Below are 72,089 nucleotides of genomic sequence, written 5' to 3' on the forward strand. Positions count from 1 at the left end.
ATCACTGAAATGGCAGAGAGGGTGAATGAATGCCTGGGGCTCCTTTTTATTCTGCTGCTCCAACCATTGTCTTAAAATAAACTTCTTTCCTCAACCATATATGTCCAAGTTCTTTTAAGCATTATTTTTTATAGTAATCAGGGCTAGGCTGCATTCCCAACAACAACGTTTTACAAAAACTCCTGAAGAAACAAACAGTATAGGCAAAGCCAAAAGACTGGAGGATAATGCCAGATCGGGTGGATTTGCCAGTGCTTACTGGTAGTACGCTGACATCATTTATACTCTAACATCATGTGGTTACACACCAGATCGGGTGCCTTCCCATTTTCATCTGCCCCCTTGTAACATAACATAACACATGTATTTGTAAAACACACGTTCACCCCTACCAGGGTATCTTGGCACGGTTCCCAACTCAATGGTACTGATTTTATTGACCTCAGAAGGATGAAAGGCTAAGTGGACCCGACATTTTTCAAACATGTCATGGCAACTCATCCTGCTCTGAAAGGAGCCATGTAGCCTGCAGCCCATTAGAAAAATGCAAAAACAAAACAATGGCCAGGCCAGACCTGTAAGATTCCCTGTCTGGCTGCCAGTGCAGCAGAATCCTGTGTTGTGTATATGTCTCTATGTCTTTAGTATTAATGTTTCCCTGTCTAAATTAAAATTGTGGGGTTTCCTGTTCTTAGCATAGCTGTAGGGAGTGTGTAAATTAATTTGTATTCAAGTTGCGATGAAAGGATGTCTTTCCAGACCTATTTCCAATCCTACAGCTGTAAGTGGGCAACCTTACAAGTGACATCAGTTTGTTACCTGCTAATGTTTTGCGATGGACTCAAAGCAACGTGTCAGTATCACTGATGGACAAGGCCACTAGAATTATGTGGCAGGAGAGGCCCAAACTATCTGCAATGGTGACTAAATTATGTGAGGGAAAGAAGGCAAATTATGCGGCTTAATACAGCACATTTCATGACATGACTTCATGATTTTGTCATTTGTACCCCGTTAACACTGTCTTAGCAAACGTTTCACCCCATCAGTACCAATTTAAAACTCAAATACAGCAACAAGCTACTGAAAGGGGACCAGTCAACCATCGAGAGGAGCCTTCTATCGTGCTGCAACACGTCACTGCAATCTAAGTAACCTTTGTTCTGTTTCAGCTAGAAACACATTTCTGTTAAAATTTGCAAATTATGCAGCAGATGTTGGATTATGTGGCAAATCCATAATCATACAAAAACACTAACTGCAGAATTTGAATTTGAATTTTTTGAATTTAAAAACATTTGTACAGCGCACGCATACCCAACGGTTTCATGGCGCTAGTGAAAGATCAGTGGATGGCAGCGGCGACGGATTTAGGGGAAGGCTTGGGTGAACAGAAAAGTTTTAAGATTTTTACGGAACAGGGAGTACGAGAGGGAGGTGCGTAGAGCGATTGGGAGGGAGTTCCAAAACGTTGGGGCCAGGACAGCGAATCTCACTCCGCCCGACCTCTGCTTTTTAAAGCGAGGGATGGTAAGAAGGGCCAAGTGAGCCGAGCGGAGTTCTCTGCCTGGACAGTAAGGTTTGATAAGAGAGCAGATGAATTTAGGAGCAGTGCCCGCTCTGGCTTGGTAGGTAAGACAGCCGAGCTTAAACAGGGCGCGCTCTCTTATCGGGAGCCAGTGCAGGGTCTTGAGTAAAGGGGTGACCCGATGATATCTGGGAAGGCCATGGATCAGACGGGCCGCCTGGTTCTGCACCAGTTGCAGACGGTGGATCATATATGCAGGGGCTCCGTTATAGACTATGTTGCCATAGTCTATCCGAGATAACACCATGGCCATCATGATGATTTTTAGAGCAGGGGGGGAAAAGAAGCGGGAAACCTTCCTAATCACTCTAAGGGAAAAGAAGGATGAGGAGACCACAGAGTTAACTTGTGGGAGAACCGAAAGCTGGGGATTAAGAAAGATACCCAAAGTCTTCACTTTAGGAACCGGGAGTGGAGGGACACCAAGGGAAAGGGGCCAAAAGGAGGGAGACCAGGGACTGCAGCCACCTCCGGTCAAGACCAGTTCAGTCTTGTCCGGATTGAGTTTGAGGTGGCTGCAGTTCATCCAATCTTGAATAAGGGTCATGGTGGTTTGAACATTCAGAGCGGATGAAGATGAATGGGATAGATTGAAGATTAACTGGAGATCATCCGCATAATTAAATACGGTGACCTCCAGTTGCTGTAACAAAAATGAGAGGGAAGATATAAAGGTTAAACAAAAGAGGGGAAAGTGATGAGCCTTGGGGGACCCCGCACTCTACCTTGCGGGTGGCTGCTGCAAAATCAGCCAGATGGACACTCTGTGTTCTCTCAGCCAGGAAGGACTGCAGCCAACGGAAGGCTAGGCCCTCAACCCCCGCCGCCCTGACACGGTTAAGAAGAATGGTGTGGTTCACCGTGTCAAAAGCGGCGGATAGGTCAAGGAGAATCAGAGCTTGCGGACGGTTGATGTCGATTCCGTCACGCAGCTTGTCCATAACTGAAATGACCACCTTTTCGGTAGAGTGCAGGGGGCGGAAACCAGCTTGACAGGGGGAAAGGCAGTGATTTGTCTCAATGTGAGTACTCAGCGTGGAAGTGATGTGGGTTTCGAGTACCTTAGCAAGGTAGGGGAGGAGTGAAATAGGACGGTAATTGGAAGCAGAGAGGGGATCGGCGTCCAGCTTTTTCAGAATAGGGATGACAACCGCAGATTTATGTGAAATAGGAACGTGACCATGAATAAGGGAGTCATTGAGGAGGGTCAGGGGAGGGGTGAGGCAGACTGAATAGATTTCCCTGAGTATGTTAGCGGGGGCAAAATCCTGAGGCGAGCCTGATTTGACCCGTTGAAGCAGGGGAACGAGGGTATCAGTGGTAAGGAGTGGGAAGTTGGACAATTTAGCAGAGGGGGGGGGGGAAGGGTCCATGAAAGTGGGGGAGGGGAGGGGAATGTTATGTTTAATCTTTTTAACTTTATCTATAAAAAACTCATTGAGCGAGTCACAGAGGAGTTGGGACGGGGGAGTGGTGGACGTGACTCTGGTGGAGGAGGCAAGCTCGTGAACAGTGGAGAAAATTTCTTTCGATTGAGACTCTGCAACCAATATCCGGTGGGTGTAATATTCAGCCTTAGCTTCCAGAATGGTCTTTTTATAGGTATGCAGAGTGGCCAAATAGATGGTTTTTAAGGCAGGATCGTAAGTTCTACGCCAGACTCTTTCAGCCCTTCTAGCAGCAAGTTTTTTCTCTTTCAGATCGGGGGTGAACCAGCGATTGGCTGCATGGGCCCGTTTTACTGAAAGGCGCCTGAAGGGGGCGAGTTCATCTCCAGCCCTCGTGAGCCAGTTGTTAATCGCGGCAAGTTGAAGGCCAGCTGTCAGGCCAGTAAGGACCGGGCAAGTCGTGGCCAGGGCCGAGCAGAGGGAGGGCATACTGACCTTGCCCCATTTCCGAGCCCAGGTATTTTTAGGAAGGGGGGGCTTGATCGGGAGTGATAGACCAAGGGAGAAGGTGATAGTGAAATGATCTGACCAAGGGCAGGGTGAAATGATGGGCGAAGTGGATGGAATGTTTAATGTCCAAATTTGGTCTAACGTGTGGCCACGTTGGTGGGTGGGACTGTGGATAAGCTGTACAAAATTCAAGTTTTCCATGAGGCTGGTGAATTCCTTGGACTGGGGGCTTTCGGCCGGGTCGGAGGGCCAGAAATTAAGGTCCCCAAGGACAAGTACAGAGGAGTAATTTACTACCAGAGTGGCCAGCAGAGTCTGAATCTCAGGAAGGAACGAGGGAGTAGGCTGGGGGGGGCGGTATATGAGGACAAAAGTAAAAGGGACTTGCTGGGAGGTTGAACGAGCTACAAGAAGGTCAACGTCAGCAATGGGGGGGGGAGGGGAGGATATGAAAGGTGATGTCCGTGCGGGCTATTAGCGCCACTCCACCTCCCCGTTTGCCGTCAGAGCGATCCGCACGAATGGCGGAATAGGTAGATGGCAAGGCGGCAAGCACATTGGGGAGGGAGTCGGTCTTGAACCAGGTCTCCGTTAAAAACAGGAGGTCTGGTTCGTTGGTATCAAGATAATCAAATAGCTCATATTGATGATTTACAGCGGACCTGGTGTTAAGAAGGGTAGCCGAGGTGGAAGGCTGTTGAATAGGAGGGGCAAGGAGTGACGAGGGGGCAGGAGGCAGATGGAACAAAAAAGGATGCAAAACTAGGGGGGTGGGATGGGGGGGAACAATATAAGCCAAGATGTTGTAGGGTAGTGGTAAAATTTAAACAGCCGGGGGACCATAAGAGGCAAAGCTGAGACGGGGTATAGGTGGTATAACCGACAGCGTCCCGTGCCCCTAGCCCCGGCTGGCCGCGGACGGGCGCAGACGGGCTTAACTCTGGCGCGACTCCGGCGCGCCTTTGTCGCGCCCGCTGCGCCCGTCCGCTGCGCTCCCGGAAGCACATTGCGTTTTGTAGCCTGCCTCCCCGAAAGCGCTGGACCGCTAACTCCGGCCAGGCTTCCCAAACAACACAGCCCAAGATGGCGCCTCGCCCTCCACTCAATCAGCACTGTCAGCTGCGGTGGAACGGGGCGAGGGAGGCCGCAGGAGGGGCAGTAAAGTGCACAGAATGCAGTGAGTACAGTCAGTATTTAAAATTGGTGCAACAGAAATAAAAGTGACAGTTTTAAAATAACGAAGGTGCCGGCATCTAAATCATGCCTGCGCACTCTGAGTAGGCTCACAAGCTTAACGAAGAAATAAGCGAGCTTTTGGATTGAAATCCAGCTCGCGCTGCACATAAGCTCTCCAGCAAACCCTAGGCGCTGCCACCAAGAAGCACATAATTCCACTAACCCTGCTCATAGATATATAAAGTGCAAAGTTGTCCATTGTCCCTGAAGATGTCAGATGGTTGCAAACAGACAGTGAGGCTGGGATGAGCTAACAAAATGTTCAAGGCAGAGGACGGGACAAGGTGTAATATATGACTACGGTCTACACATTTGTAGGACTTGCCGAAGACAGCGCATGCATGGTCTCTAGCGAGACATATTGAGTTATAGACAGAGATCCCTAAACACTCACATGAGACCTGGGAAGAGGAGCTGGACACTGCGGCACAGTGAGTTATAGAAGCTGGACACTGCGGCACAGTGAGTTATAGAAGCTGGACACTGCGGCACAGTGAGTTATAGAAGCTGGACACTGCGGCACAGTGAGTTATAGAAGCTGGACACTGCGGCGCGGTGAGCTATAGAAGCTGGACACTGCGGCACAGTGAGCTATAGAAGCTGGACACTGCGGCACAGTGAGTTATAGACTAGGATCCCTTACACTCAAAAGAGGCACAAGACCTGGGAAGAAGAGCTGGACACTGCGGCACAGTGAGGTATAGACAGAGATCCCTTACACTCAAGAGACACGAGATCTGCAAGGAGGAGCTGGACACTGCTGCATGGTGAGTTATACCGAGATCCTTTACACTCAAAAGAGACAAGACCCGGGAAGAGGAGCTGGACGCTGCAGGGGCGAAACACAGGCCCCCGCAGCCCCCATGTTGGAGGGTTCAAGTAAAAATATACCAGTTTTGTGGGCGGTGGGGCAAAGTGGTAGGTGGCGGGCAGGGCGGCCAGGTGGTCCCCTTCATGTATTTCAAAGGGGTCCCCCTCTAGTTTTGTTACCCCACTGGCTTACCCTGCAGCCTCTTCTTCCCTCCCCTTTAGAACAAAAGAGTTCCTGTATATGTATGTATGTGTATATATATATATATATATGAGATTGTACAGCTTCTAAAAATGATACTGATATTTTCTGTATCTCGATAAAACATGATAGCACAATTTCTACTATCTGGCTCCCTTGCGCAGTAGAGTCTGTCTAGTGGATGAGCCCTCCAGTTTAAGGAGAGGGTCTCCATCTGCAGAGGGAGCGTCATTTTCAAATGTGCGGTGTGAATCGCTCATGAAATGCGCAATCCTTCTGCAGTCTTTGAACTGCTCACGAACGGAACCAGCGGGCAATTTTTCGGTGAGATTGATACTTTCATGTTTTACTAGAATATATGACTGAACCCAAGAACAAAAAGCTGTAGAAGCAGATGTGCCCTTGCAACACACAACTTAGTTAAGGTGTCTGCCCTCAATATGAAGCTCTGTCTTACGCTGTATTTTGTGTATAAGGATTCATTAAACGTTTGCGTTGGTTCCAGTATGGAGACATTACTTGCTGTGACCTTTGACATGGAATGACATTTTTTTTTAGTTACTAGGAATTCACTGAGTTTATCTAAACCGGGAATATTACGCTTTCATTAATTACTTACTCCTCACTATTTCATACTCGTCAGCTTGCAACTGTTTGTACAAGCATTATTTACACCTGATCACGGCTGCTGCAGTTCTGTTTGAGTTACAAGAGAAACTGAAAGTGAATATTTTATTAGAAAATAGTAAACTCAAGTACCAGTTAGTTAGCATAACTAGACCGCACTGACATGAGTGCTTGTCACACTGCAGAGAATTGCACATTTCTTGTACACAAGCTGCACCCTTTTCTTTTCAGAAAAATGTAAATGCAGCTGCACACCAGGTTTTCTGTGGCTGTGTGCAAATGTAACTTCCCTCTAGTTTCCTTGGTAATGGATGTGCTGAGGCTGCAACATTGTATGGCTAGGAGGGAAACCGTGATTGTTACAAATGCAAAGAAGCAGTTTTTGGTTTCCTTGTGTTTGCATTACTAAACCGTACCATTTCTTCTGTGCAACAAATAGAACTTACAGCCAATAGAAATGTGTAAGTACATGTTTTAAATTTAACAGACGAGCGGGTCGCAGCACAAGTAGCATTTTATGCAGCCCACCTATGCTACTAACGTGTGCTTTTTTCTCCAGAACATTAGAAAGATGCACTATCTTCGGAAGAGAAAATAGTCTTCTTTAGCTCAGACTTTCCTGCTCGCTGCTTAAAGGGGGCTAGATACTTGTGGTACTTTCTGTATATACTATTAATTTCATTATTTACCAAATGTACCGTGCTCGCTTAATTTCTTAAAGGCACAGGACATCGTGCATGATGAGGTTTTAAGGGACTTCCTCCGGGCCTTTCAGTGTGTGTCCTAGTATTGTCTGATCTATAAGGGATGAAAGGCGTTGGCTGGATCAGTTAGTGTTATTGAATTGGATACTTTAACCGCATGCGCGCTAGCGAAATTCCGCTCCTGTGCTGAGATATTTAAAACCGCACTTTACATGACGAGCTGGGCTCGTCATGAGCGTGCGAGGAGGCTACCTCATGACGAGCCCAGCTCGTCATGAGCGTCGAAGGGGTTAAAGGAAAATGCTACTTACCAGTATGCATCTGTTCTTGGCATGTAGGGCTGCAGAACCACACACTATGGCATTAGATCACCATTTGGTGGTGGGCCCAGATGATTACACTTTGTTGCTGTCTTGGAAGAGTGTTTATCTGTTGGGTGACTCCTCCCTTAGATCGTAGTGCGCATGGGCATCGACTCCATCCTCAGATTGTTTCCGCCACTGGGCAAATGATGTAGTTTGTATGAATACAGATAAAGATAACCATGTGTTGTGTATCTAAATAAGATAATACTGGAACAGATACAGGTAGCCGGGGAGGCGGGTGGCGTGTGTGGTTCTGCAGCCCTACATGCCAAGAACAGATGCATACTGGTAAGTAGCATTTTCCGTTCGAGGCATATGGGCTGCAGACCACACACTATAGCATAGATTGCACAGCAGTTTCTCCCTTAGCGGCAACCACCCGCATCTGTTGCAGTAGTTTGAAATGATGTCTTGAGTACAGCCTGGCCCACACTTGCTCGTTTTGCCTGCACATCTACACAGTAGTGTTTTATAAATGTGTGCGGAGTAGACCACGTAGCTGCTTTACAGATGTCATCTAATGGTATATTTTTGCTCAGTTTGGATTTAAAAAATCTATATGAAAATTAAGAAAATAGTTATCACATTATAGTGAACTAGTGGATAGTGCACCCCATAACACAGTTTCCTGTGGTTTTTTCATATTTCCTGGGAATGCCATAGATGCTCCTCACTTACGGGTAGAATGAGCTCTAGGAGGAATGGATAGAGTGTGTTTTGCTTTCTGGTAACAAATCTGAATGCACTTAACGATCCATCTTGCAATGCCGGATTTAGAAATAGGATTGGCCTTATGTGGGGGTGAAAAGGACACAAACAATTGTTTACTTTTACGAAATGGTTTTGTCCTATCAATGTAGTAGAGAAGAGCTCTTTTTACATCTAATGTATGTAGAGCTCTTTCTGCAACAGGTTGGGGGAAAAATACTGGCAACTCAATCGATTGGTTGAGGTGGAACGGTGAAATGACCTTTGGCAGAAACTTTGAATTTGTTTTAAGAACCAGTTTATTGTGATGAAGTTGTATAAATGGTTCTTGAATTGTTAATGCCTGAATCTCACTTACTCTCCTCAGTGAGGTAATTGCCACTAGAAAAGCAACTTTCCATGTAAGACACTGTAATACACTTATGTAATGGTTCAAAAGGTGGACCCAAAGTCAGGGGAGAACACAATTTAAATTCCATACTGGGAGGAATTATTCTTTTCATAAACGCTTTGATTGCAGGTACTCTAAACAATGACAAATGTCTGTTTTGGAGATATGCTACTATAGCAGCGAGATGTAACCTGATTGAAGAGTACGCTTAGATCTTTGCAGATGTAACAGATAGCATATGTTGTTTTGAATGGAAACATCTAATGGGTTGACATTATTTGTGCAATACACACCGAACCTTTTCCACTTTGCAGCATACCATTCTCTAGTGGTAGGACGTCTTGCTTCTTTAATGACATTCATGCAATCAGGGGGTAAATTTAGATATCCAAATTCTAATACCTCAGGAGCCAGATCGCTAGATTGAGCTGCATTGGGTCTGGATGCATTATCTCTCCAGGGTTCTGTGTTAGTAGATGTGGGGAGAGTTAATTTGTGATGTGGTACTACTGAGAGGTCTAGCAGCGTGGTGTACCACGGCTGTCTTGCCCACGTTGGTTCTATGAGAATTAATGTGAGATAATGTTGCTGTAGCTTGCGTACCACTAATGGAATTAGTGGGAGAGGTGGAAAGGCATACGCAATTTTGTTTGACCCATTCATCCATACCGGAGTGCCTTTGGATAATGGGTGTGGGTATCTGGTGGCGAAGCTTGGGCATTTGGAGTTGTGATGCGTAGCAAACAGATATATCTCTGGTTGACCCCAAATTTGAAAAAATGGCTGAAGAACTTGAGGATGATGTTCCCATTTGTGTATCTGTTGTCTCCGACAACTTAACAGATCTACCACTTGATTGTGAACTCCTGGTAGATGTTCTGCTAGCAGGAAGAGGTTTTGAGGAATAGCCCACCTCCATATGCTATGCGCCTGCCGGGAGAGCTGTAGGGAGTGTGTCCCTCCTTGCTTTTGAATGTAGTACATTGCTGTCATAGTCCGTCCGGACTAGTACAGCTTTGTTTGACCGGGAATGGTGAAACTATTTTAGAGCTAGAAAAATAGCTATTAACTCCAGATGATTTATGTCGAGTAGTTTTTGTTGCAGTGTCCATGTACCTTGTACTGTGTGTCTTTGTAAATGCGCTCCCCATCCTGTGAGATGTGTCTGTAGTTAGTATCATTTGTAGAACAGGCTCTATAAACAGCCGGCCCTTGGAAAGGTTTTTGGTGTTCCACCACTGCAGAGAGCGATATGTCTGGTCGTCTACCACCACCAGATCTGTTATTTGTTGCTGAGCCTGATTCCATTGACTTGCTAAGCATTCTTGTATGGGGCGCATTTGTAGTCTTGCGTATGGTAATATGAAAATGCAAGATGCGATCATTCCTATTAGTTGCATGAACACTCGAGGCTGTAGTGAGTGTTGTGGCTGGAATCTTTTGATAAGATTGTGCATATTTTGAATTCTTGTTGGGTTGAGGTATACTATTTCCTTGGAAGTATATTGTGGCACCTAGATACTGTTGAGAGAGGGATGGTTGGAGATGTGACTTTTGATTTACTGTTAACCCTAATTTGTGCAGCAGACAGATCGTCTGATGCGTGTGTTGCACACATTGGTTGTATGATTTTAATCTTATTAACCAGTCGTCAAGATATGAGAAGACATGAATTTTGTCCCTTCTTAAGTGTGCAGCTACTACTGCTAGACACTTTGTGAACACTCTTGGTGCTGTAGTTACTCCGAAAGGGAGTACTTTGAATTGGTAGTGTTGGCCTTCAAGTACAAACCGCAAGTACTTTCTGTGAGATTGATGAATGTGAAAGTAGGCGTCCTTGAGGTCTAGGATGGAAAGGAAGTCGCCTTTCTTTAGCAACGGTAGAACCTGTTGTAGTGGGACCATATGAAAGTAGTCTGATTGTATGTACAGGTTTAGGGGTCTTAGATCTAGAATAGGTCTGAGGGACCCGTCCTTTTTGGGTATGAGAAGAGAAAAAAAAAAAGAGTAAACCTGTGTTTTGATGCAATTTTGGGACTGGTTCTATTGCATTCTTTTGCAGTAGATTCCACCTCTTTTCTTAATAGTAGGAGGTGTTCCTGTGACATGGGACGCTGTCTGGGTGGTATTGTTGGAGTGGAAGTGCGCTCCAGGCAATAACCTGACTGAATTATTTGTCTCACCCACATGTCTGTGGTGATGGAGTTCCAGACCGGTAGGAAGTGTTGTAATCTCCCCCCCCCCCCCTCCTGACAGGAGTGGAATGGTCTGGGGGGGATGGGAGGGAAGTAGAGGCCTTACGATTGTTGTTGCCTCTACCGCTGCCCTTATTGTGGTTTCCTCTATACCCTCCTCTATAATATCCCTTACTGGGTGAGGTTTGGTTGGGCGCTTTGTAAGAGGATGTGTTATCAGTTTGGAAACCTTTAGAGGCACCCCTATATGAGGAGCAACGAAAGGAAGTTCTATGAATTTGCATTTGTATGGCCCTCATGGATTTTGCCGTATCAGTATTTTTTTCATCTTTTCTAGTGCACTGTCCACTGCTGGGCCGAAAAGATGCTGTTGGTCAAGTGGTTGGTTTAATACACTGGCTTGTACTTCTGGTTTGAACCCAGAGATGCGTAACCATGCATGTCTGCGCAACAGTACCCCTGTATTTACTGATCTAGATGCTGTGTCTGCAGTGTCTAGCGGCATCTTATGGAGGTATTGGTTATAATCTTGCCTTCCTGTATTAGGTCAGAAGCCCTAGTCTTATTTTGTTCTGGAAAGTGTTGCATGAGTGACTAACTCATCACGAGCTCTGTCATATCTCGCTAACAGAGCTTGAGTGTTAGCAATCTTCCATATATTGGCTGCTTGTGAGATGGTGAGTTTTCCTGAAGCGCCCAAAAGCTTACTCTTTATCGGGGGTTGGAGCATCCCCAGTTGTCTGCGAGTTAGCTCTCTTTCTCGCATTGGACACTACCATTGCGTCTAGTGGCAACAGACCTTTAATATATGCTGGGTCAGTTGGAGCAGCTTTGTACTTCTTTTCTAGCCTAGGGTACATTACCCTGGCTCTGACTGGGTCTTTAAACATTTCTGGTGCAGGTCTTACCACTCCATTAAGTATTGGCAACGTGGTAGTGGTTTTATGTGAAGATAACAGTGTGTCCATTAGAAAGTCTTCTTCTATTGGATCTGTATGCAAGTCTACTCCATGGAAAATGGCTGCTCTATGAATGAGCTGTGTGAACCCAATGGTGTCATCAGGGGGGAGGTGGCCTTGACGGGTATGCCTCGTCTTGTGGTAGATCTGGTGCATTATAGTCTTCCCATGGGTCACCTGATGGCCCAGCCGGGAAACATACTTTACAACGCAACTTTTACCACGCAGTGCCTTTACGACGCAACTTTTACAACGCAAACCATTACAACGCATTGCGCTGGGGGGCGCTCTAGGCTAGGGAATAAGTTTAATTTACTATCCAACACCTTCCCTAGTGTCCACGGGGACTGGAGTTGGAATAGTAAATTAAACTATTCACTATCCAGCACCCCAAAGCGCTATGCGTTGTGAAGGTTTGCGTTGTAAAGGCATGCGTGGTAAAAGCATGCGTCGTAATGTCATACATCCGGGCCAGAAATACCATCTGGATCATTAACATCATCCATTTGAGGTTCACACTCTACCTCTTTTGAGAAGGTATCCCCATAGTCCTCATGTTGTGGTATAAAGCTATGTGTACTGGCTGGAGAATGTACAGGAGAAAACATTCGTAACTGGCGGTGGTTTAGGATAGTCCATTTTCCTCTTTTCAGGCACTGTGTATACATGTCCAGTCTTTGGATGAATTTTAAGAGTTTTTTGCCTTGCATCAGGCTGGGAAAGCTCTTCTATTGGCAAATCCTTTTTCGGAGCCGATTTATCTGTTTTGGGGCCGAAAGTTTTAGACTTTGCAGTGTCTATTGTCTTTGGAACGGTTCTTGGTTTCGGTTCCGAGGGGTTTTCTTGTCTTTTCTTTGGATCTGTGCTTTTTGGATCCGAATCTGTGCTTTTTGGATCCGAAGCTTTTGTTCCCATGTGTCTAGATTCGTCTGCGCCTTTGGAGCGGAAACATGTTTCGATATCGGAACTGTTTTAGGGTCCGCTTTTTTCGGAACCGGAGTCGTTTTCGGTTCGGTGCCTTTGTTAACCTCTTCCGGCCTGCCTGTTTTCGGTACCGATGGATGTTTCGGTGCCGGTGTTGACTTTGGCTTTAGTACCTTCTGCTTTACGGGACTGACAGGCTGACTCAAGTCCAAGTCGACTATAAGCTTTCTAGTACTCTTCGCTGCGGAGCCTGAAGGCGGGGCGTCGGAAGGTTTTGGTCGGTGTGCACCTGGACCCGAAGGTGAAGGTGGAACCGAAGCCATATGGTGGGGTGAACAGGGGTGACGCTCTTACTCACGACCTGTTGACCAGCTGGAAGAAGATAAGTCATCTTCGGATCGATCCTCTTCTCCGGAAGCTGAATCCTCTGCTTCGCAAGAGACTTCTTGCTGTTCTTCGGCATCTACCTCGATCGGCGCCTCGTCGATGAGGTGTGGTGTCGACTACGATGACTGCTCCATAGCTCTTCAAGCTAGACGGTCCCTGATGGTTTTCTTGGACCGGAATGAAGCGCAGGCCTCACAGTCTCGACTCTCGTGCTCTGGAGACAAGCACAGGTTGCAAACCTCAAGAAGGTCAGTGTGGGGACATTTGTGTCCACACTGAGGGCACTTCTTGAAGGGTGTTCTTTCCATGAGCCAAAGGCCCAATGGCGCAGTTGGGCCAGACGAACGCTGGAATCGAGAAGTGTATCCTTTCTTCGACGCGGGTTACCGGAATCCCTGTCGAAGATGTTGTAGATTGATTTATGGGTTTGAAAAGAGTTCGGTAACTGGACCGAACGATGAACACATCCGAGCCCGATGGCGGAAAAAACAGAGGATGGAGTCGATGCCCATGCGCACTACGATCTAAGGGAGGAGTCACCCAACAGACAAACACTCTTCCAAGACAACAAAATGTAATCATCCGGGCCCACCACCAGATGGTGATCTAATGCTATAGTGTGTGGTCTGCAGCCCATATGCCTCGAACATAACTTTATGGCAAAAGACACCAACATCTGGAAATTTATAACAGGAAAGATTACAGGTACATGCAATTCGAACAAGAAAGTTGAATGTGAACAAGGAAATTAAGTTGCCCTCCCAATAGTGTGAAAACATACATCTTTATGCTGTAAAGATGCCACCACATGGATTATACTATAAACTTCCATGACTCATCTCCATTACAGACACAAACTTTGACCGTCCTGAGCTACTCAGAAGCGGTCGCTCCCCTCGCAGCCCCCTGCTCACCCACCTGGTATTGTAGCGCTGTTTGCCACGCATTGCTCACACTGCTGAATAATAAGTCATCGTAGCGCTTTGCTCATCCACCTAGTATCGTAGCGCTTGGACTGCCACGCATTGCTCGAACTGCTAAAACTTTGTTTGTGATCGTAGCGCTTATTGCCAGACTTAGTCGCACTGCTGAATATCAAGTCATCGTAGCGCTTTACTATCAGACCGCGCTTTGTTATTTGTTATTTACTGTGCCATTGTTGTGATAATTGTAACCCGTCTGTGCTGCCCAGTTCATAGCGGTCGTGCCCCAATCTCGTCCTGTTGCGATTTTGGCTTGCTGCCATTTTGTTATTTGTTGGTGTGCCTCCCAGTCCGGCTCTCCACCCCGCTCCCGCCTCCCAGCTGCTCCTCCCACACCCCTCCCCCTCCACTATCCACATATGACAGATGCCTGTACGCGCAGCGATCGCGCCAAAGGTAAGCCCGTCCGCGCCTGGACCGCGCCCAGTGCCAGACCCCCTGGTCCCCGCATAATCCACTCCGCCCGCATAACGTACGACGCAGCCACCCTCTCAGCACTCGACCCCAGCCGTCTCCCAGACTGCTACCAAGCCGCTCCAGGACACACCCATGGACCCTTCACCTGCCACGCCTGCAAATTCGATTGCACCAGGACCCACACCAAATCTACTGACTCCAAACAGAGCTCCGACACTAACCACCTGAAATGCATCCTGCTCAACACCCGCTCGATCCACAGACACGCCATTGAACTTTGGGACCTACTCGACACCACATCACCGGACGTCGCCTTTCTTACCGAAACATGGATGAACGCCTCTTCAACGCCCGACATCACCATAGCCATCCCGGAAGGATACAAGGTCATTCGAAAGGACCGCATCAACCAAACTGGAGGAGGCATCGCCATCGTCCACAAGAACACCATCTGCATCACAACCAACTCCGATGACAACCTCACATCCGCCGAACACCTTCACTTCCAGATAGACACCGACCCCAAGACTACACTCCGAGGCACCCTGATATACAGACCACCAGGACCCCGCACACAACCCAGCGAAGACATCAGTGACTTCATCAGCCCACACGCCCTCCCATCCGAGGACTACATTCTACTGGGAGACCTCAACTTCCCCCTAGAAAAGAACGACAGCAACACCACCACCCTTCTGGACAACCTCGCCAATCTTGGACTCAAACAACTTGTTGATACACCTACCCATTATGCCGGACACACGCTCGACCCAATCTTCACCTCCAGCAAACACATCTCCATCAACCACACCACAACTCTCCATTGGACGGACCACAGCTGCGTTCACTTCAACTACAAAAAGACCACGACCCACAACCTCCCTCAACCAATTCCTTGAAGAAATTGGAACAAAATTACCACCGATCAGCTCTTCACATCGATTCACAAAAACCCTCCTGCCAAACCATCGGACCCAAACCAAGCAGCCATCAACCTCACACAATGGATCACCCACAGCACCGACGAACTAGCTCCCTTGAAAAACCATCAAATTAAGCAAGGTAGCAAAAAAGCCCCCTGGTTTAACGATGACCTTAAGAAATCCAAGAAGTCCTGTCGCACCTTCGAGAAAGTCTGGATAAAAAATCCAACCACTGATTACTTGGCCACCTTCAAGAACGCCACCCGCAAACACAACCAACTGATTCGATCCACCAAGAAATCAGCATACAAGGATCGACTTGACAACAACGCCCATAGCAGCAAAGAACTATTCAACATCGTCAAAGAATTTACCAACCCCACCGCCGGCACCAACGACATCACTCCATCTCAAGTCCTCTGCGACTCCCTAGCCACATTCTTCCACAACAAAATCGCCGACATACATTACAGCTTTGAAAACCAGCCCGGAAACCAGCCCAACCCTCTCACCTCCGAACCAAAACCCCCCTCTAACAACCTGTGCGCCTGGAACCCAATCACCACCGAAGACACCATCCACCTGATGAACTCCATCCACTCAGGATCGCCAACCGACCCAAGTCTCCACCACATTTTCAACAAAGTAGACTCCATTATCGCACCCCATCTCCGAGACGTCATCAACTGCTCCTTCAACTCCGCAACCTTCCCGGAATGCTGGAAACATGCCGAACTCAGCGCCCTCCTGAAGAAACCCACAGCAGACCCCACCGAACTTAACTACCGCCCCATCTCGCTCCTCCCATTCCCTGCCAAAGTCATTGAGAAAGCCGTCAATCAGCTCGCCACCTTCCTCGAATCCAACAAATCCCTCGACCCCTCACAGAACAGCTTCCGAGCCAAACAGCACCGAGACCGCCCTCATCGCAGCAACAGACGACATTCGAACCCTACTGGACAACGGAGAAACAGTTGCCCTCATCCTATTTGACCTCTCCGCAGCATCCGACAGTCTGTCATAGCACCCTTATACAACGCCTTAACAACGTCGGAATACAAGGAAAATCACTGGACCATCTCGTTCCTCGCAGGAAGAACCCAGAGAGTCCGCCTCCCCCCCCTTTTAGATCAGAGGCCACAGAAGTCATCTGCGGCGTACCACAAGGACTATCACTCAGTCCCACCCTCTTCAACGTATACATGAGTCCCCTCGCATCCATCGCTCGCCAACACAACCTCAACATCATCTCCTACGCAGACGACACCCAGCTGATCCTCTCCCTCACCAAAGACCCAAACACCGCCAAAACCAACTTACACGAAGGAATGAAAGTAGCCGAGTGGATGAAGACCAGCCGTTTAAAACTAAACTCGGACAAAACGGAAGTCCTCATCTTAGGGTCATCCCCCTCTGCCTGGGACGACTCATGGTGGCCACCGGCCCTGGGAACCACACCCACACCTACGGACCACGCACGTAACCTGGGCTTCATCCTGGACTCCTCCCTCTCGATGACCAGACAAGTCAACACAGTCTCATCATCATGCTTCAACATCCTACGCATGCTCAAAAAAAATCTTCCGATGGATCCCCACCGAAACAAGAAAAACGGTCACCCACGCACTAGTCACAAGCCTACTGGATTACGGAAACACCCTGTACGCCAGAACTACGGCCAAATTACAGAAAAAACTCCAACGCATCCAAAACGCCTCAGCCAGAATCATACTTGACATCCCCCGCCAAGATCACATCTCCAACCACCTGAAAGACCTCCACTGGCTCCCCATCAACAAGGGAATAACGTCCCGTCTCCTTACCCACGCACACAAAGCCCTCTACGAGCTAGGACCCGAATGCCTCAACACGCAGCTGTCCTTTTACACCCCCACCCGCCAACTTCGATCGTCCAATCAAGCCCTCGCCGCAATTCCGCGCTTCCATAGATCCACCATAGGGGGAAGATCCTTCTCCTACTTAGCGGCCAAAACCTGGAACTCTCTCCCCACCCACCTCCGCACTACCCAAAACCACCTCTCCTTCAGAAAGCAACTAAAAACTATTTGATAAATAAATTACCCCCCTCCCCCAAGCGCCTTGAGACCCTCTGGGTGAGTAGTGCGCTATACAAATTACTGAACTTGAACTTTGTCTACTCCAGCAGGACGTTGTGCTCATTTCCTACTGGGACAGGAGAAGTTTCATCCTTGACATTTGAGAAGTCAAAATTTTATAGCATCACACTTTTTTCAATTAGGGGACTGTATTTCTGCTAATGGTATGGCTTATCGCTATAGGATTTCTGCATAGTTGTGGACCTTTGAATTGCCTGTTTCACAGGCTACTGCCGCCCATGTTCTGTGTCCCATGTCGCCAGTCAATGCAATAACCAAACGTGAAATATTTGCGAAAACAAAATCTTTAGGGCATTTTCAGGACGTAGTTTCCGAGCAGAATAAAAGGCCTTTGCCTTTCTGTAGGGTTTTACATTACCAATCTTTATTTACACTAAAAAATTTGACAAGCACAGAAAATGATGGAATCTTCATGGTTTACTGTTAAAGATTTTATTCCACAACTGCAAACGTGTTTTCCTCCAGAGTTCCCATCCAGCTCAGCCGCTAGTCTGCTTAGCTTGGAGTCTCTTGTCTCTTTCCTCAGCGATGGTAAGACGGATGCCCTTGCCACGGGGGAGGGAGATCCAGGGCTTGTTACCCTAAAGCACAATTTCAAAACAAAGTTATATAAAAGGGCAGGTAATATAATTCCAGCAGTTACCTGAAGGCATATTAAAATTACAAGACCAGATTAGATTACAACGAACCCACAAATGCCACTCCAGCAACTAAACGACGGGTAAACACAAAAACTGATAAGAACCACAGTATTGCTAGGCAGCAGAAAAGAGCTTGCTTATCCCAAACAGAATGGAGTTGGGCAGCGGCAAGCAGACAGACTACGAAGGGTGGGCGGCTGAGGCTAGGGCAAGCACATGAATAAAAGGGTGGACAGGAGGGGCAAGGGGGGTGGAGGCAAGCACACAGAAGAGAGGTTGGAACACCGGAGGCAGAGAAGCACACAAAGGAGACTGCTGGAAAACACGTAGACTCCAAGCGTGCTTGGAAAAAAAGAAGTAGCACCTGAAAAAGCGAGCAATGGAAGATCACAGAAATTAGTGCATGCTTCAAAGAATGCACAACTCAAGAATAAGTTAAGACTACGGAAGCTACATAATAAGCAAGCAAATGATTGACAATGAAGCCAACCAATGAGAAGCAATGTTAGCCTCTAAAACCACTGTACATAACAAAAGGTGTCGCAAGAGAGCAGTGTCTTAGGCAAGAATTAAAAAGGAAACCTTTCCCAATATAGAGAAAGGCCACTCTTTCCTTGAGCTGCCACCAGAATTCAGTTGCCAAAAGACTGTCTGACCAGAATTCAGTGCAATCATACATTTCAAAGGACAGGTAGGAAGGAACCACGGATAGAGGACTAGCACCACAGTAAAATATTTAGATCTATACCACTTTTCAGCAATCAGGTGCTGGGTATAATCAGTACATATTACACGTTTTATTAATGGGGCTGGATATAAAACATCATGAGAATCTCTACAACATTAATTTGCTATGAAACTAGACAGCTGGGTGAACACAATGAAAAAAGCAGTAGAGGTACAGTATTTAACAAGCATTCATGTTTGCATTTTTTTGACACAGATGGTGTAAGAAAAACAAGTTGGGGTTAGGCGTTTTATAAAACAATTAATGACTAGGGTAGCTCATGGTGGAGTTAATGTCACTGCACAGCAGAACTGTATAGTTTAGCTATGAAGAATTTGTTGCGATGTTGGTTTACGTGTTACAATCCCCCATCTGAGCAAAGAGAAAGTTCTCAAAAGACTTGGAAGTGGACTAATTAGATTCAACAGTGCATACTTCACTTCCAAGTCCAAAGGGAAAATGTACTTATCACATGCATTTCATATAACTAACTTCTGGTTGCTGGATTAGGGCACATGCAAAGCAGCTACTATGGATTTTTTTTTTACTTACCTTGCCAATCACAAAAATGTTTGACAGTCTGGTGGCAAAGGTGTTGCCATTAGTATCCTTCACGTGAACAACATCGAATGAGCCAGGATGCCTCTCTCGGTTGGTGATGATGCCAATTCGCCCCAAGTTAGCACCACCAATCACCATACATAGGTTACCTAAAAATGCAAAAAAATACTAAAGATTACTGTATACCAAAATGGTATTATTGCACATTTAAGGGGTCCAATGAACTTTATTAAATTACACATTATATTTTTGGTGCTGAAGACTAAAAAAAGTAACATCCAGAACAATTTCTAGAAGGTCTGCTAAAAGTCAGATATACATCAATTTTTCAATTTAATTAAGTTACCAGATGAAGGAAACCTCAATTTTCATTTGTTCGTAAATAAAATCTAGACCCAAATTGGCATGCCAGTAGCATGGTGTAATTTTGTAACAACTGCTTTAGACTAGCCGTTGTTGTATCAGTGACATCTGGTGAGGTCTTGTGTTTTTATTTAAATCTCTTCATACTGTGAAATGTCCAAAGCTTGCAGTGGATGCCCGTGCAGGCCAGTAGTTTATTACTGTCTTTTAGGCTCATAGCATGTGCTAATTTGAGACATAAGATCTTTTCTTCAGGATAGAGCACAGAAAGCATGTACAAAGGGAGACTTATGTTCGGAGCTACCAGGTCCATGACAACTGTGGTCATTTTGTTTGACTCTTGAGCATGGTCTCCCAGTGATCAGAACAGTCCTCTTCGCCTCCATAAAAACAAAGCATTTAGCATATTTTGTCTTCAGCCAATCCTATCACTTGTTACAGTCATCCTTTAGGTTTTGATAATGGATTGCCTTTGTATGTTAATTAGGGACAATACTGTCTATTGAATCCCTGCCAGTTTATCCTATTACATCCCAACCTCACCATCTCAAAATGTACGTAGCCTACATACCACTGCTAATGTCTTGCCTGGCAGAAAGGCAACAGAGTCGGAGTCCATCCTCGCTCCACTTGTGTGGCACTTAACACCTGAATACCTATTAATCAACTGATACCTTTACCCCTTTTCAACTAATTATAAGAACTTCTAACAGATCTAGCCCCATTGGCCATACCAACTGGATTTAAAATTATTTATGGTCAGTCCCCACCCAGTGTTCTCGATCAGGCTCGGTTACATCTGCTTTGCAGTGTGCTTTGGAGTTTAGGCTATGCCTACCACTAATGCTCAGTCCCCAATGTTTGCTCTTTAAATAAAACAAGATGAACGTTCGGATCCCATCTCATGGAAGATCCCAGATTCTGTTGCAAAACCATCCACTCTTCTGAGGCTACTACCACAACATGCACTCGCAAATCACTAAAAGGACATAAGAAGTTTGATGCAAAATAAAAATACAATGATGGATCTTGTAAAATGGAACTAAAAACATGCCATACGAAAGTACTTCAAGCCCAATACACCAAGATACAGAGATGGTCTGATTTCTAGAAGCATTTTACACAAAAAGCTTCTAAATAAGAACTTTTGTAACAGATTTAACATTATAGCATGCAAGATAATGAAACAATTATTTGAGAAACATGAATACAACCTCTGCACCTTGCATAATGGGGAGGAGCCTCCCAACAAACCTAACTTAATGGTAAGGTTCCAAGGGGTCTGCATGACAACTTAGAAGGCCCACGGCTGTATGGAAAGGCAACAAAGTGCATCGCCTATCATTCTATTCTGTGAGTGGAAAAGGAGCCAAGTCACAAGAGGCATGAGGCATGGGTGGTGGGGCGGAAAATGCATCACTGAATGAAGAGTGAGTAGAGTCCGAGAAAGGACAGGCTGGAAAGGAGAGGTTAATGTGCGAGGTAACCTAAGCACAAGGAGGGCTAGAGGGGACAGGGTTAGAGCACTGACATGAATGTGGAACAAGGTACAAGACAGACGAGAGTCAGACATCAGTATGATGAAAGCAGCAAGTAAAATATGGTCGATGCTATTTCGGTGTAGGACACAGAAATAGGGTAATAGCTGGTCCCACTTACCAAGCCAACAGTCTTGTATGTCTGGAAAACATTTGCAGTCGGTGTACAAAACAAAAAATACAGTATCCTCATTCAGTGAGGTTTTCTGGCCATCCAAGTAGGAGTAACCAGAACAAATGAAGCTAAGGGATAGATTTGCTTCAGGCCCTTGGTTTATTTCCAAAGAGGACTGGAGTCTACCTGTGTCTAAAGGACTACTAGCAGGGGGGTATTCTTTAGCTCTATGCAGGCCAAAATTTAATATATGCAGGTATGCAACACTGATTTGTAGGCCCCAGAAAAGCAGCTCCATGAATATCTGTATCCACCTCTCCAACTAATGTTTTCCTCTGCCCCAAAGGCACACTCCTCAACACACGAGGAGGGAGCACAGTGCAGACAAACCACTGCATTTACAATAAACGGACAGAGCACATCTGCTTATACATTTCAACAGACCATCCTACTCAGAAAAGGCAGGCATGTGAAAAAATAATGCAGGTGACTACCAAGCCTTACCGGTGTCAAACTTGATGAAGTCTGTGACTTTGCCAGTTTCCAGATCAATCTGCACGGTATCATTCACCTTGATGAGAGGGTCAGGGTAGCGGATGGTGCGGGCATCGTGAGTTACCAGATGGGGGATTCCCTTGGTCCCTACAAAGATCTTCCTCACCTTGCACAGTTTGTACTGGGGATGAAAACAACTGAAGGTCATCCACAGTGTATTAAATGAGTACATGTGCTTTTTATTTTATTTTTTTAAATCAGGCAACTTGTCTGCTCTTCTATACGAGTATTTCTATTAGATTCAAAATCCAATAAGCCTTTTACATTTTTCTTTTCAATAATACCAAGTTCTGAAATCTATACAGCTTCTTTCGTACAAACGTTCAAGCAAATAATAAACCAGGCTTGCCACCATGCAAATAAATCCATCCCGCTTAGTAGAGCACCAACAAGTCTCAGACTTCTGCCTAAACAGAACAAGGGGAAAGTCATTAGGCTAAACCTATAGCTTATACTAGCAAGAATACTCCACACAAAGTCCCGGAGTACCACACTAACAGACAACAAATAAACCTGGTCTGTCTATGGACGGAGATGTTGAACCATGACAAGAAAAGCCAACTACGCATCTACGGAGCTTCAATGGAAAAAGCACTCACACCTCTCGTCTAGTCTTTCCAAAACCCACAGGTTTCAGTGTAACGAATAGTTTGATCTGTCGGTGTAGTTTTGCAGCTTGAAGATCTTTCTGGATTCACTATGCTGGGCATTATTCCGCGGTCTAGTGGTGGAGTCCGGAATCGTATTTTTTTTCCCGTAGACCAGGTGGGCATTGACGTCCCACCTTCTGGTGTACTGCCTGTGACGTCGGCATGCTTCCTGCGGAAGCTCCCACCTTTGGGCGCCATCTTCGGATTCTTTTTTTCTTGTTTTTGCGGTTTGTTCGTGAGTCCTTGGCAATGTTTTCAATTCTTCCTAAAAGTAAATGAATTTTCACTGTCTTTTAAGGTGTCTTTATTCCTTGCAGTTCCACCTTCTCCTGCCTCATCTTTCTGGCGGAGGTGGGTGGATTCGCTAGTGAATCCAGAAAGATCTTCAAGCTGCAAAACTACACCGAAAAGGTAAGAAACTATTCATTTTGCAGCGTAAATCTTTCTGCATTCGCTATGCTGTGCATAGACTTTGGAGCGGTTTGTTATGTTTGCGGCAGCTGGGTGGAAGATGAGCGTTGGTGGTTGAATATATGTTGAAGCACTTTTTGTCCTACCTGTGCTTCCGTGTTCATTTGTATATCCATGCAGTAGTGCTTAGTGAACGTGTGCACTGAAGCCCATGTTGCCGCCAGGCATATGTCTTGAATGAGTGTGTTAGCCAGGAAGGATATTGTTGCTCCTTTTTTTCCTGGGAGAGTGGGCTCGTGCCCCCTCTGTTAGTTCTTGACCTGCCAGTTTGTGGCAGAATTGTATCGTTTGTGCGATCCATCGTGCAATGGTGGCCTTAGTTACTAGTCTACCTAGGAAACTGCTTGCGAAGGACACAAAACTGCTTTGTTTTTCTGTGCTCTTTAGTTCTTTCCATTTAATGCATTACTGCCCTTCTAGCGTCCAGAGTATGCAGTGCCCTCTCTGCGCTTGTGGATGGTTTCTGAAAGAAGCTCGGTATTTGTATGTTCTGGTTCATGTGAAACCACCTTTGGCATAAAGTGTTGGGCCGTTCTCATCACCACCCTGTCATTGTGTATTTGGATGTAAGATTCTTGTAGCGTTAGTGCTTGCAGTTCGCTTACTCTGCCTAGCGAGGTGATTGCCACTGGAAAGGCTGCCTTTGTTGTGAGCATTTGTAGTGAGGCTTTATGGATGGGCTCAAAAGGCGCCTTCATAAGTTCTGTTAGGACTAAATTAAGGTTCCATGCCGGTGGCAGCATCCGCTTTGGTTGTGCGATCCTTTTAGCCCCTTCCAGGAATCTTTTTACTACTTGTGATGTAAAGAAGCTCTTTCCTGTCTCTCCTCTTGTGTAGGCTACTATCGCTGCCAGGTGAACCCTCAGCGAGGTAGAACTTAGATTTGATTTCAGCAGTGTATTAAATATTTTAGCACTATTGATTTCTTGGTCATCTTTTTGTGTAGTTTTACCTTGATGCACCATTGTGTGAATCTTTTCCATTTTGCCACATAGCACCTCCGTGTGGTAGGTCTCCTTGCCTCTCGTAGCACCCGCAGTGTGCTCTCCGGCAGTTTCAGGTGTGCGAACTCCATGTCTTCAGGAGCCATGCCGCTAGGCAGAAGCTCTCTGGCTGGAGTACCTCTCCGTTTTGCATGGAGAGTAAGCCTTTCCTTTTCCCGAACGTGTGAAGTGGTCCCTGCGCCATTCCACTATTTGCAAGAACCATAACTGTCTGGCCCACTGTGGTGCCACCAGAATCAGTGTCATGTTGCTGGTTCTGCATTTGCCGAGTGGGGGGGGGGGGGGAAGGAAAAGGGTAGGCAAATTTTTTCGACCAGCTTATCCATAGGGCATTCCCCTGGGATTGTTCCCCTGGTTGCCTGGATGCTAAGTATCGACATTTTACATTCTGGTGTGTTGCAAATTGGTCTATTGTTGGTGTCCCCCACTTCTTGAATAGCCTTTGTGTTTCTTGAGCTCCCACTCGTGGGATGCCGATGTCGGTCTGCTGAACCAGTCTGCCTCCACGTTGTCCTTTCCTGGTAGGTGTATAGCTAGGAGGTCTATTTTGAGTGGGATGGCCCATCTCCATATGTCCTGTGTTCGGTTGGGTAGTGCGACTGATTGTGTTCCTCTCAGTTTGTTGATGTAGAACATTGTTGTGGTGTTGTCAGTTTGTAGCAGCACTCTTTGCCCGTACAGATGTTTCCGGAAGGTCTTTAGTGGGAGGAACACAGTCTTCATCTCCAGATAGTTGATGTGTTTGATTGCATCTGCTGGGGTCCACAGGCCCGCACCTTGAGTTGGTTCATGTGTGCTCCCCATCCTTTCTGGGATGCGTCTGTGGTGATGGTCACTGTTGGGTTTCGTGGTGTCCGAGGCTTCCCCTTTGTTATGTTCTCCTTGTTCCACCACGCCATCTCCTCCTGCACTGCATGCGTTACAACCACTAGATCTTCCCAACTCCCTGTAGCTTGTGACCATTGTTATTGCAGCCATTCCTGGAATGGTCTCATGTGGAGCCGTATATTGGGGACTAGGTGTATGCAGAACGCCATCATCCCCATGATCTTGCTCGCTGTCCTCACTGTCAGAGCTCACCCCCTCTGGTACTGACGTGTCTCCTTCAGCAGGGCAAGTGTTCGCTTGCCGCTGGGGAACACTTTGCTCTGTATGGTGTTGATCTGTGCGCCTAGGGAGATCTTCACCTGTTCTGGTTCCATCAAGGGTTTCCCCCAGTGTATGGAGAATCCCAGTTCTGTTAGCGTCTCTGTGACCCGCTGTGCATGTTCTTGGCATTGTTTGTAAGAACTTGCTTTTATCAGCCAGTCATCGAGGTAGGGGTATACATGAATCCCTTCCCTCCTTAGGTGCGCTGCCACGGCTGCGAAGCACTTGGCGAGACAGTTGGCGCAGATTTTAGTCCGAAGGCCAGGGCAGTGAACTGGTAATGTGCTTTGCTGATGGCAAATCTCAGTAGATGTTTGTGCTGCCTGTTCATGGGAATGTGTAGGTAGGCGTCTTTTAGGTTTATGGTGGACAAAGTCTCCGTCCCTTATCTGAGGGATGACTTCTTGGAGATGTCATTTTGAATTTGTGCGTTTTTATGCATTGGTTCAGGAGCTGTAGGTCCAGGATGGGTCTCGTTTCGTCCACCTTTGGTACGAGGAAGTAGTTAGAGTACACCCCCTTGTTTCTTTCTTTGAATGGTACTGCTTCTATGGTCTCTTTGTGGAGGAGTTCTTGTGCTTCCTCTATGAGTAGCGCTAGTTCTTTTTCTGAGCGTGCTTTCTTTTTTGGTTTCCTGTTTGGTTGTTTCTTTTCCAGTTCTATGGAGTATCCGAACTGTATGATGTTCAGTATCCATTTGTCTGTTATTTTCTACCATTCCTGGTAGAAGTGTTTTAGTCTGCCTCCTACTGGCGTTACATGTTCGTGGACCTTTAGCCCGTGTAACCCTTTTTTCTTGGCTTTGTTGTGCCCCTCCCACAGAGGTGTTGTGGGGGTGGGCACGCTTGGTGGTGCGGAGTCACTTAGAGGTGGTTTGCTGGCCCCCTCTTGTTTGCACTCGTCAATCGACCCACCGGCGAAAAGACTGGCCCGAGGCTGGTATTGCCAGATTTGCTTTTGCTGGCCCTGCTGTGCTTGACTGTCGGGACTTTCCCGGCTGGTTTCCCCCTCTTCCATTTGGCCTTCGTGTCGGGGTGCGCCTCTTTTCATTCCTCTGAATTGCAAGGCCCCCCCAAGGATCTTGCAGTTTCATTTATCTTTTTCAGTTGGATGAGTTTCTCATCCACTGGTGCTCCGAACAGGGTTTCTCCATTGAAGGGAGTGTTCAGAATGTTATTCTGAGCTTCCGGCTTGAAGCCTGAAATCCCCAGCCAGGCATGCCTTATTTCTGTGACCCCGATCATCATGAGCCTGCTGGATGTGTCTGCCGCATCCAGGGCTGATTTCAGGCATGAGTTAGCTATATTCTTGCCTTCCGCCACTAGGTGCGTAGCTCTCTGTTGGGTATTGCTCAGGGAGGGGTTTCAGCAGCTGCCCAAATTAGTCCCAATGCTGGTACGTATGTCTGTTGAGTAGGGCATTAGAGTTGGCATTTCTCTTCATTTTCCTTCCAGTCAGGTCTAATCTTTTTACTTTTTGTCTGGTGGTGGGCCTGATTTTGTGGGAACGTTCACCCTCTTTCTGGCTGTTGCTGCGATGATGGAATCAGCCGTGACGGATCCCTGGCTGTAGGGAGGGACCTTAGAGAAGTGTTTGTATTTCTTCTCTGTCCTAGGTGACACAGACCTGCAGCTTGCTGGTTCCTTGAATGCCTCCCTCCCCTGGTCCAGGACACTTGGTAGCATGGGGAGGAATGGACTCCTGGTTTTGCTGGGGAGCAGGGTCTCTAGGAGGAAGCAGGCTGTTTTTTCCCCTTCAGTTTCACTCCATAAGCCGTTGCCGCGTTCCTGATGACCATGTTGTAGATCCCAATGTCATCTGGCGGCGAATGTCTTGAAGGATAGGTCTCCATGGCCTCTTCTGGGCTTTCGGCGTAGCGGTCCTGCCAATCCAGGTCCTGCTCCAGAGTCCAAACTCGTGCGCTGGTCTTCCTCGTCATAGTATAGGCCCTCTTCCTCTTGGTGTTCTTGGGGCTCAGGATTTTTCGGCGGCTCTTCCCCGAACTCCTCTTCCTCCTCGACTTTGAAGATAGTCGTCGCCTTCGATGGGATGGTGAACCTCTTCATCCATTCGTCTAATTCTCTTTTCCTTTGCAGGATGTTATCCATTTCGGCCTCGAGCCTTCTCTTCTTCCTTTCCATCTCGGCGGCCTGTTCGGCGTTCTGTGTCTGACGATCTCTTAGACGTACACGTCAATTTTGAAGTAGCCTTCAGGTCCTTTTCCTTCGGCGTCGAGCGCTCCTTTTCGGGGACGTGCTTAGACGACCTAGGCTTTTCTTGTGTTCGCCGCCTGGGAGTCCTTTTCGAAGGATCCGCTGGGCTGTTTGTCCCTGGATGCAGCTGCGGCCGGCGAAATTTTCGGCGCCAGCGCTCCTTTCGTGGACTTTGTTTTTCGAGTCTGACTCAGGCTTTCGAGAGTTAGTCGGGGTTTATGGGGACAACGTCTCTCCTAACTCTTTTGTAGTTTTCTTATCAGTCTCTACGACTGAGGTCACCTGGTCCCTCAGCGATGTTGTCATCTTCGTCACTGGAGAGGCCCAAGTCACGAAGTGACGGAGGTTGGCCTTTTCCTTGCATGCTGTGGTTGGGTATCCTCTGCCTCTCTCTAATCTGGAGTCTCTTCTGGGTGAAGACTGAGCAGGCGTTGCAATCCTTGCTTTCGTGGTCGAACGGCAGGCAGAGGTGCAAACCGGTGCTGGTCCTTCTGCGCGTATTTGTGGTGGCAATTGCGGCAGAATTTGAACAGAGTCTTGTCCATTCCTGCGCTCAGGGGACCCCCTGTGTGCTCATTCTCCGTTGGACGTCGAAGTTTGATATTCTCCTCCTCAGTCGTCCCGGCTCAGTGGTCTTGTTTCTGGATGTATTCTCCAATCTTTTTCAGTAGATTTCTCTGGAACCTCTCGGTGACTATCCAGACTCAACGGCGGAAAAAAGAATCTAAAGATGGCGTCCAAAGGTGGGAGCTTCCGCAGGAAGTGCGCAGACGTCACTGGAAGTACACCAGAAGGTGGGATGTCAAGGCCCACCTGGGCTACGGAAAAAAAAAAAAATACGATTCCGGACCCAACCACTAGACAGCGGAATAATGCACAGCATAGTGAATCCAGAAAGATTCACGCTGCAAAACCTTCATTGCTCTCCACCTACAATCCGGTCTCTTCCTTCGACCAATCTCCTGTCCAGCTGCACTGCCCCTAGGACAGACACTTTCCCTTAGCCTCTACTTTGTCCTGCCTTGAAATATCACAACCACAACAATAACGGACATCAGAGGTTATTACTCAGTTGAATGTTATGTTTTAATCAACCCCTGGGCTTCAAAGCGAACAAGCAGGATTCAGAAAGATCAGTCTTTTCACTAGCTTTTCCTCTAGACTCTTCCTCGTCCCTATTGGTTTTCCTCAATATCTGTCATGCCTCTTCCCTGGAGTTTCTTTCCACGCCATAACTACCTAATCTGTGTGCATCTACAACCATACTGAACTGCAACCAATCACAAACACCTAACAATGACCATAAACAGCACTAGGATCATACACAGCAGGAGGAAGATAATTAGGTTTGGGGAAGCCATAAAGCTGTCCAGACCTTTAAAAAGCTCAACTTCTCACTATGGTGCTGTATCCCAACTGCAGGTGTTTTGTAGCCCTAGAGGCTTTTCGAATCTGTGAATGGGTAATTCTTCGAATAATTTCGGAACCAGACAAGGCAAGACACTGAACACAAAGTACTACAGTTCAGTACGGACTGCCAAGGACTCCAGCCTTCGTGCATCGTTCCACACTAATACCTCACACAATTATAACATCAGCGACTGATGACACCTGAAAATAACTTTACAGCAGATTACTTTTGCACCCACAAACTAGACCACTTTCACCAGACTCCACATACATTTCAGATTCGTCATTGTAAACTCACTGGTAAAAAAAACACAAAACTCCCCTGTACTAAGCCTCCTTTATTCCGGACCATAAAAATGCACAGAGTTGAGGCACATTTTAGCAAACCCCTTGAACAATACAGTTTGAAGGCTGGTTGCACAGCCTGCAATCAGCTAAAATGCCTAATACCTATCAAAGCACATGACTGACAATATTTATCAGCTAACCTAACCTCGGACCAATTACCATCCCAAGTATGAACTCAAATATAGCTTGATGTGAAACAAGGTAATATTTAGAGTTCAACTGATAACCAAAGTGTAGCAAGCTTTGCAGTATCACATGTCCAGCATTTGCTTAAGCACAAAAGAAACGGGGCAGAGGTTAAAGTAAGAAGCACAATAAGAAAAGATCAACATTGGTTTGAAAATCTTCCTAAATGGAAGAACGAACTTTCATCTTCTATGGTGTAGAGGGGTAGTTGTTTCAAAGGAGGCTTACCGTTCTGGATTTAGAAACAAACAAACATTTAAGGGCCCGTATAAGAGAACCAAGTAAGACAAGCAGAACAGAGATTACACATTTTTAAGGGAATGTCAGCATAGGCACACAGTTTAAGGGGTAGAAAATTGAGACTATGCACTTTCATTTCAATATTTAACTACTCACCTTAGCTTCCTCAGCTGTAATACGGTGAACTGCAAAACGCCCCTTGGTGTCATATACTAGACGGAAGTGCTCTCCAGTCTTCTCTATACTAATGACATCTGAAAAGCAATGGGAAAGGCAGAGAGCAATCAGGTCTTTGAACTATAACACAATGAGATTCTAAACCATTTTCATTATACAGTTGTGGTGAAACTGGGTATAGTATAGGGTGTGGTTGGGAGATCTCACCATGCAATACACTACCAACACCCTTTAGGACCAGTCAGGTTTAATTTGTTAAACCCTTAGCTCAATCATGGGTAACTGTGGCTCTGAGCAGCCAGGCTTACACAAAGGAACAAGTGTAAAGCATTTAAAGATCACAAAAATGACTGAAAGAAATACAGGAGACAACACCAATTTATAAAAATTAGATTAGAATGATATATTCCACAAAAAAAGACACCAGGGGATTCCAGAGATACAGAATTTACATGGCATACACTTTACTTAACCATGAACACGCACTGGCCAATTCAACAAATTTGACACTTAGAAACTTTTCAAGAAAAACGATGCTAAGCAATGCAGCTACTAAGAGTGACTTTATACAACCAACTCCGGCTGGGAGCCAAGCCAGGGGAGCCAGCAAGGTACACAGAAACAGTTACATCATCCAGAAAGCAACTTTAATTTCCGTTCCAAAGTCAGTGGCTGCTTGCCATTGACTTCTATGGAGTGGTCCTGATGCAAGGGATACAAAATGCTGAAGATGCAATTCAGTCAATGGGCATCTTCCTGGGGTTACTCCCCAGTCCGTGGGCTTGGTGAGGCAATCCTAGCCAAAGTGGTTGACTTCCCCTAAAGTCCTCTCGAGCTTTGCAAAAGTCTAATAGCCCAGTACAGTGGTTTTCTTCTTTTGGCTATAAATTGCCTTCTGGGTGACCTAGATGCACTCTGACAACTCGCCCAGGTCTAATAGACCCTGGAGCGACTGGTGAGCAACAACTCTTGGTCCCTTGAGCTGTACAGCAGCGATTCAGGGATACCAACTCGCCCCAGCAGGCTTTTTCAACTGTTGTGGCCCTGTGCTGTGGTCAGCAAAATGACTCCCTGTAGTCTCTTGCTTCAGCTGGGCTCAGGAGTCTCTCCACCAGCAGGACACCGTAGGGACAGTCATCCTTCCTTTGCTAGCCACCAGGTACAGTCCACATCGGTGCAGCCGCTCTTAGTCGGGTCCTTGGTGTAGCATGGCAGTCCCTTAGTCCTCCGCTCAAGTCCAACAAGCCAGGGGTACCCTTTTTTGTGTCCAGAAAATGCCCTCAGGGGAGGTTGCGGTCACTAGGAAATTAGCTACTAGGTTGCTTCCCTACGGAGGACTACTTCCTGTGAAGTGTGGCATCTAGCTACCAAAGGCGGCTCCATTCTGCCTACTCAAGAAAGCATAACCACTTTCTTGGCATATACAACTCCCAGCCCAACCCGGAGGTAGGGCCAACATGCCCCTGAAAAAACGGTTGACAACTGGTTTCCACTCTGCTTACAGTGCCAGCCTGTCTGCCTAAACTATAGAGCAGCCTCTCTCCCAAGTGTTCGCACTTGTCCTTCAAAGGCGGCTTCCACTTTATAGCTCGCCTTTTGAGCCGCTACTTGATTGACTTCCTGCAGAGGAAAGGTAACACCCTTCCCCCCGTAAAACAGGTATCCATTCTGTCCTTTTCCAAGAAAACATTTACACGTCTCCCAGGGAGGGCAGAAAATTGTCTTGGGGGACAGACCCATGTGCATCCGTGAACAGGCACAGCAGACTTTGGGCAACAAAGTGAAAACATAAAAAAAACAAAAACCATCACACAAAGCAACTAGTTATATTAAATTTAACTTGGACATCAAGACAGGCGTAATGCAATAAGCGGTTTGGAAATTTAGTATCAACTTTAGTAGCCTCTAACAGAAGCTAGCAGGGGTTGAGGTGTCCGCTTTTAAATAGTCAATGGGGCGACCTGAAATTTTCCACAGTAAAACAGCTGTGTGTTTTTACTGTTTGAACATGTAAAAGTACATGTTCCACCATCTAATAAACAGTACACTGCCTTAGAGCTTGATATGCCTACCTTAGATGGATTGGACTGTGTCATTGCTGTAAGTGGCAAAGTCAAATAGGCAGTTAAAACTGCCCTTCCAGTCTGCATTGGCAGACTGGGAGCCATGTTTTACCTTTGTCACACACAGGGTGGCAACAATCAGTGTTGGAGTCCCTGGCATGACCCTCTAACTTTTAGGTCATGGGTATCACATATTAGGGATGGGACTTACAAGTAATTTAGCTTATAATACCTGGGTACTAGCCATTCAATTACTTTTTAAGATGAGTGCACTGGCAGTGAGATTAGCAGGCCTCAGTGCATTCAAGAGTCGAAAAACCAGCCACATCAGTCCAAAACTTTGGGGGGTTACCATAAAAAAGAAGCATTTCCTTACAACAGTCATCCACCCTACTCTAGAAATCAATTAATTCTAGTGGTGCCACAAGATGTCCACCAGTGCAATTTCATACCAAATGTTGGAAGTACGCTGTCCAAATCAAAACTAATCTTAACTAAGATGCCCTCTGGGCACTAGGCTAGACAAAACTTTGTGTCTGATTGTTGATTGGGCTTGGAGCCCCAACCTTGCCTGAAGATCTGGGACCAGCCAGAAACTTTGGAAGTAAGAAACCTTGGAATTACCATGGACTACAAACTATTAATGAATGCCAAGTGGATAAGTTAGCAAGCTCGAGCTTTATGAATATGAAAACTCTGTGGCACACCTTCCCCCACCTAGGATTTCCACACAGGGTCCAAGCTACCATCTCTTGGACTGTCTAAACTGGATTACGCCTATGGCATCTACCAACAATCATCTTTATCAATTATGAAAAGACTAGAACAAATTCAGAACTCTGCCGCCAGACATGTAAAGCCACAGGTCCACACGTACCCTGCCTTTGAAGGCCCTACATTGCCAACTGGTTGCCAGGATTTCCACCTTCAAGCTGCTTTGTATCACGCACAAAGCAATACACTGAGCTGGACTACTTTTTAATCAGGAATAAAATCAAATACATACAAAAGGAACCTCCATTTAAAACCTCAGAATACAAGAAAGAAACCATGGGTTGTACATCTTCCTCTGTTCTAGCAACTATGAAATTCATTACCCCCAAACATAAGATCAACGGATACCTATCTTATCTTCAGAAGACTACATGAGTTGGCTCTTTCCTACATGACCACAATATTCAAAACACAGATGTACAGTATATGCTTAACATGTATAATTTGATTATATGTATCTAGATATGTCAGTTTTTGTACAAATATATATACTAATAGTTTTAATATCTATATTCTTACAGCTCTGCTTAACAAATGTATATATTACTTATCGTTAGAATATATACATATATACACACTATACTCAATATGTATATACGTCACTGCATAGTATAAACATATGCTTTTTGATCATATGCTCATGGATCTGCTTTATTTTATCCATCACAATGTGTGATTATGTTATACAAGTTATTTGATTGGATGCTTTTATGGATCGGTTTTATTTTATCCATCACAATGTATTAACATGATCATAACTGCATCTATAAGTGCTTCACTATTGAAATATTTGGGAAAATAATTTAAATAAAAAATGCGTAACATTTACAACAACAAACAATACGATTACACAAAAAAGTATATATATGCAGTTACATGCAATTATGGGACTTTATAGAATACACATTTTTTATTATTTTCCATATACATATATCTATGAAGTTAAGATGTCTCATATTTATAACATTACTCCAACAGTTAAAAAAAATTCAACTCTGCAGTGCACTACTGCCTCATATACCCCTATAAATGTATCCTCTTCCGCCACTTATCCCAAACACCATTGTACTACTATCTCCCAATAACTTTCTAGACTTCTCCCTTCCCCTTTGATCACCGCAACCCTCTTTGTACTACTATGATCTCCCAAATAACACTTCCTTGACTCTTCCCTCCGATGGCTCATCCTAAACCCCTTTTTACAACTATAATCTACCAAATAAAACTTTCTAAACTCTTCCTCCTCTACCCTATTAAATCCAACAGAGGCACATGTCCAGTACTCAAAGTAACTTATATTTCCCTAGACTAATCCATTTTGGGTTCGAAAGTAGCATGCTGCTCACCCAAAAGCACGTTGACGCCTTGTCAGGTGTGGTAAGAGAAACAAATACAATTACAATTCTACCTCCCTGGAGATACCGGAGACTACTCTCCCTTGCTACCCAGAGTCAAATGTGGAACGTGTTGTGCTTGGCCGTCTGGGGAGCCATAGTGAGACAAACACCAGAACATCAATGGTACACAACTTTAATCACCATGGTTGGGACACAATAGCCCCCCCCCCCCCCGTCTGCCCTGTGACCCCGATTCCACCTGAGGGGGTCTGGCATTGCTCATGAAAGTTTTAGAAACCGATGCCAACTCCGAAGGGTTGTACAGGAGGGAGCAGTCTGAGGGAAGGCAGTGGTGAGGCATATCCTTAAAGTGTTGATTTTGTCAATATATAATGGCAAGATGTCACAGAGGTCAGTTGAGGGGGCTTAGCGCATCCTGTTTTTAACACCACTCCACAGCAATCACTGGCTCCTTCAAACTCAACATTGTGACCTTTTTATCTCCTTCCAAGCGCTAAAAGTGCACTCTTTAATAACCCGGACAATGTATTGGAGTCTCACTCTTCTCCCCCCCCCATTTTTTTCATAATACTCTGGTACTTTAACTTAAGTTTGGACAAACTGCAAAACATCTTGTTCTCTCTGGCCTAGCTCACGATTCACTCACCCTCAACCCCACGCAACCAAAGAAAATTCCTAGAATTATTTATACCAGATATATTAACCTAATCTAGCATCAATTCATCAACCTATGACAGTGCCTTCTTAGATAAGGATCAATAGCTTCATAGCCACTCTGTGTTCGTATTCCAGTTTACAAAATTAATCTCCCCATATTCACTCCCAACGTTCATCTGCAAAACAAACCTTTTTATTTGCATTATTCCATGTCATTAGATTAATTTAATGTTTCCCTAAACCAGTGGTACCCATAGTAAGGCCTGCGGGCCGCCAGTGGCCCGGAAGGCCTTCCCTGGCGGCCCGCTGACCTTTCAGGCAATGTACCTGTGTTTTTTTAAAGAGTATCAGCAAACATTAAAGAGGGCCGCTGGAGCATGTGCGATAGAAGATTCACTACGTATGCTTGAGTGGCCCTCTTCGATGTTCACTGTGACAGGAAACAAAGACCCTTTAAAAAAGTCAGCTGTTGCTTGTTCACAACTGACTTTTAGGGAGCCTTTTATTATTTATTTATTTTGAAAGTTTTATATAGCGCGAACAAGATCTTTGCAGATAACAGAGCGCTTTACACAGGCAGGTGGAAGGGTAGGGGAACAAGGGGGCATAGTAGGTAGGTAGATCATCAAGTTCATGTACATAGCAAAAATATTACGTATAGTACAGGTATGAGGTAGCAAGGCATAGTTGGAGCGTAGGTCATCAAAACGCTGTAAATAATACAGAGATAGATTAAAAAAAACCATATGAGGGAGCAAAGGATCTAAGCACTTTAGACTAATACAAGTCAAAACACACGTGCAAAGGAATATATAGGCTATATCATAATAAAATACTGGTAATACTGTTTGCAATGTAAATCAAACGAATTGTTCAAGTGTATTTAGCCATAAGGATACTTTTGACTTCTTTCTTAAAGAGAAGGGAGGAGGAGATGAGCCTCGTTTCAGGAGGAAGTGCGTTCCAGATCCTGGGCGCCATTCCAGAGAAGGAGCGTTTAAGTTTTTTCCTTCCGGAATCTTCGCGGTTTCAGCAGAAGATTGTTTGTGCTCCTGGTAGTTCTGGACCCGCCGGAAATTGTCAACTTATGAGTGAGGTAGCTGGGTGATTTCAGGTGTACAGCCTTGTGCGTCATGCAGGCAATTTTCAGCTGTATTCTGGCTTCAAGAGGCAGCCAGTTCAAGGATTTGAAGTCAGGGGAGATATGCGAATGTTTTTTTGATCCAGTGATGAGTCTCGCTGCCGCATTTAGTGACGCTCTGAGGGGTGCAGTTGTTGTTAGGGGGAGGCCGCAGAGGGCCACGCTGCCGTAGTCTATGCGAGGGATGACTAGAGCTTGTACTGCTGTTTGGAAGTCTTTTGCTGGGAGGAAGGGTTTCAGTCTCCTCAAGGTATTTATTTGGAAGTTCGCCCCCTTAGTAGCCTTGCTGATATGCTGCTGCATGTTGAGGTTGGTGTCAAGTGTTATGCCTAAGGATTTTGCGGAGTCTACGATGGTCGGTTGGACATTGAGTGCTGTTAGGTGCTTAAGCCATGTTTGTGCGGAGGATATTTTCGAGGGAGGTGAGATTAGGAGGAACTCAGTCTTCATTGCATTGAGTTTGAGGTGGTTATCGGCCAGCCAGGATTGGGTGCTTCTGATAGTTGAATTCAGACTCAGGATGTCTTTGGGGGATTGTAACTTGAGATATATTCGAGTGTCATCAGCGTACATGTACATTGGATGCTTGTAGCAGGGTGGTGAGAGGTTCCATAACTAGGTTGAACAAAGTAGGGGATAGGCAGGATCCTTGAGGGACACCTAACGATTCCGGTACTGGGGAAGACATCAGGTTTTTGCTCTTGAATTTTTGAGACCTGTTGTGTAGGAAGGAAGTGAACTAACGAAGCACAGTCCCAGAGAAGCCCATTCTTGTCTTTAGGAGATCGAGTAAGTTCTCATGTTTCACTGTGTCGAATGCTGAAGAGAGATCAAGAAGGATGAGGAGGCAGGTATTATTTTGATCTAAGATTTGGATGGCGTCGTCAATTATGTGAGTCATAGCGGTTACAGTGTTGTGCCCTGCTCGGAAGCCTGATTGGTGTGGGTTGAGGAGATCAAACTTTTCTATGTGCTTTGTCATTTGTAGTTGTACGCATTTTTCTAAAAGTTTGGCAAGAGTGGGAATGTTGGTAATCGGACAGTAGTTGTTTAGATCAGTGGGGTCGGCTGTTGGTTTCTTCAGTAAAGGTGTAACTTGTCCAACTTTGAGGGAGTCCGGGATGGTTCCTTGTTGTAGTGAGCTATTGATAATTTTAGTCCAGAGTGGGAGTAGTAAAGGGATGAAGTCTTTTACGGCGTTAGCAGGAAGAGGGTCAGTGAGGTGATTGGATGGTTTTAGGGTGCTGAGTATTCTGTCAATTTCTTTTTCAGAGTAGGTGTCAAAGGATGACCATGTCGCATTGTTTTTTAGTTTATTGGGTGTTATGCAGTTGGGTATTGAGTAAAGGCTTGCGTCATTGAGGAGGTCGCTCCTTATATTGTCAGTTTTTTTGTTAAAGAAAGCTGAGAAATCTTCACAGGAAGGAGTAGTGCTCATAATGTCGACAGCTGGGGGTTGTTCCTTAGATTGAGATCGGATTAGCTCGAACAGTTTACTTGGACGGTTTTTTGCTTGGTCTAGCTGGAGTCTGAAGAACTCTGATTTTGAGCGTTTTATTTTCCTGAAATAAGCATTTCTCTTTTTCCTCAGCGTTTTAAGATGCAGTGCCGAGGGAATTGATCTCCAGGTGCGCTCTGCCATTCGCATAGCCCGTCTCTCTTCATTGAGACTCCCGTTGTACCAGGGGTTGGATATCTTAGTGGATACTCTTTTCAGTTGCATTGGAGCGGCCTCATTGATTATTGAGGCCATGGAGTTGAGATAGTGGTCAGTTAGGTCCTGGACGTCAGTAACGTCGGTAGGGGGGAGTTGGAGATTGCAGCTGTTAGGGGGTAGAGAGTTTGGATTAAGTTTCCTCATGTCTCTTTTCCAAACTTTGGGCATGGCGTATTGCACCGGGATGAGTTTTACTTTTTCCTTGATGAGGAATGTGATAATATGGTGGTCTGACCAGTCACAAGGTTGGATTGAGTCAAGTTGAGTGGTGCCTTCTTTGGAGATGACCAGGTCGAGGATAGAGTCTTTGTCATGTGTTGGGGTGTTGCAAATTTGAGTGAGGTCAGAAGCGATAAGGACATTTTTGAGGTTATTAACTACTGCGTCACTGCAATCATTCCAGTGGAGATTGTAGTCACCAAGGTAAATTTGTGTGTTCTGCCATCCTGCGTTGATTGACATTGAGTCCATGAGTTGTTGGGAGAAGAGGAGGTTGTCCCCCGGGGGGTGGTACATGATGTGTAGTGAACATACAGGTTTGTTCTCACTGATGACATCAAGGCAGAAGTATTCACAGGAGGTAAGAGAAGGGGCGGTGACTTTATTAATAGAGAGGTTGCTCTTGTAAATGCAGGCGATTCCGCCACCTGTCTTGTTGGACCTGTCAAGTCTAGTGATGCAGTAGTTGGGGCGGACTAGGATATCCATGATTGGATTGGAGGATTCAGTTAACCATGTTTCAGTTAGTATGGCCAGGTCAAGGTTCCTAGACAAGATGAGGTCAGCGACCTCCGTCGAGTGTTTTTGGGCCGATCTACAGTTGAGAAGTGTGCATTTGAGTCTGGGGGTGCAAGGGGAGGTGGAGGGGTCCATAGTGAGAGGGACTTTAGTGAGGAGGGTTGGAGAGAATCGTAGGGATGGACATGTGCGTGGTGGCTAAGCTGTTTTGGGTTGCCGGGACATATGTGCTGAGTAGGGTGTGTATGTCGCGGTCCGAGAGAGTCTTGATTGCGCGCTGGGGGCGGTTGGCGGTATTGCGAGAGGGGATGGAGGTCCAATGTAAGGAGCGATTAGGATGTGTCTTGATGGTGCGCTTAGGCCTGTTGGAGGTATTGTGAGAGGGAATAGAGGTCCCAAGTATGGGGTGCCTAGGGTGTGGGGGGGTGCTCGTTGTGCGTGTGGAGTAACTCTTTGAGCGTGTGGAGATCTTTCACTTGGAGGAGGGTGGTCATGATTGCGTCCAGCGTGCCGTTGGGTATGGGGTTAGAGTTATTGGAAGGGTAATCAGTAACAGGAGGGGTGAGGCAAATGCGAGACGTGTGGAGACTGGTCGTTGCGGGGGGGGGGGGCAAGTGTAGTAATGGGGAGTGAGAGTGGGGGGGGGATGTTGAGGGGGGAGTGGGGACCAGGAGTGGGGGGGAGCCACGGGTGGGGAGTGAACTGTTGAGGGAAGAGTGGAGGCTAGGAGTGACGGGGGTGCGTGGGGTGGGGTGGGGGGGGAGATGTTGAGGGTGGGGTGTAGGTCTGGAATGGGTTGAGTGCCGAGAATGGGGGGGCGCTGTTGAGGGAGGAGTGAAGGCTAGGAGTGTCTGGAGTGCAGGGAGTGGGGGGGAGAGGTTGAGGGAGGGGTGTATGTCAGGAGTTGTTTGAGTGCAGAGAGTAGGGGGGGAGATGTTGAGGGAGGAGTGGGGTCCAGGAGGGGGGGGGAGCAGGGAGTGGGGAGAGAGCGGTCACGGCTGAAGGGGGAGCTAGGTGTGGCGGGAGTGTAGGGAGTGGCGATATTGGGGTGGGGGGGTTTGGGATGGCATAGAGTCGGGTTGTGAGGGTCAGAGGCGGTGGGTCGTTCTGAGACGTTAGTTGGAAGTGAGGAGTTCTGATTCAGTTGGATTGGGGTATGTGTGGAGGGCCGACGATTGGAGAGGTGCTCTTTGAAAGTGGGGAACAGGTTGTCGAGTAGTTCCAGGTTTCTGTCTGTGGATTGAATTAGAACATTCCCGTTATTGTAAATAGTAATGGCTGTACTGCCTGGGAAGAGTTTGGATGGTGCGATGGAGAGTGTTAGTCCATGAGCGGATTTCCTGGTGGTGGAGACGTTGAGTAGGGTAAGGAACGCTCTTTTCCATTGAGCTCTGCGTGCGGTGTGGAAGATGATATCAGTGTTCAGGGATCCATTTACCGGAGAGAAGTAGGTGTCGGCAAAGGGACACTTTTGCGACACGGCCTTTGCTGCAGACATGCCCACAGCGCCGACACTGTCTGCACTTGCCTGCACCCTTGGGCAACATTGGGACTGCAGCAGGGGGCCTCCCTGGATCTGGCCAGTGTGCTTCCCTCCTCGCCACCCACAGAACCACTTGGTGGCCTTCAGACCGAGGCCATTAGGATTGCAGAAAGGGCCTTTTCATTAAGACAGAGGATTAGAGCACTCTCCTGGGAATGCAAATGATGAAACTGCGCAATAAAAAGGTACTAACCCTAAGGATAGTGCACAATTCCAGGAAATAATATTCTCAGAAATTGAAGGGGTGAATAAGGCAATGGGGATAAACCTTTTCCTCTTTTCAGGTACTGTGGTCCATGAATGTTGTGAGATCCATGCTTTAGTGAGCAGAATAATTCACTCTCACATGCATTGAACTAATAAATACTGCACATATGTAGGCAGGCACAGAAGGAGTGATTGCTGTACATTGATGGACACAGACACAAAGAATCCCAAGTGATGGGCAAATGAATACTGCACATATGTAGGCAGGCACAGAAGGAGTGATTGCTGTACATTGATGGACACAGACACAAAGAATCCCAAGTGATGGGCAAATGAATACTGCACATATGTAGGCAGGCACAGAAGGAGTGATTGCTGTACATTGATGGACACAGACACAAAGAATCCCAAGTGATGGGCAAATGAATACTGCACAATCTCAAGTGTTGGGTAAATGAATATTTCACAATCAGAGGTGTTAGGCAAATAAACACTACACAATTCCAGGTTTTAGGCAAATGAATACTGCACAATCACAGACATTCAGGGTAAGGTATTCCTCAAATCCCAGGCAGTTAAAAATGTTTCAATTTTCTGCGTTGTGCTAATAAATTTTGTAGAATCAGAGTATTCAAGTCAACAACCATTGAGAAAAATGTATACTGGCCAGTTAATAGGTAACCTTGCACTTATTATATGGACTCACAAGGTTAAGGTACTGTAACCTTGTGTGTCCATATAATAAATGCAAGGTTACCTGTTAACTGGTCAGATATACATTTTTCCCAATGGTTGTTGACTTGATCTATAGACTGTGTGCTATATTTGTGCGCTGAATGTACGTTTAACAGGTGTCCTTGCAGGTATTGTATGGACACAGAGTTACAGTACCACTTTGATTTGTTTTGAAAAGGTGGTGAATTTTTCTCTAGCCCCCACCTCCATTGACCCCGCCCCTACTGGTGCAGCCCTCTGCCACAAACCACACTGTAAATTTGGCCCAGAGAGAAAGTCCGTGAGTACCCTTGCCCTAAACCGTGCCCTCTGCAGACATTCTCCCCTCGGCTTACCACGCACAACCCTTGTGGTTGCATAAGATATGCCTTCTAAAGAGTAATAGTAGTGTCACTGTTACGCAAATTCGTTAACCGGTATAAAACCAAACTGCCAATTCTAGATAATAACAAGCATTAGAAATGCAATCGGGCTCGGATTTATTGGAGTTTGAGCTAATGGCATTGTAAATGCCAATGTCTTTTTGCCATGTGTTATGGAGTGTGTGCATGTGGTGTCTAGTGGAAGTATGTTGGTTGAATTGTAATTTTACCAATGGTGGCATGCTGTGCTTTATATGAATATGTTGAAAAGTAAAGTGTACCATACTGCAATTGCTTGGTGGAAAAGTGCACTGCCGGCTGGAGGTGTGTGCGCCTGGTGGAAGGGTGCACTGACGGCTGGTGGGTGTGTGCTTGGTAAAAGCGTGCACAGATGGATGATGGTTGTTGGTGTTTGTGCATGGTGAAAGCATTCATTGACGGCTGGGGGTGTGTTGTTGTGTGTGTTGTTTTCTGTGTACTGGTGAGTGTGTGGTGGTGAGTCTGTGGGGGTGAGCCTGGGGAGTGAGTGTGGTGGTGAGTGTGTTGTGTTGAGTGGTGACAAGTGTGTGGTGTTGAGAGACTGAGGTGTGTGGTTTGTGTGTGCGTTATGTGTGTGTGGTGTATGTGTGTGTCTGCACCGCCACTCTGCACATCCTCTGGCAAACTAAAAAGGTGAATTGGAGCCTTCGGGTACGGGGGGGGGGGGAGGGGGGGGGGCAAGTAATAGGACCTCGGTGGATTTTTGCAGTCATTCGTGGAGTAAACTGGCATTACCCCTTTTCCGGATATCTTAAATACCATGGAAATTGTAGGGTGGAACTCCCCCCCAAAAACGAAGGAACGATGGTCCACGTAAACAGGGTGGGAAACAAGGAAAAAAAACAGCAAAATGTAGATGATGGTGTGTACTTCAAGTGCTTCTCTGGAAGTAAGGAAAACAAGCTCGCTCTCGCCCCTGCAGACCAAGGCAAAGGCCAGACCCCTTCACCTTAGCAACTGAGCAGCATACACTTGAACTTGTTCATGGGGAGGAGCATAGACACCCCTACGGGGACGTGGGTAAAAAGATGGGTAGCTGTGCTGTCTGGGCCCGTGTCCAATCGCCACAGGCGAAGAGCACAACCCCTCGTGGTTTAGGGGCTTACTGTCAAACCAGCTGGCTCAAATGCAATCCCGAGGTGCCTACCTTGGGCACAAGGCTGTTCAAATCACTAGGCCCATGTGCCGCCATTCCTCGGGCAGACATGTGCAATGCTTTGAAACTGGCAACATGGCAATGCGAGTCACTACAATCAGCAGCAGTATTCTCAGGCTTGGTGCTAGATCGGGCACATTCTGCTGGGCTTCCACTCAGCCGAAGAGAAATCACGCTGACGCTTGCAGGGTCGGAGAATCGTCATAATCACGATAAGACTGTTCAAAACACTTCCATCAAATTTGACAGTTTATCATATTCAAAAATAGTGGTGAGGGGCGGGGTGAACGACACTAGTCACACTACCATACATTTGATGAGTTACTTATGCAGCTGTTTTTAGGCCCTCCTTCCCAATACATTGTCTAAGTAATGAACTGCCATATTGTAACCCACGCACCCCCCATCCACCCCAAGAGTCCTTATGGCACGTTGGTGTGTGCATATACCAATAATAAAGGCAAAGGCAAAGACACTTGAGGGAATATTTGAGAGTCCGATACACAAGCCGATCGGGTTGAACGGACATGAACTTCCATTGTATAGCAGCGTGCTCGGGCAGGTTGTACCTCGCTTCACAGTGCTTTGCTAAATAAAAGGCTTACACATTTAGTTGGACAGGCACTTATTACAATATAAGGGGGCATTTCAAAAATAGTTTCTACGGGGAAGCCGCGTGGGCAAATAGCCTAATGTTAATGGGTTGTGCACCCGCTAATCTAACTTTTGAAACAGGACGGATAAAGGAGCTGCATCAGATCTCCCGAGCGGCAGGATCCCCTCTGTACCCGGGATGGTTAGCGCTTCCCACGCAGACAATGTTTTAAGAAGCCCTGGAGGAGCCTTGAAGAGGAGGAGGGGGGGGGGGCAGACCTCGAGGCTCATATCCCTCTATGGAGAGAGGGTCAGTGAAGTGCAAAGGTTCCTCATGAATACTTGCCGTGCATAAAAATAGACAAATCCATCTGCTAGAGGGTGGAGACCGCAACAGCCAATAAGCATAGGGGGAGGTTGCCAGGTGACCGACATTTTTTTTTTATCTCGCCGATTCAAGGTGATTTTACCAAGGATCCCAATCCCGTGGGCACAGAAGGGGGTTGTGCTGGAACAATAGGGACGGGTATATTAATCCCCGAAACTCATTAGGGGGGCCGTGTCGAGAAGCGAAAGGTATCACTGGAGATTATGAAACATCGCCACTCATCATTTTACGAAGGGCAATTCACACCCCCTGCCAAAAATATTGACAAGTAAATATGCAGAGTTCGAATACAAAAATTACACAGGTTTCTCAACACTTGCAATACGGGACCGAGGGTGCAATGCGAACATGGACAAAACGTCGAGAAGCCGAGATTAGAACCCAGAGCAGACACTCGCCGGCGGTCCGAGACCCACACAGACTTATTCCGTGAATAGGTGGTACAGCTTAACTGGCAGCACCCATGCGGCGACGGGCCTTTGAAGTCCAACCCGGATACAAGCGGACATTGCAAACTTGACGGAACTGACAAGATCTGTGTATGGCCTGACAAAAATAACGCAAAAAGTAACCTGGATTGTCGGATGTGAAATAAAAAAAAAAAAAAAGCATTCGGGCACTTCGATTAAATGAACGCAAGTCTCCAAGCACTCAAATATCACACCTTGGCTGCCGCATCCCTAGCTACCAACTGTGCGAAACCTTCCTTTGCACGTCACGGTGTGTTTACCATATTGTCACCAGGGTCTCCTCGGAAAATAAATAGCGTTCTACTTTGAGACACGTCCTTTCTGTTGCGGTGAGTGTACACGCGTACTTTGAGGATTTCATCGAATACTACATTCAACCGCAAATGCATGCGGGTTTATGCAAGCCGCTCCGAATGAATGGCAACCAAATCTGTAGGCTGGCGTACCTACGAGACACTCTTGTTCTTTAACTAATGAAGCCCTTTCCCGGCCTGGCATGGAGCAGCTGCGCGCTGAGCGCTGCTGAATGGTGAACGCGCCCGGCCATCTGGATTCACTTAAGGAGGCACCCTGACAGCTCCTAATTATAAGTAATGTACTTCTTGCGCGAGCACGAACGAAATATGCCCAAAATGGCGGAACAAAACTACATTTACCCTATCACTTCAAGCCTATTAAAACGAAAACACAAGGAAGACGAATCACTGGCCAGATGACAGAAAACGCTAAGGAATGTGTGGAATTCCTCTCGCCAAGGCCCTAAGGATACTTCTTTTTTTTCTTATAACATTAGGATCTCGAAACTCCTCCCCCACTTACAGTGGGGAGGAGTCCGAGCCCTAAAAAAATGAGGCTACTTCAACCTCATTAACTGTTTGATCCCACCCTTGCTTTGATTTGAAATTTAGAAAGCACAGCAATGACCCAAGTGCATCAATGAGCTATAGATCACGGTCCGGAGAGATCCACTAGTACACCAGCTTCAGAAGGAACATTACATGGAGAATAGCCAGGTCTTAAGAGCCTTCCTAAAGGGAAAGAGCAGAGAGTAGCCCATATATTAAGTGGAAGGGAGTTCCAGAGTTTACTTGCGGCCATTGAAAATGCTTTTTCGACCCATTTGGTTTTTTTTGGTTCCTGGTACCGCAAGCCGCAGTTTGGGTCAACGGGGAGGTCTGCCTGGTAAATGCCAACTGAACATGGTTTTTAATCTTGTTGGATAAGGAAGATGAAGCACCTTGTGTACCATGCAGAGTGGTTTAACCGCATACGTGCGGCGGCTTTTCCCGCTGTGTGCGGCATTTTTTTAATTACCGCGATACATGACGAGCTCAGCTCGTCATCAGCGTACGGCAGGTAACGCTGATGACGAGCTGAGCTCGTCATCAGCATGGAAGGGGTTAAAGACAATGCACGTATTAATCGGGAGCCAGTGCAGGGTTTCTAGTCCCTTCCCAGCGAACTGCCTTCTGGGAATGTCCAAAACAAGTCTCGCCAACGCATTCTGCACCACCCGGAGTTTATACGGCATGTTTTTGTTCTAATCCAGGTACAGCAAGTTACAGTAGTCATGACTGGACATTACAAGGGCAAGAGCTATCTGCTTACGTGCTGGCCCCTGGATGAGAGGAAAGATTTTCTTAAGCATCCTTATGATCCAGGTGCAGGTAGAAATAGTACGATTCATTTGGGCAATAAAGTTAAGTTCAGTGTCCACCAATACTCCAAGGTTCTTAGCCTTCTTACCTGGGAAGGACAGATTCCTAAGGAATGTGGCCAGCAATTACTGTCCCTGGGACGAATATCATAACTTCCGTCTTGTCCCCATTGAGTTTCAAAAAGTTACGACATCCATTCTGCCACTTTAGTCATGCATCCAAAGATTTTCTCTGCTATCAAGCACAAGTTCTTGGGGATCGACACCATGATCTGAGTGTCGTCTGCATATGACCCTACCTCCAATCCAAATGAACATACAACAGCCACTAAGGATGCCACAAAGAATGAAAATCGTAGGGCTCAACGATGAGCCCTGTGGCACTCCACAAGCTACGAAAAAGGCTTCCGAATGGACGTGCTGTAATTTCACCCTTTGGGATGTTCCCTAAGGAAGGAGGACAAGAGGTCTAATGCTTGATAAGAGATGCCAAGACTTTGGAGCCTATCCAGCAGCAGCGTAAGCAAGATGGTATCAAATCATGCTGATACCTCATCAAGCACCCGCATGGAGATGGCCATCCAAGGATCGACACTCAGCTGAACCTGCTCCTTCTTAATGGAGCAGACAGGAGGTGTCATCCTGGCACTGTAGTCCCCAGAAAGCCACAAAATCTACAGAGTGCCTCAAAGTTAATCATTCAGCCCAAACCTCTAACTAATCCATGATCCCTCTGATCAACATCATCCACACACATCAACATTATCCCCTATACCGATGACATGCAAGAAAAACTCTCCCTCTCGGACAAGGCTCCCAAAACTACAAACATGCTCATGGTCTGCAAAACCGAATTAGGTAACTGGATAAAAGCCAACACCAAGCTCTACACGACAAGCCAGAGGTAGTGATCTTCAGCAAGGTCTCACAATGGGACTCCAAAAGGTGGCCAGCTGAACTCAGGCCCACACCCAGCACCAACACCAGGAACCTTGAAATAATTAACAGCAACCTGGACAACAGCATACCAGTCAACGCCATTACTGCACCCTGCTTCCACACCCTCAGGATGCGGAGTAAGATCTTCAAATGCCTGCCAAGCAAAACTAGAAAGGCCACTCGCTCTAGTCACCAAGTTTAATTACAGGCACATCCTCTAAACCAGGATCAACAAGACGCTCACTAGAAGGCTACAAACCACTCAGAACTCTGCAACCACTCATCCTCAACCTTCCACACAGAACTCATCACACCACACCTCACGGAGCTGCACTGGCTCCAGATGTGCAAACTTATTTCAAACTCCTCTCACACATACATTCAAGGCACGACACAACTTAGGCTCACACCTACCTGAACAATCGCATCTCCTTCCATGAACCACAAAGACACCTCCACTCCTACTCACACACAGCTTAGGCCTAAACAAAAACAGATCAAGAGAACTGGTATTCACTTTCATTGCTCATTAAGCGTGCAAATCCTCCCACTCATCAGAGCGCCCCCTCGTCTCAAATTCTGCAAGAAGCTGAAGATCTGCCTTTTTTTACTAACCAACCTACCATAGGCAGGGCTCGGCACACAGACACACACGCATCTGCTCAGCGTAAGGATACCCTTGCAGGAGAGTGTGCTTTACAAATACACATAGCTGCCTGTCCTTTCACCACATTTCCAACAACCAAAGCATCAACAATAAACTCACTTGTTTGCACTAAACTGCATTAAGCTATCAAGCTACCAGTGGCACTCCCTCATACTTATTGCCTCACTAGACATGGTCTTGAACTTTGCTACAAGAGCACTATTCAACCCTTCCCAAGCACATCCCCATTGCCAATAGGCTTGAGGTCTACAAAATCAGACCATTAAAAGATTTGCACTTCTATTTAAATTGACTCGAATCTTCAAATACAAGCCCTTAAAAAAAATAAAACTTCAGTGGCTGGAATATCTGTCATTCAGTAATCAGCTGGTGCACTCCCATTGTAAAAATGTTTTCGGGAATTTTTCTGGTTGTACGTACATCCATCTAGTATTGTTGTTCGGAACGTATTTCATTAGCCTGCTGTGTGTTGCTTATTCTTACAAACTGTCAAATACTACAGTCTAAACTAAGCCTTCTAGATTAGCCAACCTCTCGCCATGCAAACTGAGTGGCAGCAACATTCTACTTTATAAAATGCATTCGATTTGCTAAGTAAATAAAGCACAAGGCCTAAAAGACAACCCAGTGTGCCTATCAGTGTTAGATAAGATGCTCACTGACGACTTCCACAGCAAGAGGGGACACCCATGCTAGCTTTAGGATTCAGATCATGTATTTGCATGTTATTAACACACAGTAACTGCTTCCAACCTTACCCCGAAACCCTCACTATCAAAAGACTCCAACACCACCAAGCCAACTTCCACAGTTGTGAGAAACGTCGCTGACTGGATGTATGACAACTGTCTGAAAGCTTACAGACAAGACAGAAGTCATCTTTGGGAACACCACCTCACCCTGGTATGACATATGGTGGCCAACCCCAACAGAACATGCCTGCAACCTTGGTATAATCCTAGACAAACAGATCAACACAAGTGTCATCCACCTGCTACCACACCCAACGTATGCTCGAAAAGATCTTCAGATGGCTCCCAGTCAACACCAGAAGTCACCCAGGCCCTAGTCACCAGCAGACTGGACTACAGGAACACACCTTACGTAGGAACCATTGCTCACCTCTTGAAGGGACTATAGACAAAACAAAACTCAAAGGCAAGACTCGGCCTCCCCAGAAGGACCCACATCACACCCCACCTCAGAAACCTACACTGACTCCCGATCCAGAAGAGACGCCAGTTCAAGACGCTGAACTATGCATACAATGCACTACACGACAAAGGAGCAACAAACGCCTGACTTTCCACCAGCCGGCAAAACCCATGATCAGCTTCCCTCTTCCACGCAGAGACCCCCTGGATCCGACAAACACACAGCAGTGGCCGTTCTTCTTGCACCTAGCGGCCAAGGCTTGGAACAACCTACACCTCAGGACTGAACCATCGATCCAGCAATCCAGGAAATACCGCAAGATCTGGATGTTCGAATTAAACCATCGCTCAGCAGCCAGCCTCTAGAGCACACGGAGACCCTCACGAGTGATCCTCTGCGCTATATAAATGATTGATTGAAATGGAATAGAGGAGTGATGACAAATCTCATTGTGGATAAATAGTCAAAGAGTTTGTTTCAGCTTAATAATTGTCAGCTGCATTGCATGGCTAAGGTGTCAGGATAGAAGACGGCCACTCTACCTCCTAAGCCCAGAACCAATTTTACTGAAGAGTCACCTATGAGCTAGCCACTTTAGTATTTCAGGGGATTTTAACAGTGTTAAGTTCAAACTTACCCATAAATCCAGCTGGATAAGTGATGTCAGTGCGGACCTTGCCATCAATCCGGATGAACCGCTGCATGCAAATCTTTTTGACCTCATCTCCAGTTAAGGCATACTTAAGTCGGTTTCTGAGAAAGATAATCAAGGGCAGGCACTCCCTTAATTTGTGGGGACCAGTTGACGGACGGGGAGCCTTAAAAAGGAAAAAATACGATTAACTACACAGGGCCGGTACTTTCAAAACGCAACAAATGTTAACATAGCGTGGGCAGACTTGAAACTTCTACTGGAAAGCAGCCTTCTTGCTGACATTGTTAAAGTGGTTCAGGCACATTTATCAAGTACAATAAGCTGTTTGTGTGACTGCATGTGGCTAAATGTGTGTCTTCTAAAAGAACCACTGAAGAATGCAGTGCTTAAAATAAAAGTCTGTTAATCTAAGAGTAAGACTGCATAAAACAAAGTTACTTACAAAAACACCCGTCAGTTTATCAAGCATCCAGTGCTTAGGAGCGGCAACGCGCTTCAAATGCTTCTTGGGTCCTCGAGCCTGAAAGAAACAAGTGCATTAAAGGTAACCTGTATTACAAGTCAGCTTCAAAAACGTCTGCAAGTTTGATAATGGTTAAAATTCATAAATAGCAACACATTTATTGCAAGCTTGCATCTTCGAAAATAACTGCATCAGTCAGAATTCGAATGCAAAAACTGCATTCCAAAACTGAGACAAATGTTTTCAACGAGACGACCGATCAGAATACCCTCAGCTACACAATAAGACTACATGCATTGATCTACACTCTAAAGCATTTAAGCCAGCAAATACACCTAAAGGTATTCGCTTTTAACAATTATACGGGCATGGGGCCAACAAGGTTCTCCCATATGCAGATCCATTCCCTGGTTTTATAGCTTAGAAACACGAATGTGGAACGTCAACTTGAATTCATTATGTTGTAAACCAGTGGGCTTTAAGTGCCATCATATTCTTATCATTTTCTCTTGCACACCTTTTAAACAGGTAGGATGCTGCAATTTGCATATGCTAATAGTAACTTGAAATACCGTGTCTTGGAAGTACGAGAACATGATACCTTTCAAAGGCGGGTACAATAAACCGAACACATTCAGGCTTTTGCCTAATAGGACCATTAGAAAACTACTCAATGTCATCTTCCACAAGGTTCAACAATATGCAGCATCCTCGTTAGTGCTACAGCCGTTCATCGTCTATTTACAACAAGCTATTCCAAACAGACCAGTTTTGTTTTGAGTGGAGAGACCAAAAGCGCATCACATGCACAAAATAACAAAACATCAAGTCAATGTGAAGAATTGAGAGCGCAAGACAGAAGAGGGGCAGCGAGTGTGTTATATACAAAAAACCTGTGCCCCTTTAATTATACGTGTCACAGTTGATGTTCCAGATTTGATCTCAAAGTCATTTTGGCGAAGTGGTGCCGTTTCACGTGCTCTTATATGCATTTCTGAATCAGCTCTGAAAAGTCTAACGAGTGCAAAGACGGCATTGCGTGCTCTTTTCTACAGTTCTACTAATTGTAGGATCATCCTGCAGTTAAACGTTTGGAGGACAACTCCACGCGCCATGCAAACGTTTGTAAAAAGGAGCGTTACAGAAGTACGCTTTTAAGTACTCCAAAATGCCAGATGTTTTGAATGGGAGGATGCCATGAGTATTGCACTTATAAGCACTCCCTTCCGTTGTGTCCAACCTGGGTAAACCCCAAGACTGACAGCGAAGGTGTGAAGAGGCCAGCACGATTGGTTATGCCATTTCCAAGTTGACCCGTGCATGGTGGGATCAGGCACTTCGTTTGACACCCTTGCACTCTGGTGCGTTCATCAAAGCGAAACTGCACTTCACAAACGAGGGAAAAAATAATCAGAAACTGCAATGACTTACTGGGCTTTCTGCATTTACCACTCACTCACATGCACCGGGACAAACTGCTGTCGCTTCCTACATGCTGGCTTGAGCCGCTTGAACCCCTGCTCTTCGGCACATCAGTGGTAAGTAGGTCCCTCGCAATTTTTGGGAGATTCACTACCCTGAGGCATGCACATAGCGTGCAAGCTGGCGACAACCACGCCTGACGGAGGAGAAGGCGGCGGAGGATAACCCATAACGGGTCTCGATCCGTACAGGTCCCAAAAGCACCCGACAACTGCCCTCCAAAGTTCGGACTCTAACGTCCCTCTCCAACCAAAAATTGCACATAGTTCGGCGGCTGGGGAATTCTCTACTCGCGCTCGTCGGCCCCGACCGGTCAAAGAGCAAGCAGCGCCGCTCCGAGGGCAGGATGGACTTAGATTAAAACAGCGTTTCAAAGCACAAACGCGGCGTATCCTTCTCACCATGGCTGCGTCTACAGGGAAAAGGGCCCCCTTCTTCCGGTCCGCTGCTGATAACTCTCCCCGGCCTACGGCAAGCTGGAAAGGACAGACAAGAAATGCAAGCGGTGTTTGCAAACACCGACCTCTGGTGGTGGAGGACTGAACTGTTAAGGTGAACGTGAATGCAACGTAAAATCCACACAAAAAGTCTAATTGAGTACAAACTAATGAACAGGGGTGTGTAACATTAAAAATAAAGGAAAAAATAATACTTTTGATTTCCCGTGACATTGAATGTGTGCTGATTTTAACATTTCCAATAAGTCAGTAATTTAAGAGAAGCATCCTGAACTGAAAATTGAGCACTTTATTGCTGCATGCAAAAATTCAAATACAATTTGTTGTACAGAGGAGCTTGAACCTGGGTATTCACTGTTGTGTTACGTCCTCACCCCCAGTTACACTAATCAGAACTTATATGGCTGAAAGACGGCCTACAAAGTCATGTATGCAACATTTTTGTGGAAACGGTGTATTTTAAAGCACACTGGGCCAGTAGCAGTGGGCATAACTTAGAAATATTATGAAAAGCATGCATGCACTTAAAGCAAACAGTTCCACTAACATTGGTCAGAACTGCATATAGCTCAGAGACAAAAAATAGTACAAGAAGTCTCATTCAAGGAACGTTTTGAACATTTGCTATTTAACACAAAGTTCAAGTTCAAAGTTAAAAGAAAATCTTTATTCGTTTTGAGACAAACCATAAAAACACAAATATAAAATACAAACAATTAAAAAATGCAATGATTTAAATAAGAAAAAAAATAACAGCCAACCTATAATACATCGGAAAGACTTTCATGAGATTAAAAAGGTAAAGTGTCTTTGTATATTAAAATAATCAGGTACAAATAATTTTCCTCTCCCTACGTTAAAATACACATTGCGTAAACTATGGTGCTATACAAATACTGCTAAATAAAAATAATAAAACCAGACAGTTTTGATTTCACTAGGAAGAATACACAACAGGACTGAGCAATTATTTCCTGACAATTTTCCTGCACTTGACTTTAAAACACATTGGGCCCTTGACATAGTGCAGATCGTAATATGAACATGATTTAAAGATACCTTTATAGGCAGAGTAGGAAACAGGGTTTCTTCCCTAAATGAACAATGACATAGTAATGGTGTTTTTTGAAGTAAGTAAGATCCTCTATCTCACCTTCCTTCTATATCACCATTCATGCCACACAAGCAAAAAAGTCTGCTGCAAATGATGGACTTTGTGCTTTTTTTTACTTTAATGGAATAGTTCAGTGTCTTTTTCCTCACACAGTGAGGTTGCTATTATAAATTCAGGGACTCTCACTGGATAACTGCTCTCAAGACTGCTGGCTTGGTGTTTGAAGAGTTTTACATCAGCTGCTTAGAAGTTCTTGAAACTATGGATATGTACAATACAAACACAAGGCATGGAGAGTGTAGTAAATTACTTCTCTACTGTTCTCCACTGAATATAATATACCATGACATCATGGAATGCTTGGGTGTCTCTCTTTGCTCACTGTGTCAGTTGGTCAATCCTATCTTCTCCTACTCACCTATTCTAGAAGCGAGCTACAATAAAGGATTATCTACTTATACAGCTGGACTGTGTATCTTCCTTTACTACAGAGAGATACCATGAAAGCCCTGCTGCCCACTTTCCCCCAACCCTCAAGTGTTCATAGTACTGGGTAGAGGTGAGAAATCTACTTAGTCAGATCCTTTTAAGATCAGAAGCTCACACATGTACATCAACAGTCTATCTTAAACGCCCTACCTTGCAGAGTGGGGAAGATGGTACAAAGCCTCTACCTGATTTGACGGTTGTGACCTCAGTACACCTCTGCCAATTAACCCCAGATTCCCTGTTTTCAATCAACTCTGCATCTTCTTTTCCTCAGCCAGGCCCAGGCGAGCAGCTACTATGTGTGGCCTCCACGTAGGCTTCCCATTCCCTGCTTCAAACCAGCCCTTGTTCACGCTTTCTGAGACCTTCTCAAGGACATGGCTATCATTAGTACAGCAGGTGCAGTAGCACCAATGCCCAGTAATATGAAGGGCCTCTAGTATCGTAACTACTGCTGATTTTTTACAATAGGTCTAGGGGTATTGGTGTTCCTTTAATTGCTTACATAGGGACCATGGCTTCCTTACTATACCTGACTTCTCTTGTCTCCCTCTTGCATCCCAGCTCTTTCTCCTTCTTGAATGAATGAATGAATAAAAAAAGACTTGCAAAGCGCAACACATGCCAAATGGCGTCAAGGCGTTGATAGCAGTTTGTCTTTGGAGGAAATAAAAAATAAGAAGGAGCTAACTAATAGATATAACAGAGTGAACAGCCAGGTCTTTAAGGCCTTACGAAATAAGGCGTTAGATTGAAGACTGGAAAGTGAAAGGGGATGCGAGTTACTCAACGTAGATGCAGACACCGAAAAAGCTCTACCTCCCCATCTCGATTTCCTATACCTAGGAATAATTAAGAGATTCTTACTTGAGGATTGAAGCTGTCTGGAGGGAATGTAGCATTTCAATTCATTTGTGAGTTGCTTAGGGCCTCTGATGTCCAGGGCATTGTGAACTATGAAAAGAATCTTAAAGGTAATTCACGTGTACACAGGGAGCAAGTGAAGTTTCTGAATACCCTCAGAGACAGACTGAAATTTTGGGATGGCAAGAATCAGTCAGGCTACTGCGTTCTGAAAAAGCTGCACTTTGGCAAGGAGAGTCTTACTAATGTCCAGGCAGAGGCATTGCAATAGTCTAATCTGGACATAATAAGTGCCGAAGCCCTCTGTTTCCGTTCCTGAAGAGGAAAGAAGGGAAACACTATCCACAGGGATTTAATTATCCCAAAAAGGTAGAGACTGTCCTATTTACATGCAAAGGTAGATTTGTATCAACCAGTAACCTAAGATTTATCACAAAGTTTGTTGGGGTGGGTAAGGCCTCCCGGCCTGTCAGGCCACCACAGATTGGACCACACAGAGGGTTGCCCACCAAAGATCAAGACCTCCATCTTATCCCCATTCAGTTGTAGGTAGTTTCTCTCCATCCAGGTAGCCACTACCTGCATACAGTTTTTAAAATTGGAGGCAGTCACATTGATGTCGCTCGAGATAGATATGTTGATTTGGGTGTCCTCAGCATAGGACAGAGCTTGTAGCCCCAAAGATCTGATAGGTTTTGCTAGCGAGGAGACATACAAGTTGAACAGGGTAGGGCTCATAGAGGTTCCCTGAGGCCCTCCACATGGCAACATTATGGACTCTGAGTGAAACTGGTCCACCATAACCTATCCTTGACCTGTCACTTAGAAAAGATGCCAGGAGTTTGAGTGTAAAGTCTGTGACCCCCACAGCTTCTGGAGCCGCTTGACAAGCCGGGCCGGGGTGATAGTATAGAAGCCTGCAGATAGGTTTAAAAGGACCAGCACCGCAGCCTTCCCAGCATCCACCATGGAGCGGATGTTGTTGACTGCAGATACTAGTGCCGTCTCAGTCCCATGGTTGCTCCGAAATCTAAGTTGAGAAGGGTTTTGGAGTTGGAATTGTTCAAGATAGTTCATAATGTGAGAGTTCAGATGTTTCTCGAGGTTTTTAGTAGGTACAGGCAGATAAGGTGATAGTTTTTTAGTTTTGCAGGATTCAAATTGGCCTTTTTGTGCAGCTGCTTAATTACTGCCTTTTTCCATGTTGGAGGAAAACACCCAGATTCAATAACTTTATTCAAGGTTTCAGTAACATGGGGAACTATACTCTTGGCTCCTAATTGCAGAACATCATGAGGGCATGGTTGTAAAGTGGAGCCCGATTTTACACCAAGAAGAACATGTTCTGTCTGCTGTTGTGTCAGCAAGGTAAAACACAATAAGCTTGCTATAGGATTGTCTTGGGTAGACCGATTCCTTTGAAGGTCAGATACTACCTGAGACTCCACTTTCAAGGAATTAGAGAGCTTAGCGTTGTGAAGGTCCAGATCTTTGTATATATCCACCAGTTTGTAATAGAAGAATTTGGCCAGTCGGTCGAAGAACTCTAAATAATTCCTTATGCGTAATGGAGCTGAGGGGACAGATAGGAGGCTAATTAGCTTTAAAATATTTTTTTGTGGATTTAGTCGAGGCAAGTTCATGGGTGCAGTACCACAACTTGTCCTCCTTGATGGCTGTTTTATATTCGGCCATCATAGCCTTGTAGGCCATTTTTCCAGGATGGAGGTAGGATTTCCGCCATGCTCATTCCTGGTATTGACAAGCCTTTTTAAGCAGTCAGAGTCTTTCTGAAAACCATGGTGCTGTGGGCTTCTTTCCTCGTAAGTGAATTGCCTTTAGTGGGGCCATGTTAGCAAAAGATGCTGTGAGCCATGAATAAAATTCTGTATCTTCTAACTCAGCATCCTCCAACGAGCTGTCATTAAACTCTTTCTTCACTTCAGCCCCCTCAATTCACCCATTGCTTTTTTGTTTTCCTCAGTGTATTGCACTAAGTGTGTCAGGAGTGCCTAGATGTAGCCCCCATGTGCAATGTGCCATATGACGTACCCTGCACCATATTGAGGAAATGTAGGTCCCTCGATCACTGTATTACCACCACATTATCACCTTCTTTATCAATGAAAAAGTGAAACCTATCCCAGCTCAACCAATCAAATCCAAAACTTGGAAAAGGGACATGAAGAACCTTAACCCCTCTACCCTGCCTCCCCACATCGGCAATCTCCTCCTTCCCCCTTCAGGTGCCTTGGATGTTCAAACACTGATGGACCACTACCTTGACTCTATGAACACAGTAGTCAATGAAGTCGCCCCACTTCAACTGAAGAGTCTCCACCAAAACTTCTAACCCCTGGTATGATAGACTCAATGACGACAGGCGTACTATGCGAATGGCAGAGCGCACCTGGAGATCGGACCCTTCAGCACTGCACCTCAAAAGGCTTAAGAACAAAAGAAACGCCTACTTCAGGAAAATAAAGCGCACAAAGGCGGACTTTTTCAGCCGTCAGTTGGATCGAGCAAAAAACAGGCCAAGAAAGCTGTTCGAACTAATCAAGACCCAAACAAAGACTCAACCCCTACAATCAAACAGCACAACAAGCGACACCCCACACTGTGAAGCCTTCTCTGCTTTCTTTAAGCTAAAGACTGACAACATAAGAAATGACCTCATCTTGGATGTAAGTCGATTCCCCAACAACTCCAGAATGTCTTACATTCAACCTAAAAACAAGGCATCTTGGCTGTGCTTCGATACCTACTCGGAAGAAGCAATCCGCAAACTGCTCTGCACCTTGTAGCCCTCTAATCACCTCACAGACCCTCTACCTGCTAATGCGGTAAAAGACTTCATCCCCTTGCTCCTCCCTCTCTGGACCAAAATCATCAACAGCTCCCTGCAACAAGGCCTCATTCCGGACTCCCTCAAGGTGGGGCAAGTCACGCCTATACTCAAGAAACCTACAGCTGATCCGACTGACCTAAACAACTACCGGCCCATCACCAATATCCCCACCCTGGCCAAACTGCTGGAGAAATGTGTCCAACTCCAACTAACAAGACACATTGACCAATTTGACCTCCTCAACTCTCATCAATCAGGCTTCCGAGCGAAACATAGCACGGAAACAGCTATGACCCACATAATTGATGACGCCCTCCAAATTCTTGATCGCAATGAGTCCTGCCTCCTCATCCTTCTTGACCTCTCGTCAGCATTTGACACGGTCAAACATGAGAACTTGCTGGAGCTGCTAAGCACTAGAATGGGACTATCGGGAACGGTTCTCAAATGGTTTTCGTCCTTCCTTCACAACCGGACTCAGAAGTTCAAGATCGACAATGTGCTATCTTCACCTGTGCCTGCAGATCTAGGTGTTCCACAAGGATCCTCCCTCTCCCCCACATTGTTCAACCTCGTCATGGAACCGCTCGCCACCTTGCTCCAAGCTTCTAATGTCCAATTCCATATGTACGCCGACGACACACAACTGTACCTAAAGCTTCAATCCCCGGAAGATATCAAACATCTGAATTCCACGCTTATTAACACTCAATCTTGGCTAGCCGATAATCACCTCAAACTAAATGCTCTAAAAACTGAGTTCCTTCTCATCTCACCCCCGGCGAAAATTTCAACCACCCAAACATGGCTCAACAACCTAACAGCACTCAATGTCCAACCCACCATCGTGGACTCAGCGAAATCCCTAGGCATCACACTGGACGCCAGGCTCAACATGCAGCAGCACGTCAGCAAAGCCACAAAAGCAGCTAATTTCCAAATCAACACACTGAGGAAAATTAAACCCTTCCTCCCTGCTGAAGACTACCGAACTGCTGTACAAGCGTTAGTCATCCCTCGAATAGACTACGGAATTGTGGCCCTCAGCGGACTCCCGCTATCCACAACAGCACCCTTAAGAGCCTCCCTGAACGCTGCCGCAAGACTCATTACTGGCTCAAGAAAACATTCGCATATTTCCCCAGACTTAAAGTCCCTAAAATGGCTGCCTTTTGAAGCCAGAATACAACTAAAAATTGCAGTTATGACACACGCGGCAGTGCACCACAATGCACCCAACTACCTCGCTCAAAAGTTGTCTATATCAGGAGGTTCGAGATCCAATAGAAGCTCAAAAAATCTACTCCTGAAACCCCGTAGATTCCGGAAAGAGAAAACTTACAAGCGCTCCTTCTCAGGAATGGCACCCAGGATCTGGAATGCGCTCCCTCCTGAAACCAGGCTTATCTCCTCCACTGCACTCTTCAAGAAAGAGGTGAAAAACATCCTTCTGGCCAAGATCTCCTGAACGCTATAGGTGTTGGATCAGAGACTCTGCATTGCCTTGTGTCAATGCTCACCTTGTCCTTTGGCACTATACCTCTACTTGAGGGAGACACTATTACGCTACTTTCTTACTACCGACCAATATATGATACACGTTGGGTCACTGATTCACCCTCCCGATGCCCCCACTCAATGCTCTCTCTATACCAAAACATTGTTATAAGCCTTCCACACACCCAAAGTGTACCTGAACACCTCTGTAGTGGGATCAATGACTTATGCCGTCTTATATTACTTGTTTACCTGACTGTATATTGATATGTTTTATGTTTGTTATTATTATCCTTTCATGTTAGTGACTACTACATTGCTCCCATTACCTCTGTTCATTCCTACTGCCCCTACCCTGTCATTGTGAAGCGCTCTGATATCTGTAAGGATCTTGTTCGCGCTATATAAAACTTTGAATGAAAGGTCTCAAGATGCACCCTACGGGGAAGACACAAATATGCTAAAACCATCCAGGTTTACTTGTGTTCCAGCACAGACGGGAACACGACCTGGCAGTTCAGACTGGACTGTTTCTATTGGAGCAGGGTGAAGGATGATTTGCATACAGAAGGTATCTGTCTGAAGTGGCATGGTGGGCATTAAAGGATGGAACGGAATATAGTCCAGAGTAATTACCAGTGGCTGAGATTAATACAAGCAGTCCGCCCATCACTTTATTGTTTTACTTTTTAGGTCTCGCGTGGGCGTGGCAGCAAAGCTGCCCCGCCTCTGCGAGAGATCTTGTAAATACAAGATTTCGAAAAGGGACTGTAAGCCCCGCCCCACCTTTCCATTGGGTAGTGTCAGCATTTATGGTAAACGCTGGCTTCCCAATGGAAAGGAGTGTTTTTGGGTGCCACCCTGTCCGTTTTTGGGACAGCCCCTCCGGACATGATGTCCTGGTTTGTGGCTGTCGTAACTAACTTTCTTATCACTGGAGGCGTATATTATAACTCTGTTTACTACTCCGGCCAGGCACGGAACTCACAGGTGCAGGGGGTCACGAGGGGGACAGAGGGATCCCAGCAGACTCTGTAGCCTTAAGAGAAGTGGAATTCCCTCCCTCCTCTCCCTACTCTACCTCTTCCCCACTCTCTCTGCTGTTCCTCCCCCTCCCTCGAGTGCTCTGTGGAGCGTGCTTGCATCTTCACAGGTTTTATTTGAAACTGAATTCAACGTGTGTTTGGGCACTATGGTGCCAAGCATGTATTGGCGCAATAATGTGTCTTTGGGAGAGCCAAGAATTAATGCTGCGCAAAAAGTGTGTGTTGAAGGCACGCTGCGCATTGAGGCGCGCAACACTCACTTATTAATCAATAAACACTGCAATATGTCTCTGGTATACAAAAAAAATTACACAAGTTTGTCCCACTAAGTATATAACATAATAAGGAGATCCATGAAAACGGCATTGCCAATGCTGTTACTCTGTCCCCAACCCCAGTTGCTTTGCAGGTACAGGGGCCCACTCGCATATATAGTACACAGGAGACTAGAGGCAGGCGGTTTAGGTAGATGCTAAACGGCAATGAGTCCGAGTCCTGAAGCCCATCTAACATGTGATATTTACGACAGTTGTGTCTGCAGTCTCAGCAGAGAGGCCAAAGATTGAATGGGTATAGAAAACGATTAGCAAACCTTCCTGTGGGATTCAGGGAGGTGACACTGTATCTGGCCTGTTCTAGGGCAAGGTGGAGGTATTTTGGAATGGTTGTACTTGGGCTTGCTTTCTTCTGAGAAGTGACGGTACTCTACAAGTGAAAGTATTGCACCTCTGCTGACAAGTACAGGTTCTCTCCCTCTCAAAATGAAGACGTGCAGGTACCATACCGGGCCGGTCCATTTAAAACACTCTGGCTCTAGGGCTGTATCATCCGAGGGCTCCCGTAGGTCAGATTGTACCAATGACGCTGGTGTGTGTTCTGGGGTCCAAATCCTGAGACAGGAAGTACTTCTTGAGGTCTGACTAGAGGCAGGCGGTTTAGGTAGATGCTAAACGGCGATGAGTCCGAGTCGTGAAGCCCATCTAACACGTGATATTCACGACAGTTGTGTCTGCAGTCTCAGCAGAGAGGCCAAAAATTGAATGGGCTTAGAAAACGATTAGCAAACCTTCCTGTGGGATTCAGGGAGGTGACAATGTATCTGGCCTGTTCTAGGGCAAGGTGGAGGTATTTTGGAATGGTTGTACTTGGGCTTGCTTTCTTCTGAGAAGTGACGGTACTCTACAAGTGAAAGTATTGCACCTCTGCTGACAAGTACAGGTTCTCTCCCTCTCAAAATGAAGACGTGCAGGTACCATACCGGGCCGGTCCATTTAAAACACTCTGGCTCTAGGGCTGTACCATCCGAGGGCTCCGTCTTTCAGACTGTACCAATGACGCTGGTGTGTGTTCTTGGGTCCTAGTCCTGAGACAAGAAGTACTTCTTGAGGTCAGACTAGAGGCAGGAGGTTTAGGTAGATGCTAAACGGCGATGAGTCAGAGTCCTGAAGCCCATCTAACATGTGATATTTACGACAGTTGTGTCTGCAGTCTCAGCAGGGAGGCCAAAGGTTGAATGGGCATAGAAAACGATTAGCAAACCTTCCTGTGGGATTCAGGGAGGTGACAACATATCTGGCCTGTTCCAGGGCAAGGTGGAGGTATTTTGGAATGGTTGTACTTGGGCTTGCTTTATTCTGAGAAGTGACGGTTCTCTACAAGTGAAAGTATTGCACCTCTGCTGACGGTTCTCTCCCTCTCAAAATGAAGAAGTGCAGGTACAATACCGGGCCGGTCCATTTAAAACACTCTGGCTCTAGGGCTGTACCATCCGAGGGCTCCGTTTTTCAGATTGTACCAATGACGCTGGTGTGTGTTCTGGGGTCCAAGTCCTGAGACAGGAAGAACTTCTTGAGGTCAGACTAGATGCAGGCTTTTTAGGTTGATGCTAAACGGCGATGAGTCCGAGTCTTGAAGCCCATCTAAAATGTGATATTTACGACAGTTGTGTCTGCAGTCTCAGCACAGAGTCCAAAGATTGAATGGGCATAGAAAACGATTAGCAAAACTTCCTGTGGGATTCAGGGAGATGACAACACATCTGCCCTGTTTCAGGGCAAGGTGGAGATATTTTGGATTGGTTGTACTTGGGCTCGCTTTTTAGGTTTTGCCTGGCGAAAAGATGCGCTCTGCGCATCTTTTTCGCGCAGGCGAAAACCTGATGAGAACTGTAGTGTGGCTTTGGGTCGGCCCTCGTCATTCATTGGCTGGCTCCATAAATGGAGCCTAGCCATTGGACGAGGGGCCTGTCCGTCAATGCCGGACCAGATTCGGGGGCGTTCCCGAGATTCTTTGGCTTTTGCCGACGTCACGCGACGTCAGCCGAAAGCCGGGAACGCCCCCGAATCTGGCTTTACTCTGTGGGCAAACACGAGGAATTGTTCCTTTCAGGTCATTTGCTTTCATTGCCCCCAGGCTATTGGGATTCTGCGGTGGTTTCAGCGTGCCGGAGCTTTTGTCAAAATGTTTCTGCTGAGTTGCTTTGTGCCGCAATTTCTTCATATAATGATCCTGTTGAGTGGAAGAAATGGCTCCGAAATGATAGGTAATCTCGCGCTTAATTTTCTTTTCTACCCGAGTCCTGCAAGTGACTTGGCTTGCAGGGTTGCGGCGCCTCGCCTCTCGAGTTCAGCGGGGGCAATGGATGGCTTCTCCTTCTCGTCGGGGACTTTCTGCGTCTCGGTTTCCCACAATTTCAACTGTATGGCGAAATGCTGACGAGAGAGTAAATTGTAGTGGGCTGCCTGTGTTAATCGTCGGGGTAATTCGAGGCTTGTGTAAAAGGAGCCGGGCATATTTGTACACCGCCTCTGGCCGTTTCCGTGCTTATATTATGATATATTTAAATTCTAGAGGACCCCATTACTCTCAGCTGTAAAGCCAAAGTGCCTATAATGCACCAATATTGAATTCTGCAGTAGTAGCGCGTAGCGCGATGTTTGCTTCTACGGCAGGCTATGGGAATTGTTCATCTGCTCCTGTGCTACAATGTAACACCAAGAGGACTGACGTCAGAAGAGGAGTCATTGTGAGTGGCAAATTGTGAGACCCGTTTTAATTGGGTGGGCAGGCAGGCGCGAGAGGGCTGTATATTTTAAATTTAGTAACTGGCTGGGCTGCTCCACTGCTGTGCGCGCGCGGGATTTTGGTAGTGCAGTTGAGCACGCTGCTTCCATCTGTTGCAGCGGTGGCGGCATAACGGATCCCGTGGGCAGCCCGAGCTGCACCCTCTGAGGCTCAGCCGACCCCCAGCGCTGCAGGCGGGTGACTCACTCGCCCCCGTGAGTCTGCTGCTCAACTTTAATAAATGTAATTCTGCGTAAGTCAAATTATTTTATTTTTCTGTTAATTTATAATGAAGAAACTGAATAATCGGAGCTGGAATTGAATCATAAATGGCGAGGCCCGTGTTTTACAGATTTGCCGTGCCCCGCCTGGCCTGCCTCTGTCCGAGTTTACTCTGGGTATTATAGAAGAGCCCGGATTGCTCTCTACAGCGCTACAGGCATGAGTGATCCATGAGCGGCGCCTTGCCTGCAATTTTCCTGCGAAGTGTGTGCCATCAAAGGGGCTCCCCTTTGATGGCCAGCAGAGTCACACACCTCGCAGATTGGCCCCAGATAGGCAGAATGACGCCGGGCGGCATCTTTGTTTTTCTTTGCAGCGCTGCCATCAGCAGACTTTCTGTGCCGTCTGACCCGACCCTTTCAGTGTTGTGGGTAGGGTCATGGTAGAGGTTGTTGGTTTGCAGCCTGCTGGGCCCATGCCTTCCTAACCCCCCACAGATTACTTACCTCGGATTGTTGTGAAGAATCGATTTGCAACTCTTGCCCTCCAATCACATATGGTTTCAGGAACTGGCACAGTGTTTGTTCATTTTCCCGATCCCGGGCCTTTTTCGGTCAGCAGAGCGCCCAAGCGTTTGTGTGACCTCCAGCCCAAACTTGTCAAGGTTCCAGTCGAGGCTTGTGACATCCCCCATCCCAAAAATCAGAAGGCCGTCTGTACTGTAGAACCTGGGAGACAACCCAACCCAGCGCGAGGATGAGGTCAGCCAGCAGCAACAATTTGGTAGGGAGCAGGGATAAATGTGCAGTGCGCGCCATGGCAGATGACAGCTAAATTCTTCAGAGATCGGAAAACTGCTGTCATTAATTTAGGTAATGTGTATCAATTAAAACTGAAATACCAAACTAGTGTAACATTTTGTTTACAACAAAATTAATTTCTACTTACAGATCAAAAGGGTATAAACAGGCCAACCCTGAGATAAGATAGCTGTTATTTGGTATAGATTACCTGCTGAATTTTATTAAATGCTACTAAAACATGTTACAGGAAGGTATGGTATGGCAGAAAAGGGTGCAGGGCAACTTCACAAATCATACCAGGTGTGAGTGGTGTATTTAATCCAGGTACTACACGCACTTAATACAATTTTTTTTATAATTTTGTACCATACATTTTCTTAAACCACTGCGCCTTATAAAGTATCACTGAAGGCATTGCACAGGAGATGTGAAAATCACTTATACTTGACTTGAAAACAGAAATGTTACTTGTGTGTACTGAGTACTTGGCAGCTATGTTTGGGCCGCGCCAGTGATGGTCGGGTGACACTGATAGTTGTGACGGCGATAGTGTCACTCATAGTCATTGAAATGTCACTCATAATTACACTGAAATTATGAAAATGTCACACGTAGCAATCTGAAACCTTGGCAGCTATGTGCCCGTATGTACGTCAAAGGCTTCTTTCTAAAAGGAGATACAAATCATGGCTTTTAATAGCGCCTAGTGAAGGGTGGCGCACTTACATTGTTGAATATATCTTATAACTAAATCTTCGATACGGAGCGTTAGACATCAGCCCCTTTGTATCTGGCTGATGCGTGTGTATACAGGAGCAAACACATACTTTTAAAGCGCCTTACGAGATTGGTGTGCTTATATTTTACCGAAAATTGACATTACTGAATATTTATATTTATAATTTCACACCAGAGCAGGAGCGTCTTGTCTGAACCCAAAAACATGGCTTTTAATACAGCACCGTATGGAGGTCGGGAGTGTAACATTATAAAAAAATAGGTAAATTATAAAATAATCCACATAAGCCGAGGGTTGGACCACAACACGATGCCTTTGTTTACTAGAGACCAGAAAACATGGCTCCACATAGCGCCTTATGGAGGTTGGTGCATTTATTTGACTGAATATTGAAATTCTAATTTCATAAACTGCGACGTGCGCACTTATTGGGATGTGTTTGTTTAAATATAACCAGTCTTTTCTAAACTCATCTATACGTTGTTGACTTTAGTAACGAAGAAGATTCAGAGTGCAGAGGCAGATTCAGAGTGCAGAGTGCAGATTCAGAGTCAGAGTGCAGATTCAGAGTCAGAGTGCAGATTCAGAGTGCAGATTCAGAGTGCAGAGTCAGAGTGCAGAGTCAGATTTCAGATTCAGAGTGCAGATTCAGAGTGCAGATTCAGAGTCAGAGTGCAGATTCAGAGTGCAGATTCAGATTCAGAGTGCAGATTCAGAGTGCAGATTCAGATTCAGAGTGCAGATTCAGAGTGCAGAGTCAGAGTGCAGAGTCAGAGTGCAGATTCAGAGTGCAGATTCAGAGTGCAGATTCAGAGTCAGAGTGCAGATTCAGATTCAGAGTGCAGGTGCAGAGTGCAGGTGCAGAGTGCAGATTCAGAGTGCAGAGTCAGAGTGCAGATTCAGAGTGCAGATTCAGAGTCAGAGTGCAGATTCAGAGTGCAGAGCGCAGATTCAGAGTGCAGATTCAGAGTGCAGAGTGCAGATTCAAAATGCAGATTCAGAGTTCAGAGTGCAGATTCAGAGTGCAGATTCAGAGTGCAGATTCAGAGTGCAGATGCAGAGTGCAGATTCAGAGTGCAGAGTGCAGATTCAGAGTGCAGAGTGCAGATTCAGAGTGCAGATTCAGAGTGCAGAGTGCAGATTCAGAGTGCAGATTCAGAGTCAGAGTGCAGATTCAGAGTGCAGAGTCAGAGTGCAGAGTCAGAGTGCAGAGTCAGAGTGCAGAGTCAGAGTGCAGATTCAGAGTGCAGATTCAGAGTCAGAGTGCGGATTCAGAGTGCAGATTCAGAGTGCAGAGTCAGAGTGCAGATTCAGAGTGCAGAGTCAGAGTGCAGAGTCAGAGTGCAGAGTCAGAGTGCAGAGTCAGAGTGCAGATTCAGAGTGCAGATTCAGAGTGCAGATTCAGAGTGCAGAGTCAGAGTGCAGAGTCAGAGTGCAGAGTCAGAGTGCAGATTCAGAGTCAGAGTGCAGATTCAGAGTCAGAGTGCAGATTCAGAGTGCAGAGTGCAGATTCAGAGTTCGGAGTGCAGATTCAGAGTGCAGATTCAGATTCAGAGTGCAGAGTCAGAGTGCAGAGTCAGAGTGCAGAGTCAGAGTGCAGAGTCAGAGTGCAGAGTCAGAGTGCAGAGTCAGAGTGCAGAGTGCAGAGTCAGAGTGCAGATTCAGAGTGCAGAGTGCAGATTCAGAGTGCAGAGTGCAGATTCAGAGTGCAGAGTGCAGATTCAGAGTGCAGAGTCAGAGTGCAGATTCAGAGTGCAGAGTCAGAGTGCAGAGTCAGAGTGCAGAGTCAGAGTGCAGAGTCAGAGTGCAGAGTCAGAGTGCAGATTCAGAGTGCAGATTCAGAGTCAGAGTCAGAGTGCAGATTCAGAGTGCAGATTCAGAGTGCAGAGTGCAGATTCAGAGTGCAGAGTCAGAGTGCAGAGTCAGAGTGCAGAGTCAGAGTGCAGAGTCAGAGTGCAGAGTCAGAGTGCAGAGTCAGAGTGCAGATTCAGAGTCAGAGTGCAGATTCAGAGTGCAGAGTGCAGATTCAGAGTTTGGAGTGCAGATTCAGAGTGCAGATTCAGAGTGCAGAGTGCAGATTCAGAGTGCAGAGTCAGAGTGCAGAGTGCAGAGTCAGAGTGCAGAGTCAGAGTGCAGAGTCAGAGTGCAGAGTCAGAGTGCAGAGTCAGAGTGCAGAGTCAGAGTGCAGAGTCAGAGTGCAGATTCAGAGTACAGATTCAGAGTGCAGATTCAGAGTGCAGAGTCAGAGTGCAGAGTCAGAGTGCAGAGTCAGAGTGCAGAGTCAGAGTGCAGATTCAGAGTGCAGATTCAGAGTGCAGATTCAGAGCGCAGAGTCAGAGTGCAGAGTCAGAGTGCAGAGTCAGAGTGCAGAGTCAGAGTGCAGAGTCAGAGTGCAGAGTCAGAGTGCAGAGTCAGAGTGCAGATTCAGAGTCAGAGTGCAGATTCAGAGTCAGAGTGCAGATTCAGAGTGCAGAGTGCAGATTCAGAGTTCGGAGTGCAGATTCAGAGTGCAGATTCAGATTCAGAGTGCAGAGTCAGAGTGCAGAGTCAGAGTGCAGAGTCAGAGTGCAGAGTCAGAGTGCAGAGTCAGAGTGCAGAGTCAGAGTGCAGAGTCAGAGTGCAGAGTCAGAGTCAGAGTGCAGATTCAGAGTCAGAGTGCAGATTCAGAGTGCAGAGTGCAGATTCAGAGTTCGGAGTGCAGATTCAGAGTGCAGATTCAGATTCAGAGTGCAGATTCAGAGTGCAGAGTCAGAGTGCAGAGTCAGAGTCAGAGTGCAGAGTCAGAGTGCAGAGTCAGAGTGCAGAGTGCAGATTCAGAGTGCAGAGTGCAGATTCAGAGTGCAGATTCAGAGTGCAGATTCAGAGTGCAGAGTCAGCGTGCAGAGTCAGCGTGCAGAGTCAGAGTGCAGAGTCAGAGTGCAGAGTCAGAGTGCAGAGTCAGAGTGCAGATTCAGAGTCAGAGTGCAGATTCAGAGTCAGAGTGCAGATTCAGAGTGCAGAGTCAGAGTGCAGATTCAGAGTGCAGAGTGCAGATTCAGAGTGCAGATTCAGAGTGCAGATTCAGAGTGCAGAGTGCAGATTCAGAGTGCAGATTCAGAGTGCAGATTCAGAGTGCAGAGTGCAGATTCAGAGTGCAGATTCAGAGTGCAGATTCAGAGTCAGAGTGCAGAGTCAGAGTGCAGAGTCAGAGTGCAGAGTCAGAGTGCAGAGTCAGAGTGCAGATTCAGAGTGCAGATTCAGAGTGCAGATTCCATTCCGAGTGCAGATTCCGAGTGCAGAATGCAGATTCAGAGTGCAGATTCAGAGTGCAGATTCCATTCCGAGTGCAGATTCCGAGTGCAGAATGCAGATTCAGAGTGCAGATTCAGAGTGCAGATTCCATTCCGAGTGCAGATTCCGAGTGCAGAATGCAGATTCAGAGTGCAGATTCAGAGTGCAGATTCCATTCCGAGTGCAGATTCCGAGTGCAGAATGCAGATTCAGAGTGCAGATTCAGAGTGCAGAGTGCAGAGTGCAGAATGCAGATTCAGAGTGCAGAATGCAGATTCAGAGTGCAGATTCAGAGTGCAGATTCAGAGTGCAGAGTGCAGAATGCAGATTCAGAGTGCAGATTGTGTGGGTGACTCTATGTGTGTGTGGGTGGCTTTGCGTGTGTGGCTCTGTGTGGGTGTAAAATGCAATAGGTCATGCATTTGCGAGCGATTAAGCTATTGGCATTGTAAATGACAAGGCCATTTATTTAACGATTACGCTATGGGCAATGTAAATGACTGCCATTTATTTATGATTTTTTTTTAAAAACACCCCCAAAAAAATGTCATGAGCAATGCCAATAGCTCTACCTTTAATATTGCCGAGACCATTGCATTGTAAATGCTTGTTTACACTGTCACCCTGCCTCGGAGACACACATTTCTCAGTCAGTCCCTTCAACGCTCAGTTGGAAGTTGCCAAAACCCATTTTTGAACTTTAGACACGCAAATATCCGGTTGTATATTATTAGATATGTTGAGTAGCCCATCGAGTCTGTTTGTGTTTTTCCTTTTGCTTTTCATGTTAAAAATGCGAACTCGAGCAGCGGAAAACCCAGAAAAAACGTGAGCAGGCGGACTACTCGCTTGTAAAAAGCTTTCTGAACTTCCTAGTCAACTGCTATTAAACGCGTAAAGTGTATACATGTTGTATATGGTCGTTTTTAGGGTGTGCAGGCAAAAATGGGGGTAAAATTGGGGTCTGCAGTGCTACACGGTGAGCTCTCCTAGATATCAAGTGTGTATGTTACTGTTTTAAACACATTTTTGGTCTGGCAATAATTGTCAGTATGGAACTAATTAAGTTCTATCAAGCCCTGTGTGTGTTGAGGAGGGCCCCTCAGTGTTACACATGCTTTTACGGAGGTTTAGGGACCTTGTTGCTTCACTGCTGATTGGGCTCTGAGACGGCCATCCTGCCTAGTTGCCTGTTGTGAATGGGTATAAACAATAAACGTCCGATTATGGTGCCGGTTGGACCTATCCCCCCTCAAGAACACAAAGAACCTACTGACATTTTCTACCTGAAATAGACCATCTAATTTGGAAAGACCACCCTGTGTCCTTCCTGATTTTATTTTCACCCAGTCACTAATCTCAAACTTATACTCCTTTCTCTCCATGCTCACATTTGTCCCCTTGCCTCCTACACCATTTCAACCTTTCAGCCATGCAGGGACCAATTTAGTACCAGGTAAGCATCACACATCTATTGAAATGGGGGTCGCAGTGTGTGGGGGGGCTCGCAGTGTGTAGGGCTTGCAGTGTGTGGGGGGGTCGCAGTGTGTGGGGGGGCTATGTGTGGGTGTGTGTGGAGGGCTCTGTGTGGCTGTGTGTGAGGGGCTCTGTGTGGGTGTGTGTGTGGGGGGCTCTGTGTGTGTGTGTGTGTGGGGGGGCTCTGTGTGTGTGTTTGTGTGGGGGGGCTCTGTGTGTGTGTGGGGGGCTCTCTGTGGGTGTTTGCGTGTGTCATTTGCGAGAGATAAAGCTAGTTGCATTGTAAATGACAATGCCATTTATTTATGTTTTAAAAAAAAAAACATAAATAAAAATAATGTCAAGGGCAATGCCAATAGCTCTAACTTTAACAAAGGCAAAACCATTGCATTGTAAATGCTTGTTTCTGAGAAGTGACGGTACTCTACAAGTGAAAGTATCGCACCTCTGCTGACAAGTGCAGGTTCTCTCCCTCTCAAAATGAAGACGTGCAGGCAGGCGTGGTGCGTCCATTGGGGCGTAGGGGCGTAGCCCCACTAAGCCCCATGGACCCACCGCGTCGTCACTAAATTACAAATCAAAATATTTAAACAATCGCGCTACCCGCCGCCCAGGAATTCGGGAGACACCCGACTTTTCCGGAGTGCGCAGGGTGGGGGGGGGGGGGGGAGGAAGGGGGGGGAAGGCTGGGCCTGCTGCAGTTGCGCAAGTGGATTTTTGGGCAGAAACTAGCCCGCGCATGCGCAGATTGTTTGCCCTGTGCAGTTCCCCTTAGAGAGAGGACCAGGGGGCGGGCCGCAGCCCCCGGGGTTGCACAGGGCGACTGGGCGAGCAGTCATGGTGCCCCCCCAGCCAATCCCGGCGCTGCATACAGCGCCAGGATTGGCTGGTCAATACTATAGCCTGGGTCCTGCAAGGAGTGCTGGACGCAGAATTAGTTGTTTCTTTAATCAATAGTCTAATCTGTAAGCAAATGCAATTTAATATATTGCTTTTGGCCACGTACATATGTCAAAGGTCGTTTGCGTAGAAATTTGACCAGTAGCGAATAGACAGTTATTTTGGACCTAGACGCACTTCCTTGGCACGGTTCTCTTTACCCTTTCAGACACACATTAACTCCGCAAGCTCAAATGACTTGAGATAGTTCAGTGTGTTAAAGCATCTGCTGCAGAAATGTGTGCGTCTATTCCAGGTCGCCCGTTTATTTCACGGCACGAAGTTGTAAAAATGTATACTTGACTTTGGTGTGAATATGTACCATCAAAACTGCAGGGCCACACCAAAGGGTAGAGGATGTGGTCTAACGGTTAGCGCGGCCAACTTTGGTGCTGTGAAACCAGGTTCGAGCCTCTTATCGAGCCTTAAAAATGTATACATGACTTTGGTGTTAAATAAAAAGATGTTTTAAAAAACAAATAAAAATTATGTTCCGACTAAGGTGTGAAATTGGTGTCGAATAAATACATGTTTTAAAAACAATTAATATTAATCATGTATCATTGGTGCTGGAGTACAAGGTTGGTATTGAACACTGACAAGCTGTGTGCAAGTTATATGGTCATAAAAATACATGAATGATGGATGGATGCAGGGTGGGTGCATTAATGATTGTTGAATGGGTGGGTGGATGGGTGCATGGATGGATGCATGCATGGTGGATGCATGAGTGATGGATGCAGGATGGGTGGGTGGATGGATGGGTGGATGAATGAATGATGTATGGATGCAGGATGGGTGGGTGGATGGGTGGATGCATGAATGATGTATGGATGGATGCATGCATGATGGGTGGATGCATGATGGATGGGTGGATGCATGAATGAATGATGTATGGATGCAGGATGGGTGGATGGGTGGGTGGATGCATGAATGAACGATGTATGGATGGTGGGTGGATGGATGGATGGATGCATGAATGAACGATGTATGGATGCAGGATGGGTGGATGGGTGGGTGGATGCATGAATGAACGATGTATGGATGGTGGGTGGATGGATGGATGGATGCATGATGGATGGGTGGATGCATGAATGAATGATGTATGGATGCAGGATGGGTGGGTGGATGGATGGGTGGATGCATGAATGATGTATGGATGGATGCATGCATGATGGGTGGATGCATGATGGATGGATGGGTGGATGCATGAATGAATGATGTATGGATGCAGGGTGGGTGGATGGATGGGTGGATGCATGAATGAATGATGTATGGATGCAGGATGGGTGGGTGGATGGATGGGTGGATGCATGATGATGTATGGATGCAGGATGGGTGGATGGATGGGTGGATTCATGAATGATGTATGGATGGATACATGGATGCATGCATGATGGGTGGATGCATGATGGATGGATGGGTGGATGAATGAATGATGTATGGATGCAGGATGGGTGGGTGGATGGATGGGTGGATGCATGAATGAATGATGTATGGATGCAGGATGGGTGGATGGATGGGTGGATGCATGAATGATGTATGGATGGATGCATGGATGCATACATGATGGGTGGATGCATGATGGATGGGTGGATGCATGAATGAATGATGTATGGATGCAGGATGGGTGGGTGGGTGGATGGATGGGTGGATGCATGAATGATGTATGGATGGATGCAAGGTGGTTCGGACTCGCTCGCTGCGCTCACTCGCTGCGGTGCAATATGCAAATTAGTTTACGCCTCACCACTTTCAAATGTCACCAGCCGCCCCTGCGCGCAGGTACAGTACCGGGCCGGTCCATTTAAAACACTCTGGCTCTAGGGCTGTACCATCCGAGGGCTCCGTCTTTCAGATTGTACCAATCACGCTGGTGTGTGTTCTGGAGTCTAAGTCCTGAGACAGGAAGTACTTCTTGAGGTCAGACTAGAGGCAGGCGGTTTAGGTAGAGGCCAAATGGCGATGAGTCCCAGCCCTGAAGGCCATCTAACGTGATATTTACATGTGGACGGACGGCAGGGGGGCAGTCTTGCTCTCCCCTCACTCAGACTCCTTCACACATAAACCGTGCTGAGCGGGGGGCTCATGAACCACGCGGGTGGTCCTGGGAGTCAGCCCCCCCCCCCTCTCTGCTCTGCACCCGTGAGTGTCTGGAGAAAGGACTACGCGTCTTTGGAAGAGATAGCACAGCCCTCCCCGCGGGGACCCTCCAGTGGGTGGTGAGATGAGGAGTTCGCACTGAGAGGGGAGGGGGAGATGTGCCAAGAGGGAGGAGAGTATTTTTCTCCCTGCTCTTTAGTACCCCTCTCCCCTTCTTTCCTTCGCTCTGTGTTAATCTCCTCTCGATTGCTCTCGCGCGCTCTTCATCCCTCTTTCGCAGTGCTTAATTTGAGCAGGTGCTTGCAGGTGCTAGGCACCGGCACCTAATCCTCAGCACCGGTGCTTATAGCACCAGTTAAGGACACACTAATTTGGAAAGCAGCCTGATTTTC

At 46.3% G+C, this 72,089-nt stretch overlaps 1 protein-coding gene across 1 annotated transcript; it reads right to left on the reverse strand.

Moving 5' to 3' along the window:
* Positions 1 to 17,871: 17,871 nt before the first annotated feature.
* RPS4X (ribosomal protein S4 X-linked) lies at positions 17,872 to 51,286 on the reverse strand. The gene is made up of 7 exons (XM_078663808.1): positions 51,165 to 51,286; positions 49,261 to 49,338; positions 48,801 to 48,981; positions 29,783 to 29,880; positions 21,905 to 22,076; positions 19,376 to 19,533; positions 17,872 to 18,036 (listed from the first exon to the last, which is right to left on the reverse strand). The coding sequence occupies exons 1-7, from the start codon at positions 51,165 to 51,167 to the stop codon at positions 17,935 to 17,937; spliced, it is 792 nt and encodes a 263-aa protein (XP_078519934.1). The 5' UTR covers positions 51,168 to 51,286; the 3' UTR covers positions 17,872 to 17,934.
* Between the last annotated feature and the right edge of the window lie 20,803 nt (positions 51,287 to 72,089).

The sequence above is a fragment of the Lissotriton helveticus genome, chromosome 10 (assembly GCF_964261635.1).
Source record: "Lissotriton helveticus chromosome 10, aLisHel1.1, whole genome shotgun sequence".
Taxonomy (NCBI): Eukaryota; Metazoa; Chordata; class Amphibia; order Caudata; family Salamandridae; genus Lissotriton; species Lissotriton helveticus.

Excerpts from the sequence above, each read along its gene's own strand:
- RPS4X (XM_078663808.1), bottom strand. Across the intron at positions 19,534-21,904 it reads CTTCATCAAGTTTGACACCG|GTAACCTATGTATGGTGATT; the intron begins GTAAGGCTTGGT and ends TTGCATTTTTAG. Across the intron at positions 18,037-19,375 it reads ACATTTTTGTGATTGGCAAG|GGTAACAAGCCCTGGATCTC; the intron begins GTAAGTAAAAAA and ends ATTGTGCTTTAG.